The sequence below is a fragment of the Anomaloglossus baeobatrachus genome, chromosome 1, assembly GCF_048569485.1.
Source record: "Anomaloglossus baeobatrachus isolate aAnoBae1 chromosome 1, aAnoBae1.hap1, whole genome shotgun sequence".
Lineage (NCBI taxonomy): Eukaryota > Metazoa > Chordata > Amphibia > Anura > Aromobatidae > Anomaloglossus > Anomaloglossus baeobatrachus.
Genome location: NC_134353.1, coordinates 635,889,675 through 635,961,763, shown reverse-complemented (window position 1 = coordinate 635,961,763; position 72,089 = coordinate 635,889,675). Strand labels below are relative to the sequence as shown.

General features: G+C 44.9%; 1 gene segment (V, D, J or C); it reads left to right on the top strand.

The window, feature by feature from the left end:
• Positions 1 to 23,815: 23,815 nt before the first annotated feature.
• On the top strand, positions 23,816 to 57,308 carry LOC142316933 (immunoglobulin heavy constant mu-like). The segment is given in 7 exon segments: positions 23,816 to 23,885; positions 41,437 to 41,736; positions 42,422 to 42,736; positions 43,175 to 43,501; positions 45,481 to 45,810; positions 55,950 to 56,086; positions 57,252 to 57,308. Coding segments are annotated over 7 exon segments (1,536 nt in total).
• The last annotated feature ends 14,781 nt before the right edge of the window (positions 57,309 to 72,089 follow it).

Genomic DNA, 72,089 nt, shown 5'->3' with positions numbered 1-72,089 from the left:
CACAGACACCCACCCCATCAGTGGCAGCACTTGGGCCCTAGTTGCAAACAGGATGTTTTGATTTGCATCAATCACATTCAAAAATACCCCATAATTAACCGTCCCCAGGATGACACCGGGGTAGGTAGCAAAGTCTTTGCTGACCCATGACTTGTTCATCTTGGCTTCTTTTAAAAACAATGTAAGCAAGGGTTACTCCAAGCGGAGTCTCCCTTTTTTTCCAAAAATTGGGCCACACAGACACCCACCCCATCAGTGGCAGCACTTGGGCCCTAGTTGCAAACAGGATGTTTTGATTTGCATCAAGCACATTCAAAAATACGCCATTCTTATCCGTCCCCAGGATGACACCGGGGTAGGTAGCAAAGTCTTTCCTGATCCCAGCTCTGTTCATCTTGGCTTCTTTTAAAAACACATCAAGCAAGGGTTACTCCAAGCGGAGTCTCCCTTTTTTTCCAAAAATTGGGCCACACAGACACCCACCCCATCAGTGGCAGCACTTGGGCCCTAGTTGCAAACAGGATGTTTTGATTTGCATCAAGCACATTCAAAAATACACCATTCTTATCCGTCCCCAGGATGACACCGGGGTAGGTAGCAAAGTCTTTCCTGATCCCAGCTCTGTTCATCTTGGCTTCTTTTAAAAACACATCAAGCAAGGGTTACTCCAAGCGGAGTCTCCCTTTTTTTCCAAAAATTGGGCCACACAGACACCCACCCCATCAGTGGCAGCACTTGGGCCCTAGTTGCAAACAGGATGTTTTGATTTGCATCAATCACATTCAAAAATACCCCATAATTAACCGTCCCCAGGATGACACCGGGGTAGGTAGCAAAGTCTTTGCTGACCCATGACTTGTTCATCTTGGCTTCTTTTAAAAACAATGTAAGCAAGGGTTACTCCAAGCGGAGTCTCCCTTTTTTTCCAAAAATTGGGCCACACAGACACCCACCCCATCAGTGGCAGCACTTGGGCCCTAGTTGCAAACAGGATGTTTTGATTTGCATCAAGCACATTCAAAAATACGCCATTCTTATCCGTCCCCAGGATGACACCGGGGTAGGTAGCAAAGTCTTTGCTGATCCCAGCTCTGTTCATCTTGGCTTCTTTTAAAAACACATCAAGCAAGGGTTACTCCAAGCGGAGTCTCCCTTTTTTTCCAAAAATTGGGCCACACAGACACCCACCCCATCAGTGGCAGCACTTGGGCCCTAGTTGCAAACAGGATGTTTTGATTTGCATCAAGCACATTCAAAAATACGCCATTCTTATCCGTCCCCAGGATGACACCGGGGTAGGTAGCAAAGTCTTTCCTGATCCCAGCTCTGTTCATCTTGGCTTCTTTTAAAAACACATCAAGCAAGGGTTACTCCAAGCGGAGTCTCCCTTTTTTTCCAAAAATTGGGCCACACAGACACCCACCCCATCAGTGGCAGCACTTGGGCCCTAGTTGCAAACAGGATGTTTTGATTTGCATCAATCACATTCAAAAATACCCCATAATTAACCGTCCCCAGGATGACACCGGGGTAGGTAGCAAAGTCTTTCCTGATCCCAGCTCTGTTCATCTTGGCTTCTTTTAAAAACACATCAAGCAAGGGTTACTCCAAGCGGAGTCTCCCTTTTTTTCCAAAAATTGGGCCACACAGACACCCACCCCATCAGTGGCAGCACTTGGGCCCTAGTTGCAAACAGGATGTTTTGATTTGCATCAAGAACATTCAAAAATACGCCATTCTTATCCGTCCCCAGGATGACACCGGGGTAGGTAGCAAAGTCTTTGCTGATCCCAGCTCTGTTCATCTTGGCTTCTTTTAAAAACACATCAAGCAAGGGTTACTCCAAGCGGAGTCTCCCTTTTTTTCCAAAAATTGGGCCACACAGACACCCACCCCATCAGTGGCAGCACTTGGGCCCTAGTTGCAAACAGGATGTTTTGATTTGCATCAAGCACATTCAAAAATACGCCATTCTTATCCGTCCCCAGGATGACACCGGGGTAGGTAGCAAAGTCTTTCCTGATCCCAGCTCTGTTCATCTTGGCTTCTTTTAAAAACACATCAAGCAAGGGTTACTCCAAGCGGAGTCTCCCTTTTTTTCCAAAAATTGGGCCACACAGACACCCACCCCATCAGTGGCAGCACTTGGGCCCTAGTTGCAAACAGGATGTTTTGATTTGCATCAATCACATTCAAAAATACCCCATAATTAACCGTCCCCAGGATGACACCGGGGTAGGTAGCAAAGTCTTTGCTGACCCATGACTTGTTCATCTTGGCTTCTTTTAAAAACAATGTAAGCAAGGGTTACTCCAAGCGGAGTCTCCCTTTTTTCCAAAAATTGGGCCACACAGACACCCACCCCATCAGTGGCAGCACTTGGGCCCTAGTTGCAAACAGGATGTTTTGATTTGCATCAATCACATTCAAAAATACCCCATAATTAACCGTCCCCAGGATGACACCGGGGTAGGTAGCAAAGTCTTTGCTGACCCATGACTTGTTCATCTTGGCTTCTTTTAAAAACAATGTAAGCAAGGGTTACTCCAAGCGGAGTCTCCCTTTTTTCCAAAAATTGGGCCACACAGACACCCACCCCATCAGTGGCAGCACTTGGGCCCTAGTTGCAAACAGGATGTTTTGATTTGCATCAAGCACATTCCAAATCCACAAGCATTTACTCTCCCCAGGATGACACAGGGGTAGTAAATTCCTTCTGGATCCATGACTTGTTCATTTTGATGAACGTCAGTCTGTCCACATTGTCACTGGACAGACGCGTGCGCTTATCTGTCAGCACACACCCAGCAGCACTGAAGACACGTTCAGAGACAACGCTGGCAGCTGGACACGACAAAATCTCCAAGGCGTAACTGGAGAGCTCTGGCCATTTTTCTATGTTTGAAGCCCAAAAGGAGCAAGGCTCCAGTTGCACAGTCATGGCATCGATGTTCATTTGGAGATACTCCTGTATCATCCTCTCCAGCCGTTGAGTATGTGTCAGACTTGTTGTCTCTGGTGGCCTTGCAAAAGAGGGTCTAAAAAAATTAGTAAAAGATTCCATAAAATTGCTGTTACCGGCACCAGATACGGTCCTACTGGTACGGGTAGACTGGTGAAGATGACGAGACCGTCCCATGTTTGTCAAGTTACAACTGGGAGATTCCCTCCCTGCACCTGCACAGTTGTTTGGTGGAAAAGCCGAGCTAAGATCGAGTAACAGCTTCTGCTGATACTCCTGCATACGTGCGTCCCTTTCTATGGCTGGAATTATGTCACAAAATTTGGACTTGTACCGGGGATCTAATAGTGTGGCAATCCAGTAGTCATCATCACTTCTAATTTTGACAATACGACTGTCATGTTGGAGGTAGTGCAACAAAAAGGCACTCATGTGTCTTGCGCAGCCATGCGGACCAAGTCCACGCTGTGTTTGTGGCATAGAGGTGCTACCCGTTCTTTCTTCCTCTGACATCTCCCCCCAACCTCTTTCAACTGAAATTTGACCAAGGTCTCCCTCATCCGCTGAGTCTTCCATGTCCATGGACAGTTCGTCCTCCATTTCTTCATGTTCTCCTGCACCTTGCTCAACATTTCGCCTGCTACTATGCGCCCTTGTCGATCCCTGTTCCCCATGGTCCCATGCCTGCTGCGTTGGTGATGATGAACGTCTGGACCTTGGTGATGTTGTTGTCCCTTGCACATATGAATCCTCCTGTAGTTCCTCCCCTTCATGTTGTCCCACCCCCTGACTCCGAATAGTGTTTAGCGTGTGCTCCAGCATGTAAATGACTGGAATCGTCATGCTGATAATGGCATTGTCAGAGCTAAACATATTCGTCGCCATGTCGAAACTGTGCAGAAGGGTGCATAGGTCCTTGATCTGAGACCACTCCATCAGGGTGATCTGCCCCACCTCTGCATCTCGTTGGCCCAGGCTATACGTCATGACGTATTGCACCAGGGCTCTGCGGTGCTGCCACAGTCGCTGTAACATGTGGAGAGTTGAATTCCAGCGTGTCGCCACATCGCATTTCAGGCGATGAACCGGCAGGCCGAAAGACTTCTGTAGCGATGCAAGTCGCTCAGCTGCGGCGCTTGAACGCCGGAAGTGAGCAGACAGTTTTCGTGCCCTGTTCAGAAGGCCATCTAGGCCGGGATAGTGTGTTAAAAATTGCTGCACGACAAGGTTCAACACGTGAGCCATACAAGGTACGTGTGTCACCTTGCCCAGGCGAAGGGCCGCACCCAGGTTTGCAGCATTGTCGCACACGGCCTTACCAGGCTGCAGGTTGAGTGGAGACAACCATTTATTAAACTCGGACCGCAGAGCTGACCACAACTCCTCAGCTGTGTGACTCTTATTACCAAGACATGTCAAGCTAAAGACCGCCTGATGCCGTTGCGCTCGGCTGCCAGCATAGTAATGAGGCGTGCGTGATTCCTTCTGCGCAGTGAGAACGCTGGTGGCCTGACCAGGCAGGCTTGGGGCGGAGGTGGAGGACCCAGATGAGGTGGAGGATGCAGAAGCTGTGGCGGAACTTGGACAGACAGAGGATTGACACACAAGTCGTGGGGACGGCAAGACTTGTGCAGCAGACCCTTCACCATCTATCACCATAGTTACCCAGTGCCCAGTCAGCGACATGTAACGTCCCTGTCCATGCTTACTGGTCCAAGTATCGGTGGTGAAATGCACCCGTTCACACACAGAGTTTCTCAAGGAAGCGGTGATGTTGTGTGCGACATGCTGGTGTAGCGCGGGCACACCTTTCTTAGAGAAGTAGTGGCGACTAGGCATCTGGTACTGGGGCACAGCGACAGACATAAGGTCTCTAAAATCCTGTGTGTCCACTAGGCGGAAAGGCAGCATTTCGGTAGCCAACAGCTTACAGAGGGATAGAGTCAACCTCTTAGCTTTGTCATGGGTCGGAGGAAGTGGCCTTTTATTTGACCACATCTGAGGGACAGAGATCTGGCTGCTGTGTGTAGACGGTGTTGAGTAGGGTGTCCCTGGAAAAATGCAGGTTTGTGAGGAAAGTGCAGGCGGAGACATGATGTTGCCTTCATCCAACGTTGGTGCTATCGATGTCTGAGAGAGCTGTACACACTCACTTGTTTCCCCTTCCAAACCAACTGACGACCTTACAAGCAAACTGCCTGTTGCGGTTACAGTGGTGGAAGTTTTGCGTGGAAAAACAGGTGTGACAGCTGTCCCCACAGTCCTAGAAGATGAAGAGCGCGCGGATGCACTGGAAGGGGCGGGCGGTGGATGGTTCGCTCCGCTAGCCGGCATTGCAGCACGGTGAGCTTCCCACCGGGACTTATGATATTTATTCATGTGACGATTCATGGAAGAAGTTGTCAAACTGCTGAGGTTTTGACCTCTACTAACAGAATCATGACAAATGTTACATATCACATGAGTTGGGCGATCTTTTTCGATGTGAAAAAAGGCCCAGGCTAGGCAAGGCTTAGAGGCCATGCGACCTGTTGATCCACCCCGAATAATGCTCATAGGCAGAGTGGTGGCTGAGGATGCAGTTGTAGACGTGCTACCAGTGCTCTGACTCTGTCCAGGAAGGCGCAAGGTAACTTCGTCGTCGGTTGCATCCTCCTCCACCGCCTCTGTTGACCTCCTCGAGTGCCTGACTGGGGGTTGACAGTAGGTGGGATCTAGAACGTCATCATCAATTGTTGTGTTCGCACTCCCCTCCCCCTCAGACCGAGCCTCTTCTTGCCCTGACCGAATATTTAAGTTGTCATCCCAATCGGGTATCTGCGTCTCATCTTCATCAGTATGTTCCTCATTGTCTATAACCACAGGTGTTACAGTTTGTGACAAAGGGTCAACATTATGCTCAGAAACTTGGTCCTCACGGCCTGAATCTGAGTCACAAAGGTTCTGGGCATCACTGCAGACCATTTCCTGTTCTGTACTCACTGTAGCTTGGGAGCAGACCTCTGATTCCCAGGCTATAGTGTGACTGAACAGCTCTGCAGACTCAGCCATCTCAGTTCCACCATACTGTGCAGGGCTGATGGAGACTTCAGAGCTGGGAGAAATCAAGTGTGATTGGGATGACAACTCAGAGGAATGGTGTTTTTTGGATGCGGTACTTGAAGTGGCTGAGAGGGCACTTGTTGGACCACTTGAGATCCATTCAAGCATTTTCCTTTTTTGCCCATCATCTACCTTTGTTCCTCTTGTTCGTGTCCGTAAAAAAGGGAGCACATCGGATTGTCCACAATAAGTAGTAGACATCTTACTTTTGCTAGTAGATGGTCTATCTTCAGCAGATGATAATGGAGCTTTGGCACCTTCCCCACTGACAAAACCTTTTTTGCCTTTTCCACCACGCCTCTTCCCCTTTCCACCAGCATCTGTCATTTTGCCACTCATGTTGATTGCGACAAGATTGTGGACTGAAAATGTGGTAGTAAAAATTGAGAGGTGGTGAAGATTGCAGTGGTGGTCTAGCTTTATTAACAGCAGAATAATAAAGAATAAATATCCCTGACAATGTAACTTAGTTATAATTCGTTGGAGTGTGCAACGCAGGCAGACGTGCTGCAAATGTCTTGGCACTAGTGGGACTATAGCAAAGTCCAATAGCCACGTATAGGATGCCACTAGGTACACTGAGTGTGTGCTAGTATAATGGCTTAGTTATAATTAGTTGGAGTGTGCAACGCAGGCAGACGTGCTGCAAATGTCTTGGCACTAGTGGGACTATAGCAAAGTCCAATAGCCACGTATAGGATGCCACTAGGTACACTGAGTGTGTGCTAGTATAATGGCTTAGTTATAATTAGTTGGAGTGTGCAACGCAGGCAGACGTGCTGCAAATGTCTTGGCACTAGTGGGACTATAGCAAAGTCCAATATCCACGTATAGGATGCCACTAGGTTCACTGAGTGTGTGCTAGTATAATGGCTTAGTTATAATTAGTTGGAGTGTGCAACGCAGGCAGATGCGCTCTGCAAATGTCTTGGCACTAGTAGGACTATAGCAAAGTCCAATAGCCACGTATAGGATGCCACTAGGTACACTGAGTGTGTGCTAGTATAATGGCTTAGTTATAATTAGTTGGAGTGTGCAACGCAGGCAGACGTGCTGCAAATGTCTTGGCACTAGTGGGACTATAGCAAAGTCCAATAGCCACGTATAGGATGCCACTAGGTACACTGAGTGTGTGCTAGTATAATGGCTTAGTTATAATTAGTTGGAGTGTGCAACGCAGGCAGACGTGCTGCAAATGTCTTGGCACTAGTGGGACTATAGCAAAGTCCAATATCCACGTATAGGATGCCACTAGGTTCACTGAGTGTGTGCTAGTATAATGGCTTAGTTATAATTAGTTGGAGTGTGCAACGCAGGCAGATGCGCTCTGCAAATGTCTTGGCACTAGTAGGACTATAGCAAAGTCCAATAGCCACGTATAGGATGCCACTAGGTACACTGAGTGTGTGCTAGTATAATGGCTTAGTTATAATTAGTTGGAGTGTGCAACGCAGGCAGACGTGCTGCAAATGTCTTGGCACTAGTGGGACTATAGCAAAGTCCAATAGCCACGTATAGGATGCCACTAGGTACACTGAGTGTGTGCTAGTATAATGGCTTAGTTATAATTAGTTGGAGTGTGCAACGCAGGCAGATGCGCTCTGCAAATGTCTTGGCACTAGTAGGACTATAGCAAAGTCCAATAGCCACGTATAGGATGCCACTAGGTACACTGAGTGTGTGCTAGTATAATGGCTTAGTTATAATTAGTTGGAGTGTGCAACGCAGGCAGACGTGCTGCAAATGTCTTGGCACTAGTGGGACTATAGCAAAGTCCAATAGCCACGTATAGGATGCCACTAGGTACACTGAGTGTGTGCTAGTATAATGGCTTAGTTATAATTAGTTGGAGTGTGCAACGCAGGCAGACGTGCTGCAAATGTCTTGGCACTAGTGGGACTATAGCAAAGTCCAATATCCACGTATAGGATGCCACTAGGTTCACTGAGTGTGTGCTAGTATAATGGCTTAGTTATAATTAGTTGGAGTGTGCAACGCAGGCAGATGCGCTCTGCAAATGTCTTGGCACTAGTAGGACTATAGCAAAGTCCAATAGCCACGTATAGGATGCCACTAGGTACACTGAGTGTGTGCTAGTATAATGGCTTAGTTATAATTAGTTGGAGTGTGCAACGCAGGCAGACGTGCTGCAAATGTCTTGGCACTAGTGGGACTATAGCAAAGTCCAATAGCCACGTATAGGATGCCACTAGGTACACTGAGTGTGTGCTAGTATAATGGCTTAGTTATAATTAGTTGGAGTGTGCAACGCAGGCAGATGCGCTCTGCAAATGTCTTGGCACTAGTAGGACTATAGCAAAGTCCAATAGCCACGTATAGGATGCCACTAGGTACACTGAGTGTGTGCTAGTATAATGGCTTAGTTATAATTAGTTGGAGTGTGCAACGCAGGCAGACGTGCTGCAAATGTCTTGGCACTAGTGGGACTATAGCAAAGTCCAATAGCCACGTATAGGATGCCACTAGGTACACTGAGTGTGTGCTAGTATAATGGCTTAGTTATAATTAGTTGGAGTGTGCAACGCAGGCAGACGTGCTGCAAATGTCTTGGCACTAGTGGGACTATAGCAAAGTCCAATAGCCACGTATAGGATGCCACTAGGTACACTGAGTGTGTGCTAGTATAATGGCTTAGTTATAATTAGTTGGAGTGTGCAACGCAGGCAGACGTGCTGCAAATGTCTTGGCACTAGTGGGACTATAGCAAAGTCCAATATCCACGTATAGGATGCCACTAGGTTCACTGAGTGTGTGCTAGTATAATGGCTTAGTTATAATTAGTTGGAGTGTGCAACGCAGGCAGATGCGCTCTGCAAATGTCTTGGCACTAGTAGGACTATAGCAAAGTCCAATAGCCACGTATAGGATGCCACTAGGTACACTGAGTGTGTGCTAGTATAATGGCTTAGTTATAATTAGTTGGAGTGTGCAACGCAGGCAGACGTGCTGCAAATGTCTTGGCACTAGTGGGACTATAGCAAAGTCCAATAGCCACGTATAGGATGCCACTAGGTACACTGAGTGTGTGCTAGTATAATGGCTTAGTTATAATTAGTTGGAGTGTGCAACGCAGGCAGACATGCTGCAAATGTCTTGGCACTAGTGGGACTATAGCAAAGTCCAATAGCCACGTATAGGATGCCACTAGGTACACTGAGTGTGTGCTAGTATAATGGCTTAGTTATAATTAGTTGGAGTGTGCAACGCAGGCAGACGTGCTGCAAATGTCTTGGCACTAGTGGGACTATAGCAAAGTCCAATAGCCACGTATAGGATGCCACTAGGTACACTGAGTGTGTGCTAGTATAATGGCTTAGTTATAATTAGTTGGAGTGTGCAACGCAGGCAGACGTGCTGCAAATGTCTTGGCACTAGTGGGACTATAGCAAAGTCCAATAGCCACGTATAGGATGCCACTAGGTACACTGAGTGTGTGCTAGTATAATGGCTTAGTTATAATTAGTTGGAGTGTGCAACGCAGGCAGACGTGCTGCAAATGTCTTGGCACTAGTGGGACTATAGCAAAGTCCAATAGCAACGTATAGGATGCCACTAGGTACACTGAGTGTGTGCTAGTATAATGGCTTAGTTATAATTAGTTGGAGTGTGCAACGCAGGCAGACGTGCTGCAAATGTCTTGGCACTAGTGGGACTATAGCAAAGTCCAATAGCCACGTATAGGATGCCACTAGGTACACTGAGTGTGTGCTAGTATAATGGCTTAGTTATAATTAGTTGGAGTGTGCAACGCAGGCAGACGTGCTGCAAATGTCTTGGCACTAGTGGGACTATAGCAAAGTCCAATAGCCACGTATAGGATGCCACTAGGTACACTGAGTGTGTGCTAGTATAATGGCTTAGTTATAATTAGTTGGAGTGTGCAACGCAGGCAGACGTGCTGCAAATGTCTTGGCACTAGTGGGACTATAGCAAAGTCCAATAGCCACGTATAGGATGCCACTAGGTACACTGAGTGTGTGCTAGTATAATGGCTTAGTTATAATTAGTTGGAGTGTGCAACGCAGGCAGACGTGCTGCAAATGTCTTGGCACTAGTGGGACTATAGCAAAGTCCAATAGCCACGTATAGGATGCCACTAGGTACACTGAGTGTGTGCTAGTATAATGGCTTAGTTATAATTAGTTGGAGTGTGCAACGCAGGCAGACGTGCTGCAAATGTCTTGGCACTAGTGGGACTATAGCAAAGTCCAATAGCCACGTATAGGATGCCACTAGGTACACTGAGTGTGTGCTAGTATAATGGCTTAGTTATAATTAGTTGGAGTGTGCAACGCAGGCAGACGTGCTGCAAATGTCTTGGCACTAGTGGGACTATAGCAAAGTCCAATAGCCACGTATAGGATGCCACTAGGTACACTGAGTGTGTGCTAGTATAATGGCTTAGTTATAATTAGTTGGAGTGTGCAACGCAGGCAGACGTGCTGCAAATGTCTTGGCACTAGTGGGACTATAGCAAAGTCCAATAGCCACGTATAGGATGCCACTAGGTACACTGAGTGTGTGCTAGTATAATGGCTTAGTTATAATTAGTTGGAGTGTGCAACGCAGGCAGACGTGCTGCAAATGTCTTGGCACTAGTGGGACTATAGCAAAGTCCAATAGCCACGTATAGGATGCCACTAGGTACACTGAGTGTGTGCTAGTATAATGGCTTAGTTATAATTAGTTGGAGTGTGCAACGCAGGCAGATGCGCTCTGCAAATGTCTTGGCACTAGTAGGACTATAGCAAAGTCCAATAGCCACGTATAGGATGCCACTAGGTACACTGAGTGTGTGCTAGTATAATGGCTTAGTTATAATTAGTTGGAGTGTGCAACGCAGGCAGACGTGCTGCAAATGTCTTGGCACTAGTGGGACTATAGCAAAGTCCAATAGCCACGTATAGGATGCCACTAGGTACACTGAGTGTGTGCTAGTATAATGGCTTAGTTATAATTAGTTGGAGTGTGCAACGCAGGCAGACGTGCTGCAAATGTCTTGGCACTAGTGGGACTATAGCAAAGTCCAATAGCCACGTATAGGATGCCACTAGGTACACTGAGTGTGTGCTAGTATAATGGCTTAGTTATAATTAGTTGGAGTGTGCAACGCAGGCAGACGTGCTGCAAATGTCTTGGCACTAGTGGGACTATAGCAAAGTCCAATATCCACGTATAGGATGCCACTAGGTACACTGAGTGTGTGCTAGTATAATGGCTTAGTTATAATTAGTTGGAGTGTGCAACGCAGGCAGATGCGCTCTGCAAATGTCTTGGCACTAGTAGGACTATAGCAAAGTCCAATAGCCACGTATAGGATGCCACTAGGTACACTGAGTGTGTGCTAGTATAATGGCTTAGTTATAATTAGTTGGAGTGTGCAACGCAGGCAGACGTGCTGCAAATGTCTTGGCACTAGTGGGACTATAGCAAAGTCCAATAGCCACGTATAGGATGCCACTAGGTACACTGAGTGTGTGCTAGTATAATGGCTTAGTTATAATTAGTTGGAGTGTGCAACGCAGGCAGACATGCTGCAAATGTCTTGGCACTAGTGGGACTATAGCAAAGTCCAATAGCCACGTATAGGATGCCACTAGGTACACTGAGTGTGTGCTAGTATAATGGCTTAGTTATAATTAGTTGGAGTGTGCAACGCAGGCAGACGTGCTGCAAATGTCTTGGCACTAGTGGGACTATAGCAAAGTCCAATAGCCACGTATAGGATGCCACTAGGTACACTGAGTGTGTGCTAGTATAATGGCTTAGTTATAATTAGTTGGAGTGTGCAACGCAGGCAGACGTGCTGCAAATGTCTTGGCACTAGTGGGACTATAGCAAAGTCCAATAGCCACGTATAGGATGCCACTAGGTACACTGAGTGTGTGCTAGTATAATGGCTTAGTTATAATTAGTTGGAGTGTGCAACGCAGGCAGACGTGCTGCAAATGTCTTGGCACTAGTGGGACTATAGCAAAGTCCAATAGCAACGTATAGGATGCCACTAGGTACACTGAGTGTGTGCTAGTATAATGGCTTAGTTATAATTAGTTGGAGTGTGCAACGCAGGCAGACGTGCTGCAAATGTCTTGGCACTAGTGGGACTATAGCAAAGTCCAATAGCCACGTATAGGATGCCACTAGGTACACTGAGTGTGTGCTAGTATAATGGCTTAGTTATAATTAGTTGGAGTGTGCAACGCAGGCAGACGTGCTGCAAATGTCTTGGCACTAGTGGGACTATAGCAAAGTCCAATAGCCACGTATAGGATGCCACTAGGTACACTGAGTGTGTGCTAGTATAATGGCTTAGTTATAATTAGTTGGAGTGTGCAACGCAGGCAGACGTGCTGCAAATGTCTTGGCACTAGTGGGACTATAGCAAAGTCCAATAGCCACGTATAGGATGCCACTAGGTACACTGAGTGTGTGCTAGTATAATGGCTTAGTTATAATTAGTTGGAGTGTGCAACGCAGGCAGACGTGCTGCAAATGTCTTGGCACTAGTGGGACTATAGCAAAGTCCAATAGCCACGTATAGGATGCCACTAGGTACACTGAGTGTGTGCTAGTATAATGGCTTAGTTATAATTAGTTGGAGTGTGCAACGCAGGCAGACGTGCTGCAAATGTCTTGGCACTAGTGGGACTATAGCAAAGTCCAATAGCCACGTATAGGATGCCACTAGGTACACTGAGTGTGTGCTAGTATAATGGCTTAGTTATAATTAGTTGGAGTGTGCAACGCAGGCAGACGTGCTGCAAATGTCTTGGCACTAGTGGGACTATAGCAAAGTCCAATAGCCACGTATAGGATGCCACTAGGTACACTGAGTGTGTGCTAGTATAATGGCTTAGTTATAATTAGTTGGAGTGTGCAACGCAGGCAGACGTGCTGCAAATGTCTTGGCACTAGTGGGACTATAGCAAAGTCCAATAGCCACGTATAGGATGCCACTAGGTACACTGAGTGTGTGCTAGTATAATGGCTTAGTTATAATTAGTTGGAGTGTGCAACGCAGGCAGACGTGCTGCAAATGTCTTGGCACTAGTGGGACTATAGCAAAGTCCAATAGCCACGTATAGGATGCCACTAGGTTCACTGAGTGTGTGCTAGTATAATGGCTTAGTTATAATTAGTTGGAGTGTGCAACGCAGGCAGATGCGCTCTGCAAATGTCTTGGCACTAGTAGGACTATAGCAAAGTCCAATAGCCACGTATAGGATGCCACTAAAAAACACTTAGTGTGTGCAAGTATAATGGCTTAGTTATAATTAATTGGAGTGTGCAACGCAGGCAGATGCGCTCTGCAAATGTCTTGGCACTAGTGGGACTATAGCAAAGTCCAATAGCCACGTATAGGATGCCACTAGGTACACTGAGTGTTTGCTAGTAAAATTGCTTAGTTTAAAAAAGTTGTAGTGTGCAATGCAGGCAGATGTGCTCTGCAAATGTCTTTGCACTAGTGGGACTATAGCAAAGTCCAATAGCCACGTATAGGATGCCACTAGGTACACTGAGTGTGTGCTAGTATAATGGCTTAGTTATAATTCGTTGGAGTGTGCAACGCAGGCAGATGCGCTCTGCAAATGTCTTGGCACTAGTGGGACTATAGCAAAGTCCAATAGCCACGTATAGGATGCCACTAGGTACACTGAGTGTTTGCTAGTAAAATTGCTTAGTTTAAAAAAGTTGTAGTGTGCAACGCAGGCAGACGTGCTCTGCAAATGTCTTTGCACTAGTGGGACTATAGCAAAGTCCAATAGCCACGTATAGGATGCCACTAGGTACACTGAGTGTTTGCTAGTATAATGGCTTACTTAGAATGAGTTGGAGTGTGCAGAGGACAAGAGGGTACAGTGGCAGGATTGTGGTGCTCTGGGTAGAGGAATGGAAGCCTGCCTTTCTATTCCCTCCTAATGGTGAAATGCAGGGAGGAAATCCCTGACCTGGGCTACACAGACGCTGTTGCTGTTTGCAGGACCTGTCACTTATGGCTCTCTGACCCTGCCGCTTTGAGCCCTTAAAAGGACTGCTAGAATGTGCTCTCCCTAAGCTGTCTAACGCTGTGTATGCAGCGCATACAGCTGTATCGGCTATAGGACTCAGGAGGACGGAGCTGCGACACTGATGTCTGACACCAAAGACGCAGAAGGCAGATAATGGCGTTCGTGAAGAAAATGTCCGGTTTTATAATGCAGGGACATGTGACATGCAGATCCTATCACACATGCCGTTGCTTCTCTGGCTCAAAGTCCACTTAGGTGTGTGTGTGTCTGTGATTGGCTGACATGCTGGCCCGCCCCACAAGACGCGCGCGCTTAGGGAAGGAAGACAAGAAAAAAAAAAAAAAAATGGCGATCGCCATTATAGAAACAGCAGTAATCTGAAGGCGCTGTTCACGCACACTATACACTGAAATGTGATAATAGTTTGATTCACAGAGTGACTTACACTATTACAGCAGAAACCAAGCTAAGATTTAGCTGTTTTTTGGCTGCTAGAACCGTTCTCGAACGTTTCTAGAACTATCGAGCTTTTGCAAAAAGCTCGAGTTCTAGTTCGATCTAGAACATGCCCCAAAATCACTCGAGCCGCGAACTGGAGAACCACGAACCACGAACCGCGCTCAACTCTACTCATTAGTAGAGATGAGCGAACTGGTCCCGGTTCGGCTCGAGGCCGGTTCGCCGAACGGGGGTCCCGTTCGAGTTCGGTTCGTCGAACGTTCGACGAACCGAACTCGAACGTATAGGCTAGAATGGGAGGCAATCACAAACACATAAAAATGCATTATAAATGTACACAAACAGTTAATAAACATTGCCATAACACTTACCGGTCCTCGCGATCCCTTCTGCACTCTGTCTCCTGCCGCTATTCCATCCGATGATCGCTGAATCCTCCCGGTGACCTGCACTGCCAGCAGAGAAGCAGGACCTATCGTGACGTCAAAATAGCCATGTGACCAGTCACGTGGCTATTATCTCATTGGCTACAGACTGGTCACATGACTATGACACGTCATGTAGGACCTGCGAGTGCATCTCTCCGGTACACGGTGCACATATGTGTATCGCCGTGTACCGGCGACATGCTCTAGCACACGGTCGACTCCCCGTTCCGTTAGGGACCGGCTGACACAGCCGGTCATTAACGGAGATCACCGTTGCCATAGCAACGCAGTTAGCGGTGACGTCACCGCTAACCGCGGCTCCGGGAGCACCGTTGCTATGGTAACGCGTCTGTCAGCGTTACCGCTAGCAGCCAGCAGTGATCACTCACGGAGTGAAGGCTGCACGCTGCTTCCCGATTGTAGTGAGCATTGTAGTTAGGATGGAGGTTCCCCAGCCCCAAGTGATGCCCCTCACTACAATCGTCACTACTACAACACTAGAAAGAAAGAAGACAGAAGAGCAGGATCGTGGAGGGCTGACAGGGGTAATAAAGATGGAGTCTCTAATGTGTCTGTGTATTTATTTCTATTAAAGTATTTTTTCTCTGTGTGGTGTCTTTTTTTAACCCTTTATTGGAGATTCTTAATGGCCGGGTCAAACGTGCCTGACATTAAGAATCTCTGGCTTAATACTGGCTGGTAAAACAAAGCCAGTATTAACTCATGATTACCCAACAAGCCACCCGGCTCCAGGGCTGTTGGAAGAGTTGGATACAGCGCCAGATGATGGCGCTTCTATGAGAGCGCCATTTTCTGGGACGGCTGCGGACTGAAATCCGCAGCAGAGGCGCCCACAAACCTCGGGCTAACCTGTGCTTCGGATTCCAATCCCCAGCTGCCTAGTTGTACCCGGCTGGACACAAAAATAGGGCGAAGCCCACGTCATTTGTTTTTTAATTATTTCATGAAATAAGTGAAATAATTAAAAAAAACGGGCTTCCCTATATTTTTGGTTCCCAGCCGGGTACAAATAGGCAACTGGGGGTTGGAGGCAGCCCGTGGCTGCCTGCTGTACCTGGCTAGCATACAAAAATATGGCGAAGCCCACGTCATTTTTTTGGTGGGCAAAAAACTTCTGCATACAGTCCTGGATGGAGTATGCTGAGCCTTGTAGTTCTGCAGCTGCTGTCTGCTCTTCTCCATACAGACAGACAGCAGCTGCAGAACTACAAGGCTCAGCATACTCCATCCAGGACTGTATGCAGAAGTTTTTTGCCCCCTGAAAAAATTATGTGGCTTCGCCATATTTTTGTATGCTAGCCAGGTACAGCAGGCAGGTACGGCTGCCCCCAACCCCCAGTTGCCTATTTGTACCCGGCTGGGAACCAAAAATAAAGGGAAGCCCTTTTTTTATTATTTCATGAATTTCATGAAATAATTAGAAAACAAATGACGTAGGCTTTGCCCCATTTTTGTGTCCAGCCAGGTACAACTAGGCAGCTGGGATTGGAATCCGCACCACCGGTTGGCCTGAGCTTTCTGGGCCCCACTGCTGCGAATTGCAGTCTGCAGCCACCTCAGAAAATGGCATTTTCATAGAAGCGCCATCTTCTGGCGCTGTATCCAACTCTTCCAGCACCTGCCTGCTATACCTGGCTAGCATACAAAAATATGGCGAAGCTCACGTCCTTTTTTTGTAGCTTTTTGGCAAAAAAAAAAAAAAATGCTTCCCTGGATTTTCCATTGCCAGTGAAGGTAACACCAAGCAGTGGGGGTTAGCAGCCAGTAGCTGCTTGGATTACCCTTAGCTAGCAATACAAAAAATGCAGTGGGAGCTAACATATATTTTTTTTAATTATTTATTTAAATAACTAAAAATAAAATGGGCTTCCCTGTATTTTGATTGCTGGACATCACAGTGCTGTAAAAATAAATCTTTAAAAAAATGACGTAGCGCTCCGCGGTATTTTTGATTCTCAGCGCAGATAAAGCAGACAGCTATGGGTTGCCACCCCCATCTGCCTGCCGTTACCTTGGTTGGCAATCAAAATACAGGGAAGCCCATTAATTTTTTCTATTTAAAAAATAGTTAAAAAAAAAAAATTACGTTGGGTCCCCCCATTTTTGATAGCCAGCTAGGGTAAAGCAGACGGCTGTAGCCTGAAAACCACAGCTGGCAGCTTTACCGTGGTTGGGGATCCAATGTGGAGGTCCCCTCAGGCTCTTTTTTATAATTATTTTATAAATATTAATAATTACACAATAAAAGTAGGGGACCCCCCAAATTGGATCACCAGCCAAGGTAAAGCGGACAGCTGTGGTCTGGTATTCTCAGGGTGGGAAGGTCCATAGTTATTGGGCCTTCACAGCCTAAAAATAGCAGGCCGCAGGCACCCCAGACGTGGCGCATCCACTAGATGCGCCAATCCTGGCGCTTCACCCCAGCTCATCCCGTGCCCTGGTGCAGTGGCAAACGGGGTAATAAATCGGGTTGATACTAGCTGTAAAGTCACCTGAGATCAAGCCCAGCAGTTTGTGATGTCATGGCGTCTATTAGATACCCAACATCATAAACTGTCAGTACTAACAAAAACAAAAAATCGACAAAAGAAATTTATTTGAAAAAACAGTCCCCAAAACATTTCCTCTTTCACCAATTTATTGTAAGAAAAAAAATAAAGGGGTCCCACGACGACTCTGGACCGTCTAGAATATGGGGGGGAGACACTCAGGGAACGTATCCCCCATTTTCTAGGAGTGCGGACCCTTCATGTGAGGAGTGTGGGTGCAATGAATCTGCACTCACTCTCCCCGGGTCCACAGCAGCATGTCCATGTCGTAATGGTTGCTACCAAAGCTGCAATGCCCTGCTCATGAGGTAAGGGCATGCCTAATCAGGAGAACTACTGTAGAGGAAGCTCTGCTCACTGGTATATAGGTGCTCAGAGGTAATAATAGATAAAATTAGTGAGTAACCTCGGCACTCTATATCTCCCAGACTAAGTCAGTAAGTCACAACGGATAGTAATGCAAAATCACTCTTTATTGGTCCGTATTAAGAAAATTTTTTTTTCATAAGCATATATGTTTTTGTCCAAAACAAGTTACAAATGACGTTTCGGCCTGAGCCTTCGTCAGATTGGACTTATCTGCATGTAATCATGAAAAATGACAATAATCAGTATCACATAAGAGTGAGAGAACAATAACATAAACTCGAACAATGTAGAGGTACAATTGGGATGCAGCAAAAAAATTGCAACACAGCAAGAAATGAAACACATGATACAAATGTCATAATACAGTACAAGGACAATATAGTAATGACAAATATGGGGTCAGAGTAGACTTAGACAGCTCTGGTACGAAAGAGATGTCAATCATAAAGTAACATGTGCAGTAGGTGTAGAGCTACACTATGCATGGCAGAGCTAATGGGTAGACCGACCATAGAAAAAGTAGAGAAAAAGTGGAGAAAAAGTGGAGAATAAGTGGAACATAAGAGGAGAAAAAGTGGAGAAAAAGTGGAGAAAAAAGTGGAGAAAAAGTGGAGAAAAAGTGGAGAAAAAGTGGAGAAAAAGTGGAGATTAAGAGGAGAAAAAGTGGAGAAAAAAGTGGAGAAAAAGTGGAGAAAAAGTGGAGCATAAGTGGAGAAAAAGTGGAGAAAAAGTGGAGAAAAAGTGGAGCATAAGAGGAGAAAAAGTGGAGAAAAAAGTGGAGAAAAAGTGGAGAAAAAGTGGAGCATAAGAGGAGAAAAAGTGGAGAAAAAGTGGAGAAAAAGTGGAGCATAAGAGGAGAAAAAGTGGAGAAAAAGTGGAGAAAAAGTGGAGCATAAGAGGAGAAAAAGTGGAGAAAAAGTGGAGAAAAAGTGGAGAAAAAGTGGAGTATAAGAGGAGAAAAAGTGGAGAAAAAGTGGAGAAAAAAGTGGAGAAAAAGTGGAGAAAAAGTGGAGAAAAAGTGGAGAAAAAGTGGAGAAAAAGTGGAGATTAAGAGGAGAAAAAGTGGAGAAAAAGTGGAGAAAAAGTGGAGCATAAGAGGAGAAAAAGTGGAGAAAAAGTGGAGAAAAAAGTGGAGAAAAAGTGGAGAAAAAGTGGAGAAAAAGTGGAGAAAAAGTGGAGAAAAAGTGGAGATTAAGAGGAGAAAAAGTGGAGAAAAAAGTGGAGAAAAAGTGGAGAAAAAGTGGAGCATAAGTGGAGAAAAAGTGGAGAAAAAGTGGAGCATAAGAGGAGAAAAAGTGGAGAAAAAAGTGGAGAAAAAGTGGAGAAAAAGTGGAGCATAAGAGGAGAAAAAGTGGAGAAAAAGTGGAGAAAAAGTGGAGCATAAGAGGAGAAAAAGTGGAGAAAAAGTGGAGCATAAGAGGAGAAAAAGTGGAGAAAAAGTGGAGAAAAAGTGGAGAAAAAGTGGAGCATAAGAGGAGAAAAAGTGGAGAAAAAGTGGAGAAAAAGTGGAGAAAAAGGAGAAAAAGTGGAGAATAAGTGGAGAAAAAAATGGAGAAAAAGTGGAGAAAAAGGGGTAATATTTGGGGTTAATACCAGATGTGTAATGTCACCTGGCATCAAGCCCTGGGGTTGGTGAGGTCAGGCGTCTATCAGATACCCGACATCACCAACCCAGTCAGTAATAAAAAAAAAATAGACGACAAACACATTTTTATTTGAAAAAACACTCCCCAAAACATTCCCTCTTTAACCAATTTATTAGATTGAAAAACAAATCCAGGTCTGGTGTAATCCAAGGGGTTGCCATGACGATGCACACTGTCCCAGTCAATGAAGAGCAGGATGTTCCCCATTGGCTGGGAGAGCAGTGCAGTGACCTGAGCTAACATCAATGGGTCAGCCCAGGTCACTGCAGGGGATGACAAGTGCTGCTGTCAGTGAGGTACATTACCTGCGCTGATCTCCAGTACACTGACAGCCCCTGTCACTGAGGTCAATGACCGGCGCCTTCACATCAAGTATCGCGAGAGGTCCGTGACGTCACCGCCAGTGTCAGTCTCGGGTCGGAAGCGATAGGTGATGTGACAAGCGGCGGCCATGGAGGACAGTGACAGCGCTGAGGTCGGGATGGCGGGACTTCATCACCGCAGGTAAGCCGAGCGAGCGAGCGAGCGAGCGGGCGGGCGGGCGGGGGGGGGGGTGGATGTGTGTGTGTGTGTGTGTTTGTGTATGTGTATGTATGTGTACATGCCGCGGGCAGGAGGGGGTGGAGCGAGCTGAGCGGGAAAGTGTGGGCTTCCTGCACGTAACTAAGATAAACATCGGGTTACTAACCAAAGCGCTTTGCTTGGATACCCGATGTTTATCTTTGTTACCAGCTTCTGGCAGGCTGCCAGCGATGGCTCCTGCACACTGTAGCTGTAAAAAGCCCTGCTTTTTGCTGCTAGAACCGTTCTCGAACGTATCTAGAACTATCGAGCTTTTAGCAAAAAGCTCGAGTTCTAGTTCGATCTCGAACAGCCCAAAAATCACTCGAGCCTAGAACTGGAGAACCACGAACCACGAACCGCGCTCAACTCTACTCATTAGTACAGAACCACCGTGACTTTGTGTGCCCTGTCCATGCATTAATGTCTCTGTTTTATACATGAGGCCTTTTAGCAAGTAATAGAAACATTTGTCTTCCACTTGTAAGCAAGGTTCTTGCCAGGCTCCTTTAACGTGATTAATTTTGACCTGAACCAAATTTCAAATTCTGTCATCTTTTTAACTTATGGATACAACTTATAATAGACTGTTATAATATTCTTTTAAAAATGCTTTCAAGACTTAAAGGGTTTATTTGAAATGTTAAAGGGAACCTGTCACCAGATTTGTCCCATATAAACAGCGGCCACCAACTATAAGTCCCTACATACAGCATTCTTAAATACTGTATATAACTGCTCAAGCCACTCTGTATAACATAAAAAGACCCTTCATTTTACACGCCTGTGAGGTCTGATGGCCGTCTCTGGGCGTCCAGAGCCTCCTCTCTTCTTGCGATCGCTGTTCTTCTCTTTCCTTGCTTCGTGTGCATGATGCGTCCTACATCATTCACACAATGTCCTCAATTGCACTCCTGCACACGTGCACGTCTCTTTGCCCTGCTCAGGACAGAGTAAAGTATTGTTTTACGCACGTGCAGGGAAAGGTCAAAAAAACGCCCACACATGCGCACTACAATACTTTTATTTGCCCTCAGCAGGGCAGAGACAAAAGTGTGTGCATAGGACGCGTCATCCACATTAAGGAGGTAAAGAGGACGGTCATAGAAGGAAGAGAGAAGGCGCCGGACCGAGACCAGTGACACCCATCGGACCGGACTGCCCTATAATTAAAGGTCTTTTTTATGTTATACACAGCAGTTTAGGCACTTATATACAGTATTCTAGAATGTTGTATATTAGAGTTTACTGGTGGTGGCAGCAGTTTATAAGGGCCAAATCTGATGCAGGTTCCCTTTAAAATTGTTGACCTATCTGTGGGATGGCACATCAATATGACATTGGTGGGGATCCAACACACAGCATCCTGCACAGATCAACTGAAATACGCTAGGGCAACTGTCAAATACTGCACTTTATCTCCCATTCACTAATTGAAAGGACCAAGGTGTGACTGCTAAAAATGTGTGTCGCCCTGGGCAAGCCAGGGGACACAGGTCACAACAACACACACACCCCACATTCCCTGCAGGTACACCAGCTAACCTACAAATCCTTGTTGCCTTCCTCCAGAGGCTGGTGGTTCACACCAGGGGGTGGGCCAGGCGGTTGGCTCCGCCCACCAAGGAGATCACAGTTCTGGAGGCAGGAAGTACCAGGCAGATTAGCCCAGGCAGGGCAAGAGTGAAGTTCAGCTCAGGGAGAGCTTGAGTGAGGAGTGGACAACTAGGGAAGTAAGAGAAGTGACAGAAAGCCTGAAGTTGGTCTGTGGCTGTGTGCCCAGACGGAATCAGCAAGGTCAGCAGACGGCGGTGAAGGTCTGGAGTGGGACTGTCTGGAGGTTACTGGAAGGACCCAGTTGGCTGTGTGCCCGGTGGTCTGGAGCGGATACAAAGGGCAGTCAGCACCAGAGCAGGGGCTTTTCGGATCCCAGCAAGGCTTGGAGTCGCTGTAAATTGCTAAATACGTTAGTGAAGGAGACGTAGATCTCCCAGCAAGCAAGTCCTGATTGACGGCAAAGGTCCAACCACAACGGGGAAACACCGCCACCGCCAAGGCACCAGTTTCCCAGGGCCGGCGCCTGCGGGCAAAGTGTGGAGCTCCCCCGGCCCAGATTGTAGTTGGGGAGCGGGTAACCGGTGGGAATCCATCGCTACCAATAGACTTAACATAGGTGCAGGGAAGAGTGACCATCACCGTCAACTGCAGGGAACCGCAGCACCGTGAACCGTCCGTGGGACCGTCCTACCAGCCGTTGGTTTACCGTACAAACTGTGTCCATGTCTCAGGCTGAGTGAGTACCACAGTGCCGCAAGGCACAGCGCTGCCCCCGCGTCCCTGCGCCCACCAGGCCCTGCACCTCACCAACCATCACCGGGCCCCGGGATCACCAACCCCTACCCACGGAGGGGCAACACAACACCTGGCTGCTCCACATCACCATCCCCGGGATCCCCGTATTAAGCAGCGGTGGTGCTACCAATCACCACAACCGTGGGTGGCGTCACGGACATTATCCCAACATCCCAAACCCCCCTTTCACTCACGGGCGAGGAGTGCCGCTCGAGGAAAACCCCCGGGATCCGGCCTACGGCTCGAGCCACCACTGAGCAGACGGACCCGAGTAGAAGGGGTGAGCGCGGTGTGCTGACACCCTCCTCCCCGCCCGCGACAAATGCACCCCCTATAAATAGGCCACTGGATATATGTTCTTGTTATCTGAATTGACTGTACATCTCACCAGATGAAATTTGGCCTATTCATGTTGGCAGGGTCAACCAAATAATGATTGTGTAGTTTAATTCTACTCTCCCCCGAAGACAGTTGATGGGGAAAAAAATGAATCAGTGATGTTGGAGTTAAACATGCCCAATCTTTTTTTTCCTTTACAAGACAGACCTCTGACACAGGCGCCTTCCAGTGGCTTATTCTCTTCTCCCGATTAAAACAAGTATGAATATTGGGCTTCACTATGCATGTGAATGTTTATAATGGAGTAGGGAGGAATAGCTGTCACCTGAACAAGTTTTCAGTCTTGGATCGATTGATGGGCAAAGAGAAGAATGTAGACCAGAGAACAAATCTAAATCTATAGTGTATAGTGCATGTTTATACCTTCCACTAGCATAACCAGAGCAATGGGAATACATTTCAGAATTATAAAACCTATCATGACTATTGATTTTTTACATAAAAAATAAAATAGACCACGAGGGGTTGTCCACCCAAGCCTATGACCTTTTGGAAAAAATATTTCCTTGGCAATACAACACATAGATTCAATAGTTTGTGTTTTTTTACTGAATGTAAAAAGGATAGCAAAGTAACATTTTTTAGCATTAGATGTTTTGATATTGATGATCAGATAAGACAGAAAAAAAGGAAGTGGGCACATTTTATTTTGATTGAACCAAGTAATACTTCAAGTCTTGCACATACCCAGACTAGACATGTGGAGCACCACAAACCACAGGCCTAAAAAACAATACCCTGAACAATAGCTTACAGATGCTATACAAAATCCCCTCTCCTCCCACCAGCATTCCCAAAAATAGACTAAATCTATGCCAACACCAATCTGTAGGCATCATTCCACCTCAGACCTCCAAAACAAGAAGAGGCAACCCACTTTAGTATTAGAGTGTATGATCTGCAATGCTTTCTTTGACTAAACACAACTCGACCAAAAATGGCAAGGGATGATCCCAACATGACTGAAACCATGCTCTTGAAAATGATCTACCATCTACAAACCAGAGGTAAGAATAACAATAAAATGACATTAAATATATTGGTCCACAACAACGTAAAAGAAAATAAATTTCCCGAGTGGATTTCCCCATTTTGGAATCCTTCCTGGTGAAGGAGCTTTGCTATGGCTTCAATCCTATGAAAGTGTCATTGTATTGTCAGGTAAGTACATATGTACAGTATATATACATTGTATAGCTATAATGATTAAGTGATTAAATTAATCTTGTGTTTAATAATTCTATAGATTATCAATAAAGGCTGCAATAATAACCATATACAGTATTCAGATCTATAAACTATTGACTGAAGATTATGATAAAGCTACAGCTGTTGCCTCGCATAGAGCTAATAAGCTATACTATTCATTTTACAGCCACTGCATCACACCAATCTGTCGATATATAGTATAATTTAAACAGATAATGACCTAATAAGATAATAGTTCTGTTTAACCTTGGAAGTTTTGCTAAGTAGAGCTCCTAAAACCTCTACCACCCTGGCAGTAAAGTAGTCAGAATCGTGTACCCATCAAGAGCATAACCGTACTGATAAAACTAGGCTAGCACTGACGGATACACATTTACGCTACAGCTTACGCATAAACATGGATATTTGGGTAAAGTCTATTACAACAGTTAGCTAATTAAGAATTAGGTTTTATGCATACAGCAAAATCATATAGATTGAGCTTGTATGGCAGGGCACCAAAGCAATACAGAAACCTAATACGGTGCTATATGGCCTCCATATGCTTTATGGCCTCTATATATTACCTACAGACCATCAGCTATCATGCATAGTCATATTCTCCCCTCAAAGCAATGCTTCTAAAGGAGAACACTTCCCTTCATAAAGAATCTGATGCAATATGTCACAACAAAGTCTCTATATGCCACTGTATGAAATTAAAGTCAAAGAAATGTACACTAGAGAGTTCTTGCACTGTTAGCTAGCCAGTATGCAATAGATAGCTGGTGAGCTTGTTAAATAGATCTACTGAATACAAATGGAGAGTACATGCAAGATCCCTGCTCATGTTTTTAGCTTTAGTGGTGAAGATTAGGATGATCTATCACCAGTATTGATTGAACTTTTTCTAATACCCATTTAGTAGCTAGCAGTATGCAATATCTAGTTGTGAGCTTCATTGAACTGCTGAATATAAATGGCTAGTACAGGCAAGACATTTGCCCATGATTTCAAGCTTTAGTAGTGATCTTATACTGATAGCCACAAGTCCTATTTTAGCAATTATATAGTAACTTGCAATTACATAGCTGGAACTATAGGCCAAATCAAATTCCATGATTGTACCTTTAGTGGTGAGGATTAGGACTAGCTCTTCCTAGTATGCTAGTTTATCTAGTAGCTAAACTAAACAAAATTTCTCCCCATGGTTTGGCTTTAGTGGTAGGGATTAGAGCCATCTCTCAGTAATTTTCACAGTACCATTTCTAGTAACTACATAGTAGCCAGAGATATGCAATGATGCAATGGCTGGCTGGTGAGCAAAAGCTAGCTGGTGAGCAAGAGTTAGCTGTGAGCAAGAACTAGCTGTTGAACAAGAGCTATCTGGTGAACAAAAGCTAGCTGGTGAACAAGAGCTAGCTGGGGAGCAAGAGCTAGCTGGTGAGCAAGAACTAGCTGGTGAACAAGAGGTAGCGGGTTATCAAGAGCTAGGCTAGCTGGTTATCAAAAGCTAACTGGTTAGCAAGAGCTAGCTGGTTAGCAAGAGCTAGCTTATGAGCAAAAGCGAGCTGGAGAGCAAAAGCTAGCTGGTAAGCAAAAGCTAGCTGGTGAGCAAGAGCTGGCTGGTTAGCAAGAGCTAGCTGGTTATCAAGAGTTAGCTGGTCAGCAAAAGCTAGCTGGAGAGCAAAAGCTAGCTGGGGAGCAAAAGCTACCTGGTGAGCAAAAAGCTGGCTGGTTAGCAAGAACTAGCTGGTGAGCAAAAGCTAGTTGCTGAGCAAGAGCTAGCTGGTGAAAAAAGCTAGCTGGTTATCAAGAGCTAGCTGGTGAGCAACAGCTAGCTGGCTATCAAGAGTTAGCTGGTGAGCAAGAGCTAGCCGGTGAGAAAAAGCTAGCTGGTGAGCAAGAGCTAGCTGGTGAGCAAATGTTAGCTGGAGAGCAAGAGCTGGCTGGTTAGCAAGAGCTAGCTGGTGAGCAAGCGCTAGGTGGTTAGCAAGAGCTAGCTGGTGAGCAAGACCTAGCTGGTTATCAAAAGCTAGTTGGTGAGCAAAAGCTAGCTAGTGAGCACCAGCTGGCCGGTTAGTAAGAGCTAGCTGGCCGGTTAGGGCTAACTGGTTAGCAAGAGCTAGGTGATGAGCAAGAGCTAGCTGATGAACAAAAGCTAGCTGGTGAGCAAGAACTGACTGGTTAGCAAAAGCTAGCTGGTGAGCACCAGCTGGCCGGTTAGTAAGAGCTAGCTGGCCGGTTAGGGCTAACTGGTTAGCAAGAGCTAGGTGATGAGCAAGAGCTAGCTGATGAACAAAAGCTAGCTGGTGAGCAAGAACTGACTGGTTAGCAAGAGCTAGCTGATGAGCAAGAATTAGCTGGTTAGCAAGGGCTAGCTGGTGAGCAAGAGCTGATTGGTCAGCAAGAGCTAGCTGGTGAGCTTAGCTTACTGAATATATATTGCTAGCATAGCCAAGGTTTACCAGTTTTAGTGATGAGGAACATGTTCTTCTCTCCTTAGTATTTTCTGGAACCATTGTAGCAATCATATAGCAGCTAAACAGTATGTAATAGCTAACCAGTGAGCGAGAGTAAATGATCTACTACTTTGGGTAGCACGGGCCAAATCTCTGCCCATGATTTTAGCTTTAATGGTGAGCATTAGGACTATCATTAGTATTAACTAGACCAATTCTAGCAGTTATACAGCATGTTGACAGCATGCAATAGTTAATTTGTAGACTTGCTTAATTTATTTATGCCATATATATTGCTAGCACAGTCTAGATTTCTTTGTAAGGATTAGGACCAACTTTCACTTGTATCATCCATTGGACTTGTTCAAGTGGCTATATAGTAGCGAGATCTTATGCAATAGCTAACTGGTTACCTTGGCTGATTTACAGAATATAAATTGTTCTCACAGGCCATATCTCTTCAACTTATTTTTAGTTTCAGTGTTGAGCATTAAGACCATCCAGGTATGCTTTGGAGCTATGCAAGTACGGTACATTTCTAATAGCTAGCCGGCATATAATAGCTAGCTGATGATCTACTAAATAAAAATTGCTAGTATAGGCCAAATCTGTAGCCATGGTTTTAGCTTTGTAGTGGGGATTAGTATGCATTGGATTTATGATAGCAATAATATAGTTGCTAGTGATATGCAATTGCTAGCAGGTGAGCCTTGTTAATTGAACTAATGAACATAAATGGTTAGAATATCTGCCCATAATGTCAGCTTTAGTGGCAAAAATTATATCTATCCCTCGCTAGAATTAGAGATGAGCTGTTTGGTTCACAAAACCGCAGTCCATGGTCCAGTTCAGTAAATTGATTTACGGAATATAAATTGATAGCACTGGTTAGTACTGGTCTCCTCATGGATTAAGCTTTAGTGGTGAGAATTGAAACTAGTATCTCACAAGTATCCATTGGACCTATTCTAGTATTTATATACTTGCTAGCTCATGGACTAAAGCTAGCCGATTAGCTTGGTTGCCTTACAAGATTTAAATGTGTCGCGGGCGGAGGAGGGGACGCTGCGCTCTCCCTCTGCTTGGGTCCGGCTGCCGCTGCTGCTGCGGCCTCTGCTGCTTGGTGGCTCGAGCGATGTGCCGGATCCCGGGGACTTGAGCGGCGCTCCTCGCCCGTGAGTGAAAAGGGGGATTGGTTTTGGGGATTTATTGTCCGTGACGCCACCCACAGTTGTGGTGATTGTGTGGACACCACCGCTGCTCTGTAGTTAACGGTGACTGTCTCTTTCCCTGCACCTAGTACTTCTGTTGGTTGCGATGGGTTCCCACCGGTAACCCGCTCCCCGACTTGGACATGGGCCGGAGGAGCCCCTCTTTGCCCGCAGGCGCTGGCCCTGAGAAACTGGTGCCTTGGCGGTGGCGGTGTCTCTCTCATACGGTTGGACTGTTGCCTTCAATCGGGACTTAGTTGTTTAGAGACCCGGAGGTCCCCTTCACTGACGGATTTGGCAAATTCACGGCGACTCCTAGCCTTGTCGGGATCCGAAAGGCCCCTGCCAATGGTGCTGGCTTCTCCTTGTGTACCGGTCCGGTACCGCCGGGCCACCACCCGTCCACGGTCCTCACGGCAACTCCGATAGGCCACTCCTGCAGACGGTCACTGCCGTCTGCTAACCTTGCTGTCTCAGTCCGGGGCACACACCCGGACTAACTTCAGGCTCTTCTTTTACTACTTTCCTAGCTTCACTCTAACTCCTTTCTCTTCCTCCTCCAAAACTTATCTCCTCTCACTTGCTCCTCTACCACTCAACTCCTCTCACTTCCTCCTCCAACACTAATCTGCCCGTTTTCCCTCCTCCAGGACTGTGAACTCCTTGGTGGGTGGAGACCAACCGCCTGGCTCCACCCCCTGGTGTGGACATCAGCCCCTGGGGGAAGGCAACAAGGATTTCTGGTTTAGCTTAGGTGTACCTAACCGGGGTGTAGGGTGTGGTGATGTCATTACCTGTGACCCCTGGCTGGTCCAGGGCGTCACATTCCCCCTTAGCAAAATGCAGACCGTCCGCGGGCTGCCCGTCCAACACCGGTTTTATTTTTATTTTTAAACTGTGAAAAGATAAGAAAACAATACAAGTAGAAGAACATCATCCCACAACTGGAGGCACTTTTCTTAAACGTTGCAAACGGTTTCAAACGGTTATGGCTTCCGCTCTCACCCACCCAAGTAACCTGGCCCTGATGCTGCCCCTAAGAAAACAGGCAGCACCCCTTGACCCCAGTCCTGCACCAAGTTACCCGAGCGGGATCTGTCCTTTCCAGGGGACCCACGTCCATGGGGAGCCCCTGGAACCCCCAGAGGGTAGCTACCGGTTCCTGTGGTGGCTGGGCCCCAGCCTGCTCCACTGCGGGCCCTCCCTCCAACCTGCCTCTCCGGAGGCGGCAACGGTGGAAGCTGCAACAAAAACATTATTTACATTCCACAAGTTTGTAGTTGCCCTGCAAGTTCATGGGCTTGTCCGTAAGGAGTCCCTAACTCAACTTTAAATGGTCCCCACGGGGACAACGGTGCCGGCAACGACCGGTTCAATCAAGCAGACAATCAGGTGAACTTCGGTTGATCACTCATTTTCCTTTTTAAACTTTAAACACACATGGATGATCCCAACGGGGACTGTGACAACGGTGCTCCGCTGCCCTACTCAGAGTCCTTGGCATCACTTTGGGGAAGGGGCGTGGTGCTCACACGGGCCTCCTGGCTGCCCCTCATCTTCGCATCCAGCGCAAACCACCCCCTCTCCCCGCAGTGCCGGGTGTATTGTACAAGGTCCCCTGGCATCAGGTTGCGGCCTGGGTGTTCTTCTGGCAGGTGAGCATTCACATCCCGCCGGGCTATGAACACTTCGGCCTCCAGACCCGGTTCATAAATGAATCCATAGCCCCGGCGGACATCAAACCGCCTCACCTGCCCCTCATACAGCGGGCCCCGGACACGAAAAGTTGCCTGACGGAGATTCTCTTTTTCCCGGATTGCACGGGCCACCAACTCTGCCTTCTTCCTTTCCCTCTCCTCGATTTCCAGGCCCAACGGTACCGGCTCCCTGTCCCAGTACGGCGCTGCTGCGAGCTCCGGCGCACGGGTCGGGCCCCGCGAGACCTGTTGGACACTGCCCACTGTTAGTGATCTGGGCGGCAGGTCCCGCGGTGACTTGGCCTTGGACGCCGCCTTGCAGCGGCAACCCGACGCAACCTCAGCCGAGGTGTGGGGGATGGGCACAGGGGCTTTCCTCTGCTGGGCCTTCGGCACGGAGCGGGCTATCGGCTCCGGCTTGGGGAGCTTCTCGGGGGACGCCTCCGGTTCTGGCTTCGGAGCTTTCCAAGGGAGCACCTCCGGTCAACTACTGGCTCCGGCTACAGGTCGGCCCGCCGGGGCGGGCATGCTGGGTATCGCTACCGGTTGCGGTGGCAGCGGGCCTAGTGGCGGGGTCACGGCTTCCGGGACGGGTGGCGAGGGAGGCAGCAGGGTGAGAGGGTTTAGACCGGGTCCCGCAGCCGCGATGACCGGCCCTTCAAGGGCATCGGGGCATGGGTCACTCACCCTCCCTTCCGCAGCTTCCTCCTCGCGTCTCCGCATGGCCGCTATGACCTCCACCATGTCGGTCTCCCACTCCTTCATAAGGAGCTGCATTTTGACCTGCAGCCTCTGGTAGAGCTGCGCGGTCCGGATCTCCACCCACGCCGCGGTTCCAGGCGCGGGGGCTACGGTGCTTCGGGACGGCATCCACATGTTGCTGGCGGCCTCTCCCAGGAACAAGATGGCTGCAGAGTCCTGGCGTCCCTGCTTTTATAGCCGCGGCTAGATGCGACCAGTCACCATTTCGTCCCCTTTAGCCTTTTTTCGGCTCCTCCTCTATCGGGGCGGGATTTTGGCCTTCACGCCTCCACTACTCGAGGGGACGCTCGAGCGGGAACTTTTCGCGCCAAAGATGGCGGCTTCTGAAATTTTTCGGCCGGACACCTCCGGCGGTAACAAGGCGCACCTCCACCAGACGGCAGAGCGGTAAGATCCTGTTCGTGACGCCAAGTTGTCGCGGGCGGAGGAGGGGACGCTGCGCTCTCCCTCTGCTCGGGTCCGGCTGCCGCTGCTGCTGCGACCTCTGCTGCTCTGTGGCTCGAGCGATGTGCCGGATCCCGGGGACTTGAGCGGCGCTCCTCGCCCGTGAGTGAAAAGGGGGATTGGTTTTGGGGATTTATTGTCCGTGACGCCACCCACGGTTGTGGTGATTGTGTGGACACCACCGCTGCTCTGTATGGGGATCCCGGGAGCGGTGACAGGGAGCAGCTTTGTTGTTATTTCTCCCCTCCGTGGGTAGGGGATTGATTGTCCCGGGGCCCAGTGATGGGGTAGGGATGGATGGCAGGCCGGGTGCGGGGCCTGGTGAGGTGCAGGGTCGCGGGGGCAGCGCTGCGCCGTACGGCACGGTGGTACTCACTCAGCCTGAGACGCTGACACAGTTCTCGGTAAAACACACGGCTGGAAAGACGGTTCCCACGGACGGCTGCTGTTGCTTTTCCCCGGTAGTTAACGGTGACTGTCTCTTTCCCTGCACCTAGTACTTCTGTTGGTTGCGATGGGTTCCCACCGGTAACCCGCTCCCCGACTTGGACATGGGCCGGAGGAGCCCCTCTTTGCCCGTAGGCACTTGCCCTGAGAAACTGGTGCCTTGGCGGTGGCGGTGTCTCTCTCATACGGTTGGACTGTTGCCTTCAATCGGGACTTAGTTGTTTAGAGACCCGGGGGTCCCCTTCACTGACGGATTTGGCAAATTCACGGCGACTCCTAGCCTTGTCGGGATCCGAAAGGCCCCTGCCAATGGTGCTGGCTTCTCCTTGTGTACCGGTCCAGTACCGCCGGGCCACCACCCGTCCACGGTCCTCACGGCAACTCCGATAGGCCACTCCTGCAGACGGTCACCGCCGTCTGCTAACCTTGCTGTCTCAGTCCGGGGCATACACCCGGACTAACTTCAGGCTCTTCTTTTACTACTTTCCTAGCTTCACTCTAACTCCTTTCTCTTCCTCCTCCAAAACTTATCTCCTCTCACTTGCTCTTCTACCACTCAACTCCTCTCACTTCCTCCTCCAACACTAATCTGCCCGTTTTCCCTCCTCCAGGACTGTGAACTCCTTGGTGGGTGGAGACCAACCGCCTGGCTCCACCCCCTGGTGTGGACATCAGCCCCTGGGGGAAGGAAACAAGGATTTCTGGTTTAGCTTAGGTGTACCTAACCGGGGTGTAGGGTGTGGTGATGTCATTACCTGTGACCCCTGGCTGGTCCAGGGCGTCACAAATGGATGGCATAGGGGATCTTTGACCATGGGTTTAGGTTTGGAGGTGAATATTGGGACTTTTTCTACCTAGTATTTATTAAATTCATGGCATTAATTACTGTATTTAATAGCTAGCCAATATGCAATAGCTACGTGGTGAACTCGATTTTATGATTTACAGAATATAAATGGCCAGCAAAGGTTATATGTTTGCCTATGGGTTTAGCTATATTGACGAGTAATAGGACTTCTCACTTACATCCACTCTAATCTAGTAAGCATGTATAAGCTAGTTGGTATGCAATCCAAAGTTGGCTAGCCTCCTTAATTTACAGAATATAAATGGTTAGCACAGGGTGGATTGCTGTCCATCATTTTAGCGTAAGTGGGGAGGATTAGGATGATCTCTTCCCAGGACACATTGGATCTATGCTAGCATATATCTAGTACATGCCCAGCATGAAATAGCTAGCCGGTGAGTTTACCTTTTGATCTAAATAGTCTAAATAGCTAACACACGGCAATTCTCTCCCTATGGTTTTTCCTTCGTGATGCCGATCTATTTCTAGTATCCGGAGGACCTAGTAGTAATTACGGTAGTTGTTAGAATTCAATAGCTGGTTGGGGGACTTAACTATCTAAACAACTGAGAAAAAATTGATTGCATAGACAAAACCTTTGCCCATAGGTTTGGTTTTATTGCTGAGAATTTTTATTATTTCTCAAAAAAATCCATTCTATTTATTATATAGCAGTTATTGGTGTGCAATATCCAACTGTTGAGTGGGGCTAACACAGGTGGTAAATAGAAGTGGTGATGTGAGTACATGCCAGATATGTGCCCATGATTTTAGCATTATTGATAGGGAGTAGCACCCCTCTCTTTTTAGTAGGCATTGGGTCTATGCTAATGCCTATGTAGTAGACAGCTAGTTGGGTAATTTATCTATTGAGTATAAATGGCAGCATATTGTAAATCTCTGCCGATGGCTTTAAGTTTAGTGGTGGTGATTAGATTTATCTCCTCTTAGTGGTTTTCTGCTTGTAATTGGAGCTTAGGTATCCATGGTTACGACCACGAGCAACTAACTATCACTATATTAGTGGACGTAACCATGGATATCTAAGCTACAATACCCTGCACATCAGGTAAGAGACATAGCTAATCAGGAGAACTATACTACATTTCTAATTGGAGGTATCTACTAATATTATTATTATCATTACGCTGACTACTGGGATAGGATCTTGGAGATGGGAATACCCCTTCAGGTATTTGATTACGTATCATTTTTCCTTAGTAGTGATGATTATTGTCATCTCCTCCTAGCATATAATGGACCTATGGTATTAATTATATAGTAGCTACATGATATGTATTAGCTAGCTGGTACGCTTATATATTTGATTTAATGAATGTTAAGCAACATTTCTGTCCATTATAGCTTTAGTGGTGTGGATTAGGACCCTGTATTCCTAATATCCACTGGACATAGGTTAATAGTTATACAATATGCAATATCCAACTAGTAATTGGTGTACACAGCAAATTTAGTATTATGACACTGAATTGCTTTTGATATCCTCAAAATACTGTACAGAACACACTGGGATCAGGAGCTCACAAACACAAACTATAACATTTGTCATATTATTTTACCTGAAGAAGGCTATCTTTTTTAAGATTTTTAGCCGAAACGTGTTGTAATATTTTTTAATAGCCAAATAAAACTTCTTCTGTTATAATATATCTGGAGATCAGCACCATCTTTTTGGATTTGAAGGATTTTCAAGCACTTTTAACTATAACAACAACAATCCCAAGAATGGCTGCCTCAGAGTCCTGTACAGAGGTGCCATCCTCACACTGTACATTGTGAAAGTGAAAGGACCTCTTGTGACACTGCGCCTTATGATGCTCCTATTAGGGCAAAGAACTCTCTAAGAAGTAAATAGACACTTTTGGATCAAATTCGTCAAAGCTTTTACGCCAGAAAACTGGTTTAAATGGCTTTGAAAAGTTGCACAATTTTTGTGCCATGGGAAGTTGCAGAAAACCATTTTACTCCGCTCTGACAAAGTGAGTGGAGTTCGGGAGGCACGGGGGCATCATGACCCTCTACTGTCAAATTCATGATGAGCGGCAGCATTCTTTACTCCAAAAATCTTACTCCAGTTACTGATTGGAGCAGGATTTTGTGGTGAGGCTCACAGAAAGGAACACACCACTTGTCCAACTGTCCTAATTCTCTAAGAGGTGTCCGCCTCTTAAAGAAGAGGATGCCTTGCACGCACCCCTCTCTGCCCTCTCATCAAGATGGTGTGAAAGACGGCAGTCTTGATTAATTGGGGCCTAAAATCTGGAAAATCTATTGATATCACATCCATTGCTTGTAGTACCAATATGCTATTGATGTTTGAAACATAGAAGCCATTAAATTCTAGTTGTTTTAGAACCATGGTAAAGCTATTATCTGTCATTGGCATCCTGGTCTAAAGGCCAAGATCAGAGATATCTCCAATCCTACTTATTTAAAGAAAATGACAATGGTCGCATCAAAGAGGTTTTATAGATGGCATGAGCTCCTTCTGCCCCCTCCCCCTCTTCATTATAGTATGGGTACTGATGTGTTGTGTAATTCTGAACCCTAAAAAAACCCCTAAAAGTGGCCTTTGAAGTGAACTTCAAAGTGGGTTCATTGGTTATTGTGATGGGGTTCTTCTCCCATATCACACAATCAACAGAGCGAGAGATGGCGGTACAATCCAAAGAGCATTTATTCCAAGCAAATCAAATGGTCCATAACATAATCCACAAAACATAGGGTAAAATTGTTCAGTAATGGCATAAATGTCCCAGGGATCAGTCACAATCCTCCAGCAGTCCTTTTTCAGGCAAATGGGGGTTATTCACAGTCTCTCTGGCATGCTGGCCGTAACCTCAGCTTTCCCTCCCAGAGGATCAATCTTCTTCCTTCTCTCTTCAAGTTCTCAAACAGACTGACTCATCCCCCCAGGTAAGCAAAGAATTTAGGTGGATTGTAGGCCCCCTCCCCCACACTTAGGGACAGGAACACTACATGGGGTGATTATTTACAGACAATACAATGTACACACAAGCAATACAAATAATGACAGTGAACCAAGTGTAAAATATAAACCTACACAACATGATACACAGTACACCATATCCCACCATCACAGTTATAAAATAATTATGGTCATAACTAACAAAATGTAACCTTTAAGTTTTGTTTAAAGATAGGTTATCAATATCAGATCGGTGGGATCCAACAACTCCCCTCTCCCAAACACCAATCAGATGTAATCACCCCCAGCAGCTGTATATAAGCAATGCATGGAGCTGAGCATCACAGCTCACTAACACCGCATAGTGGCTGCTGCCTGGTACTGCAGCTCAGCTCCATCTCCTAGCTCTTATCAGTGAATGCTACTAATCCAACCAGCAATATTACATGACTTACATTAAAAAATGTGCACAATCATCATATGGATGCAAACTTTCATCTGATACTTTTGACAATTTTCAAAACTTCAGATCTTTTACATTAATTTAAAATAAATCATTTTTTTTATATAAATAAAATCTGGCTATTTTGTTCAAAATAGGGTTACAATCTTGTGCTGATTAATTGATGAATTTCATACTGAATTTTACAGTACAATTTTGCTTTTTTCTGATAAATAGGTCTGAATTCCCCACCTAGACAGATATATAACAAAATATTCTGGCTCCCCCCAGCTGTCACTAGAGGGAGTTTAGGAGATTATGGTAGATATACTGTCATGCATTAAACGTTATGATAATACAAAGGCAGGAGTAAAGGGCCAGTCACACACAACGACTTACCAGCGATCCCGACAACGATATGACCTGATAAGGATCGCTGGTAAGTCGCTGGGAGGTCGCTGGTGAGATGTCATACAATCAGACCTTACCAACGACACAGTAACGATACAGGTCGCAGTAGCGACCTGTATAACGATCTCGGTGGTCATTGGGACCCTGTCACACAGTGTCAAACACAGCCATGCATCCTGCCCAGTAGGACATCGCCTTTGAAGAAAATGATCCGGATCATTCTGCAACGACTAGCAATCTCACAGCAGGGGCCTGATCGCTGGTGGATGTCACACATAACGAGATCGCTGGCAAGATCCTTGCTGGGTCACAGAAACTGTGACTCAGCAACGATCTCGTTAGTGATCTCGTTGTGTGTGACGGGGCCTTAACATGTTATCTCTTAAAGGAACTGATCACTTTCTAATAAAATTTACAAATGTCATCGTATCGTCAACTTAACCCAGTGAAAAAAATGATGTAGGTATCACAACAGCACCAATGTCCTCATTTATAAGGGTCGTCCATTATGGTGCTACAATGCAGTCCAGAACATGGCTGCTGATGAAGCTTCATGTGACCAGACCTTTTCATCACAAGCCTGCATTGAAAATCAATGCGGATGAGTGAGCAGTACCATGCTCATGTACTCAGTACTCGTAAAGAGCAGTTAATGCTCGGATGGGCGAGACTCGTTTACCGAGTATAATGAAAGTCAATGGTGAACTCGATTTTTTTGAGTGGAAATCTTCCGGATTACTGCTTGAGTTGAGTTGACTTCCATTATACTTGGTACTCAAGTCGCTCCAATCCAAGCATTAACTTCTCGCTACGAGCACCAAGCACCTGAGCATGGTAGTTCTCGCTCATCACTAAATATCAACTTACAAAACACCATGTATGCTCCCATGGCTCACAGTAGGAGTTGCAGACAGACTACTCTTATCTCTGGCTATAGTAACCATCCAGATCTTCAAAGTATATTATCTTTGAAAAACTGAAGGCTTTCAGAGAATAATACATTTAACTCTAATTATGCAGCCAAACTCTGATTCATGCGGTTTCATCAATCACATGGCAACTCATTTAAGATATATGGCTACAAAAGGGATGTTATAGTCTGTTTTAGAAAAACAACTGCAATTGATAGAAATATATAGTAAGAAATGAATCAGTACAAAACTTTTTACCTAAAACAAAAACAGTAGGTCCATCTATAATGAGTACATTTGCTCTGCCCTGCTGAGGGCACAGGAAAGTACTGTAATGCACAGGTATGGGTAAAGGTCAAAGAACGCCAGTGTCCTGTGCATTACAGTACTTTGGTCTGCCCTGAGCAGGGCAGAGCAAAGTGCGAGAGTGCAGGAGCGAAATGAAGGACTCTGTGTGGATGACGCAGGACACGTCATCCACACAAAGCAAGGAGGACGGCAATTGCACAAGATAGAGGAGGCGCCGGACCCGAGAGCAGTGACACCTATCGGACTGAACCGTATCAGACCGCTCTGCAGGTGAGAAGGTGACAGGTTTTGTAACGTCCGGGTGGTGGAACCTCTGGACCGTACACCGGTTTCCCTTGAGGAGGCAGCCAGGCAGGTCACCCCGCCAGAGGGTCTGGGTGCACGGCAGCCGAAGCACTATTGGTAGCCGGACAGTTCGTATGGGAGCAGGAAAGGTGGATGGAGTTCTGGACGGTGGTCCGGGTGACGAGGCTCAGAGTCCGAGGCCAGGTGGTAAGGTCAGGCGGGATCCGGGACTTGCTGAGCGATGGAACGGGTCACCAAACGGAGCCAGGGACTGGAGACTGGCGGAGCTGCAGAGATGGTGGAACATCCGCCGAAGTCACCGTCAGGGTATAGGAATGAGCGTGGTCCGGAGCGGCTGGCGTGGCAGGACAGGATCTACGAGACAGGACAGGGTTAATGCAGGCAAGGTACAAGGCAAAGCAATAGGGGACCTGAACACTAGCTTACTAAACACGTAGAACAGGCCCCGCCCACCAGGAAGGTGAATCTTAATATACCCTGTACCTGTCTAAGCAATTTCCTGTTTCAAGGTGCTGGCCCTTTAAGAGAGGGTCAATGACCGCGCGCGCGCCCTAATGCGCATGCGCGAGGCCCGGGTGCCAGAAGCCAGAGGAGGGAGCGGTGAGGAGGAAGCAGGAGAGCCGGGCTGAGGCCGAGCAGCCGACGGGCGCCAGGAGCGGGGACCGGGCTGCCTGGGGACCGCAGGTGATGGAGCAGGAAGGCTGTGGAGCGGGGGACCGGGAAGCCTGGCACGGGAGCGGCGGAGCGCGGCCTGGGAGCGGGGAAGCGTGGCAGGGGAGCCGGTAAGCAAGGCAGAGGGGCCGGGGAGCATGGCAGGGGAGCCGGGGAGCCTAGCAGGGGAGCCGGGGAGCGTGACAGGTTTCCTTTAAACACATCCAATTGTTAAACTTAGTATTATTCCCAGATCTATTGATTAAAATGAACTTTATTTGTAGGAAAACCCCTTTAATGAGATAATATATATCATGTATCTTTTTAGATATTTTGTGGATAGGTGTCTGTTGTGAGAGAACTCCTTTAAGGGGCATTTTTCCCCTTTAACCCCTTTACGACCGCGGGCCGTAATAGTACGTAATAACCTATATAGTTGTAATCATCGACGGCTGCTGCGCTCAGCCGCTGGCGATCCGCACACATGTCAGCTGATTTAAACAGCTGACATGTGTGCCTTGCAGGCACGAGTGGATCTGCTATCCACACACGCCTGTTAACCCCATAAATTATGATGTCAAAATGTGACATTGCGATTTAAATCCCCGCCATGGTAAATCTTCACTTACCTGGCTCCATCGGCGGCGCTGTGATGTGATCACTGTGAGCCGATGGTTGTCATGGTAGCACAGGGTCATGTAATGACTCCTGTAGCTATCATAAGTCACTTCCTGTTTCACCTGGCCGATTGCTGCCAGTAAAAAGAAGGAAGAGCGATCAGACTGCTGATCCTTATAGTCCCCTAGGAAGACTAGTAAAATAAAAAAAAGTAAAAAAAAGTTTTAAAATTTTTTTAAAAAACCTAAAAGTTCAAATCACCCGCCATTTGCCCCATTGAAAATTAAAGGGTTAAAAAAAATATACACACATTTGGTATCACCGCATTCAGAAATGCTCGATGTATCAAAATATAATTAATCTGATCGCTAAATGGTGTAGCGGGAAAAATATTCAAAACACCAAAATTACGGGTGTTTTTGGTTGCCGCACATTTTGCACAAAATGCAATAACAGGCAATCAAGACATGGCATCTGCGCAAAAATGGTACCGTTAAAAATGTCAGCATAAGACACTAAAAAAAAGCCATCACTGAGCCATAGATCCTGAAAAATGAGAACCCTACAGATAGCAGAAAATGGCACAAAATATGCGCCACTTTTTTGGACAAACTTCTGAATTTTTTTAACCCCTTAGATAAAAGTAAACCTATGCATATTTGGTATCTACGAGCTCATACTGACCTACGGAATCATACTGACACATCAGTTTTACCATATAGTGAATACGGTGAATAAACTATTCCAAAAAAATCATGCAATCGCACTTTTTTTTGCAGTTTTTCCACACTTCGAATTTTTTTGCAGTTTTCCAGTACACTATATAGTAAAACTTATGGTTTAATTTAAAAGTAGAACTCGTCCCAAAAAAAACAAGCCCTCATAAGGCAAGATTGACAGAAAAATAAAAAAGTTACGACTCTCGGAAGAAGGGGAGCAAAGAAAAATGAAAAACGGAAAATCGGCCGGGGGTGAAGGGGTTAATATGTTTAATAATTAAAATCAACTAGTAAAAAATCTTTTTACATTTTCTCTTTTATTTTCTGTATATCTGGTTTGTCATCTTACCCGAGATATTGTTAACAGCATTTAGAGATATATTTTACAGGAGCCACATGGACCATAGACAACAATAAATAGTAAATATTTATTGACTTCTATTAGAAAGTTTTCTGCGTATTCTCTGTGATCTGGACAGAGGTTATTTTGTAGTGAGGCGGAGGAGGTAAGCTGTGAGCATCACCTATCATGTTATCAGCCGTATGTTGCCAATGTATGTAAAGTGCTATGGAATTAATAGCGCTATATAAATGAATAAATTATTATTATTATTATTATTATTATTATTATTATATTGACTGGTAATGCAACCAGAAGATAGCAGCTGAAAATTGATCACTGCAGAAAAAGAAATATGAGACTATGATTCGGCTTAGAGGTCAAATTTCAGGATCTTTGAACACAATTAGTGATAAAGAAAAAAAATATAACCAACAAAACATATTTTAAACAATAGATTGTTTTCTGATAATATGTTTAAGGCCCCCTTCATATGTCCGTGTATCCGGCACATAATTGGTCCATTTCCTCACGTGCCGGAGACACGGGCACACATAGACACATTAAAATCAATGGGTCTGCGCTCACATGCGTGTTTTGCCATGGATGGTTTGTCCGTGTGGAGCATACGTGTGCCCGTGTTCTCTACACGTAGACATGTCTGTTTTTCTCCAGCATCACGGGTGTCACACGGACCGCACGGATGTGATCCGTGTGACACGCACTGGAGAAAACACACGTGCCTGTGAAATATAAAGAATTTCTATACTCACCTTCTCCAGCCCTGCTGTCTCTGCCGCTGCTGTCACTTGCTTCCGACCCCCCTCATTATGCTCATGAATATTTACTCCACTGCGGGCCATAAGCTGCAGCAGCGGGGAGTCGGCAGGGCCGGAGACCGTAGATCAGCATCACGGACAGCAACGCCAGGGACAGGTGAGCAGAAAGTTCCTGTTCTCCGTGTGTTATCACGAATAGCACATGGAGAACACACATGTGCCATAAACAATACGCACCTTTGACACATCCATGAAAAACGTGCGTGAGTTTCACGGACGTGTGAAGGGGGCCTAATGGGATATTCTCATCTCCAAGATCCTATCCCAATATGTAGTAGAAAAATCTTAGTAAATTCCTCTAATTAGAAATATAGTATACTCTCTCTTGATTAGCTACATCACTTACCTCATGTGCAGAGCATTACAGTAGCTAGTGACCACAAGCAACTAACTAACTGATACTATATGAGTGGTCGTAAGCATGGATACCTAAGCAAGCAATGCCCTGCACATGAGGAAAGCGACATAGCTAATCTGGAGAACTATACTATATTTCTACTTGGAGGTATTTGCTAATATTATTATTATTATACCTACTACATATTGGGATAGGATCTTGGAAATGGTAGTACCCCTTTACGTAACTACCCTCAAAACCCATCTATTTCTGCCTTCTCTGCTTTTTGGGATCCAACTAGCCAAGTTTAGGAAGGGTCCTAAAGATATACTACAAATTACAATTGACAGAATTCCTATTGACATTAAGTGTCTCCACTGTATGAGAAGATAAAGTCACTAGTTAGTTTAGTTGTAGCCCTGGGGCCTGGTGCTGAAATCAGAACAGGCAGGGTTTGTGTTCTCCCGGTGTATTGTTTAAAATAAGATTGTGAGTGACAGTAACGTCATGGTCTGACATGAGAGGTGACAATCTGTGTTTAGCATCGTAGGATTTGTTGGAGCAATATAAGTAATAGTAAAATAAAATAAAGTCATAAAAAAGCTCTGTTCTGTATGAAGCTTATCTATACACTTTGACACCAGTTTACATGTTATTTCTCTTGCAGGTGAGATAATAATCCCAGATGTCTTCCCAGTAATTGCCGCTGGGCATACTGGTAGCACTACCACCTCTGTTGCGTGTGTGGTAAGCCGTTATTGGCCTCAACCTGTGTCTGTCACATGGGACACTACTAGTGGAGAGAGACTATCTGGAGTAAAGGACATCCCTTTCCTTCTAAGTGGAGACCCTCCAGCATATAGCCTTCTAAGTCAAGTCACCATCAATAATTACAACTGGGACCGCAAGACTTACCGATGCAATGTTAGCTTTCAGTCCACCAACATTGTGAAAATTATTCCTAAAAGTGAGTCTAAGGTCATGTGTTTACATTGTTTTAGATAATTGTACTGTATAAGACTAATGGAGTATAATGTTTGCCTAAGTCCATAGGTACAAATGTAGTGGATGGGGCCTTTATTCTACCTCAATGTCTTGATTTAGCATGGAGGCCAACAAAGAATACATTTTGCCAACCTTCATAGGATGGCATGTCTGTAGAGGTGATCTTTTATGGCATCATTGCTTCTAGGGAAGAGTAACTTAGTGTATAGCGATGTGGAATGGCTTCAACAGGGAGTCGCAAAGCCTTGATGCATGGGCAACCTGGATTGTGGCAAGAAGCCTAGGGGCTCGTACACTTAGCAGAAAGTTTATATTGGGAGATTTTTCAATACTTTAGCATTGCCATAGTTGGTTCCTTTGGCCTCTATCTGACATATGTGTCTGCATACTGTTTTATTAAGCTGTACACAAAAGCAATGTAAAATGCACTTTCTTATACAGCAACTGCAAAAAGATCTATACCTTGTGGTTTATCTTTTAGTTCAATAGCTTTCTATGGTGGACGGACGACTAGGCCTCCATCCACACTGTGGTCACTGTTGGGAATATATCACCTGAAAGTATGTGCCACGCAGTGGTGCCAAGTGCAGTGTGCACCAGGCCTAATTCATAAGACTGTGTCTAATTGTATCTCTTCTACCCCTCAGCTTGTCTCCCAGAAGCACCCAGTGTCTACCTTTTGCAAGGAACCTGCCCTGAAAGCAATGGTGAAATACAGCTCACTTGCCAGGTGTATAACCTAACCTCCCAGGATGCCATAGTGAAATGGTATGTCAATGATCAGGAAAGGAGGTTCACAGAAGACAAACTGGAACTAGGAAAATCCCAGAACCACTATTTTGCTTTGCATAGTACAGTGACCATAAGTCAGTCTGAGTGGAACAATGGCGTCCGTGTGAAATGTAATGCGACAGACATCAATACAGGGACAACAGCGGAGGACACAATACAGAAATGCTCAGGTAAAGAACAACAATACCTAAAGAGATGTTCATTTTGAAAACTGTTTTTAGTTTTAGCATACCTTTTCTAAAACTGTAATAAGTTCCAACCATCATAATGATAGATTCATCTATGGACTTCCATGCTTTACACCCGACCCCGCACTAAATGGGCAAAAGTATGGCAGTAAAAGTATGGCAGCAGGGTGAAACTTTGGATAAATGATTTGCAGGGGTATGCAAAGATCACACAATACTCCATCTGTATTGAAAATGTAGTCATCAGTACTATGGCAGTCTTTGTCAAGCGTACGAAAACAGTACAGATTATACTGTATATATATATATATATATACAGTATATATATATATATATATATATATATATTTATATATATATATTATTACAGCACAATTCTCATGCGCCATTTTAATAATAATTGCTTTTTTTATCTCATAGACAGCTTTAACTGTTTGGGAATTGGTGTGTTTATGGTGCCACCCCCTATTGAAGATCTCTATGTCTATAACACTGCTCGTATACAATGCGTGGCCTACAACCTGAAAGAGGCAAATGAAAATTATTCATTTGAATGGAGCTTTCCTGGAGGATCTAATCTCAATGTTCAGAATGAGGACTCACAGCTACGTGACAATGGAACTTACGCTGTGTCTAGTGTCCTCACTGTTTCCCCAGATGTCTGGCTGCAGGAGACAGAATTCACCTGTGTATTCCATCACAGTGGACTCCAGAAGCACATCATTACTAGACTCAAGAAGAAGAAAGGTGAGAGACTCCTATGAGATATATACAGTACACTGTGTATTATATATACAGTGTGTCCACCCATATCCTGTCCACCGCCATTAACTTAAGAATGGCAGCAGCCATAGGAATAGAAGTGGTGTCAAGGTTTAGTAAAGTAGCAATGTGCTATGCAATGAAACCACCTATAGCGCCACCTGGTGGAAAACAACGGAGTTAGCATTTTTATCTTGAAAACGGAACAAGATAGAGAAAAAAGTGAATTAAACAATTGTAGGGCCTCATCAATTCAATACGAATCAACACCTTACATACTAAAATGCTATGATATGAAACCCATGACCCCCCAAAACATTGAATGCTGGTCACGCATATGGCGGTCATTTAACTTTGATGCTCAAAGTGGCCCCCGTCAGCTGCAATGCACATCTGGACTCTGGACAGCATACTGTATTTTGCTGCACGTTGTGCAATATGGTAGGTGACACGTTTGCACAAGCATCTGTGATACGTCGTCGTAGGTCCTGCAATGTTGGTGGAGGGGTCGCATACACCTGCTGTTTGATGTGACCTCACAGAAAGAAGTCCAAGGGGTCAGGTCAGGTGAGCGTGGAGGCCACTCCATGCAGCCACCATAGCCAATGACTTGTAGGAAGGTCTCCATGAGGTATCGCTTCATGTTCGTAGCCTTGTGAGTTTTACACATTCTAATCATAGCATTTCTGTATGCAAGGTGTCAATTCGTATTGAATTAATGATGCCCTACAACTTTGTAATTTACTTTTTTCTCTATCTCATTCCATTTTCAAGATAAAAATGCTAACTCCGTTGTTTTCCACCAGGAGGCGCTATAGGTGGTTTCATTGTGTAGCGCATGGCTACTTTACTATACCTAGACACCACTTATATGCCTATAGCTGTCGCCGTTCTCATGTTGATGGTGGTGGGCAGGACACGGGTGGACACACTGTATGCAGTATATTTTTTATAGGTATATATATATATCTATATATATATATATATGTATATATATAGATATATATATATAGAGTGAGAGAGAGAGAGAGAGAGAGAGAGAGAGCGAAGCAGCACCAAAAATATAACTGCCAGGTGGGTATAGAGCTTTTTGGACATTTAACAATACAATATAAATAGAAAAGCAAGAAACATGCCTAATAAAGTGAAAGACATGTAGGACTTTTTATTAGCCACTTTCTTTATTAGTTACAGTGTATCACAAAATTGAGTACACCTTTCTCATTTTTGTGAATATTTTATTATATCTTTTCATGGAACAACACTGAAGGATGATCTCACTCACCTCTCTGCCTCTATCGCGTCAGACGGGGGATTTCGGCTCAGTGCACAAAATCCTGGAGTTTGGGTCATGCACACTATAAAGCCGGGTGTAGGCGTCCTGGCTTCAAACTGAAGTTGTCCATATGACCCAAACTCTGGGATCATGTGCACTGAGCCGAAATCCAGCGTCGGACACGATGGCAGCAGAGAGGTGAGTGAGATCATCCTGTAACGCTGCGTTTTTAGTAGCATGATAGCATGCCCACAGGGACGTACTAACATGCTAATGTGGGCAACTGACCGGGGAACTAACACCCAGGGGGCTAGTGCTCTCGCTCATTAGTATACGATAAAAGATCTTTAGAAATACTTTTTCTAAAGATCTCTTTATCTAGGCTAGTGTATACAGGGACAGTTAGGCAGGAATTAGCAATATACACCCAGAACTGCTCATGGTTCTGGGTGCATATTGGACCTGACAGGTTGCCTTTAACTAACCTAGTAATTTCCTGTACAGACTTTTTTATATTGAAAAAAACCAATCATTTACTTTATTCTTTTGGTCTCAATGGGGAACTCAATATGGTTCCCAAAAAGTGTTTTTTTAGTAAATGTAGTGATTTTTATGTAACACTGTTAGATTGTTGTATTGCTGCAATAAACATTGATATGGCTAAATTTTATATATATTTTATACACAGAAGCAAAGGTTTCTCAACCTGTGGTTTCCATTTTCCCACCATCTACTGAAGAGCTGGCTCAGAAGGAGACATACACTTTGTTATGCTTGAGTTCCAAATTTAGTCCTCCAAATATCTTCATGGGTTGGACAGAAAATGATTTGGAAGTCTCAAAAGAACGCTATGTCAACAGCGAAGCAATGCTTGAAACCGGCGGGAAAAGTTATTTCATGATAAGCAAGCTTACCATTCCAGCTAGTTCTTGGGATTCAGGATTTAGCTTTGGCTGTGTGGTAGGCCATGAAACAATCCCCAATAATTTCATCAGAACATCCATTGACAAAAGCTCTGGTAATCCAACCGTGGTCAATGTGTCTGTCAAAGTGTCTGATGTTTCCCTCAGTTGTTATTAAAAGGTCACCTATAGCATCCTCTAATTTCCTTCTACCATATGTTCTTCAATACTTTCTCCATCTTATGGTGTATGTTACATAAATTGCTCAATATGTTGTGATAAGGCAATTACAAATATAGGAAGAACTACAGCTGTCCTACATCAATGAATGACTGTCATCTTTCCTGATTCTTTGTCTTGACTTTGTTGATTGTATCTTCTCCCACCCCTGTCTATCTGTGCTTTTACAATGGTAGAAATGTGGAAATGTTTTGTAAAATAATTCATGTTGCAATAAATTCTATAAAGACAAATTCCAGAGATGGGGACTCAGTGACTAGAACAAGGGTCTTACGTTGTAGAACATGGCATTTGGTTCATTTTGCTTAAAGAGCTTGGAGGGATAATTGTAGACATGATTAATCTAGCTTGATTAATATTATGTGCCAAGGCCACCACATTTTCATTTATGCCCCATTATTTTGGCATCAGAATAATGTGCTCCCTATCAATTATTGTCATCCATTTTCACAACACGGGACTTACAGGCACCATAGTTTGAGAAATTTAAGCACTAACATTTCTCCTTAAGGATACTGCCAAGTTGGCATATGGAAACTTATACGTCATGCAATGCTCCCTGAGAAATAGATTATGGATAAAGCAGGGATACTAATGCCAGCCTTGTAAGCAGCAATCCTATAAATCAATATTAACCCTTTAAAGGCATATGACTTATAAAGCTTAATGGAGTTTCAGGAGAAAATTGAAGTAGGAAGGATCTTTGAATGGTCATTATTGACTACTAGGATTGTTTCTTCCAATATGTTAGAATACAGACCCTGCTATCTTCCTATGTGAAGAGATTATTTGCACAATCAGCAATTTACTACTCAATATATTATCGCCTGGATGCTATGCCACCCAGTAAATGGCAGAATAATCTTCAATGGAGAAAAAAGTGAACTTCCGATATCCACAAGTAATTTTAGGTAGCATGCTCTTTTCTCTTTAACAAACACATTATTCACTACTGCAAAGAACATGTTAGGTACCACCACAATCCTATGTATATATACTATTATCTTTACTGGGGAGACTAAAGGCCACTTTACACGCGGGGACATCGCTAGCAATGTCGCTGCTGATCGCACCCGCCCCCGTTGTTTATGCGTCACGGGCAAATCGCTGCCCGTGGCACACAATATCGTTAGTCCCCGTCACACATACTTACCTTCCTAGCGACGTCGCTGTGGCCGGCGAACTGCCTCTTTTCTAAGGGGGCGGTTCGTGCGGCTCCACAGCGACGTCACACGGTACGCGGCCAATAGAAGCAGAGAGGCGGAGAGCAGCCGAAGGAAAGACACGCCCACCTCATTGTGGGAGGACGCAGGTACGGTGTTGTTCGTCGCTCCTGGGGTGTCACACGTAGCAATGTGTGCTGCCTCAGGAACGACGAACAACCTGCGTCCTGCACCAGCAACGATATTTGGGATTTGAACGACGTGTCAACGATCAACGATTAGGTGAGTATTTTTGATCGTTAGTGGTCGTTCGTACGTTTCACATGCAACGACGACGCTAACTAGGCCAGATGTGCGTCACAAATTCCGTGACCCCAACGACATCTCGTTAGTGATGTCATTGCGTGTAAAGCCCCCTTAAAGCCTCGATTTCATTGGCAATTGCAATATGCCTTCTACATATAAAGTGACAGTATACTTCAATCTCTAATATAAATGCCATGATGTGATATTAAATCAACATTTGAGCATGAGCCAAAAATATAATCCTAGCAAACTGTATAAATATATTAAATGTAAATTATCTAAGCCAGAAATTCGCACAATTAGGTAGAATTCTGCTGCTATTTGCAGCATTTCTTACGTTTTAAAAGTGATTGATTGCTCTCAGTGAGAGAAACAAAATTAAAATGTTATAGTTATGATACCTTTTAAAGGCTACCTAAAATAAGATGATGTTACAAAGCAAGCTTTCGAGACTTCTCAGGTCTCTTCATCAGGCATGGTATGACAAAATATCTGAAGAAACACAAATATATACACAAACAGAGCAGAGGGATGGCATAATAAAAGACATTTAAATAAACAAACACTGAGCTTAGAGAGTGAATCCTTAATTAGCTTTAATTAGTGGTGTGAGAGTTTTATTGTCCCAATATCCATGTAGGATCAGAGGCCTGGTGCCCTCATTCTTTGGAGCAGACTCCTCAGATTTTGTAGTGAGTCATAAATCCCACTGACAGATTGAGTCCTGTGTGAACAATTTAACTCTGTTCACACAGGACTCTATCTGTCAGTAGCATTTATGACCCACTACAAAATCTGAGGAATTCCTATAGTTTCACTTATGGCAGCAGATTATCTCCGCACCAAGCAAATATGGCTGTTAGATTCTTCATTCCCCTGACATTATCGGGAAGACTCAGGGGGCACCCATACAAACAAATTTGTATGGGCGCCCCCTGACTCTTGAATGTAAGTACAAAATCATGAAGAAATATATGACAATTGAAAATGTACCAGTGGCCCAAGTATAACTCAATAAATTATGTAAAACTATAACCAGAGCACAGACAGCATGAGAATAACATTCCTATGTACAAGTAATAGGTATAATTCAGTAGTGCCCTAAGAACATTTATGGTTGTCTAGTTATTTTATCTAAACCAGGCCAACCACATATAATGAATTCTAAATACCCCAAGGGCTTCAAATTGGATCTAACAAGAGGTCTGTTATACACAGTTTTATCATTACTATGTATTCCAAAATAAAAAACAAGCCCCCCCCCCCTTCCGAGATAAGTCCACACTCTCTTTAGGTGAGGATCCCCCAACATAGGACACAGACTTGTGGATGATCCGCTAACATTACTAACTAACACATACAGTGGTACGGAAAGTATTCAGACCCATTAAAATTTTTCACTCTTTGTTTCATTGCAGCCATATGGTAAATTCAAAAGAAGTTCATTTTTTTTCTCGGTAATGTACACTCTGCACCCCATCTTGACAGAAAATAAACAGAAATGTAGACGTTTTGCAAATTTTTTAAACAAGAAAAACTGAAATATCACATGATCATAAGTATTCAGACCCTTTGCTCAGTATTGAGTAGAAGCACCTTTTGAGCTAGTACAGCCATGAGTCTTATTGGGAATGATGCAACAAGTTTTTCACACTTGAATTTTACCTCAAATAATGCCAGATTTCTCTTTACTACATACAAGTAAGTGGGCTAGAAAACTGAAGATCCTTTCATAGTTTCTATGTATACTCATAGCTTCATAGTTTTTAAGGTTGAAGGTAGACATTAGTCCATTAAGTTTAACCCATAGCTTAACATGTTGATCCATAGGAAGGCAAAAACCCCATGGGGCAAACACTAAAATCTCCATATTAGGGGTAAAATTCCTTCCCGACTCCTGATATGGCAATCAGACTAGTTCCCTGGATCAGTGCCCTATCACAGAGTCTAGAGCACATAACCGGTAATATTATATTTTACAAGAAAGGCATCCAGGCCTCTCTTAAACTTTAGTAATGAATCAACTATTACAACATTATGTGGCAGAGAGTCCCATAGTCTCACTGTAAAGAAACTGCGTCTGTGATTACGATTAAACCTCCTTTCCTCTACACATAGCGAATGTCCCCTTGTCCTCGTTGCAAGCCTATGTGTAAAAGGATCATTAGAAGGGTCTCTGCATGGTCCCCTTATATATTTGTACATTGTAATAAGATCTCCCCTAAACCTTCGGTTTTCCAAACTGAATATCCCCAAGTTTAATAACCTGTTTTGGTATTGCATTCTCTTCATTCCGTTAATTTTGGTTGTTCTTCTCTGCACCCGCTCTAGTTCAGCTATGTCCTTCTTACACACCGGAGACCAAAATTGTACACAAGTATTCTAAGTGTGGTCGCACTAGTGACTTATATAGGGCTAAAGTTATGTTCTTCTCATGAACATTTGTAGCTCTAATAATGCATGCCACTACCGTATTTTTCGGACTATAAGACACACTTTTTTTCCCCCAAAAGTTGGGGGAAAGTGGGGGGTACGTCTTATAGTCTGAATGTAGGGCTGCGGGGAATGAGGGTCTGCGGTGGAGCGGGTCATCGGGGGGTATGAGCAGGCTGCAGCAACACCTGCCGTGACCACGTGCGCCCGCTCATTTAATATGCACGCCCATCCTCCCGCCCATCTCTCAGTGCTGAAGCCGGCGCTGACAGGTGGGCGGGGTGATGGGGGGGATACACGCTTACTAAACAGTCTTCCCGCAGGATCACCCCTGGCAACTACAGCCTGGAGTTATCATGTGCGGCTGTATTCACTGCTCCCCGCGCATCATCATCAGCGTGGGGGGCAGTGAATCAGTACACTCACCGGTCACTTCCCTGCAACATCGCAATGTCCTCCTGTCTATGCCGGCGGCGCGGCTCTGTGTGGACACGTGTGCACAGCAATGACATCATTGCTGTGAGCACCGCTAGTCTCCACACAGCTGCGCCGCCAGCACAGACAGGAGGACATCGCGATGCTGCAGGGATCGTGGCCGGCTCCACACAGCGCTGCCGGCACAGACAGGAGGAGGAGTGATGCTGCGTGGAGCGAGGAAAGGTGAGTATAAACGTTTATTTTTTTTTGTGTGCCACAAGATGCAGGACATATAGCAGGATGGGGGTATATGAGCAGGATGGGGGTATAAGAGCAGGATGGGGGTATATGGGCAGGATGGGGGTATATGAGCAGGATGCGAGTATATGAGCAGGATGGGGGTATATGAGCAGGATGGGGGTATATGAGCAGGATGGGGGTATATGAGCAGGATGGAGGTATATGAGCAGGATGATGGCATATGAGCAGGATGATGGCATATGAGCAGGATGATGGCATATGAGCAGGATTATGCCATATAGCAGGATGATGGCGTATATAGCAGGATGATGGCGTATATAGCAGAATGGGGGTATATAGCAGGATGGGGGTATATAGCAGGATGGCAGCACATACCAGGATGGGGGTATATAGCAGGATGTGGCCATATGCCAGGATGGGGTATATAGCATGATGCGGCCATATACCAGGATGAGGTATATAGCAGGATGGGAGCACATACCAGGATGGCAGTATATAGCAAGATGGGGCTATAACAGGATGGGGGACATATATATATATATATATATATATATAAGGCAGGAGGATCATTACGAGGATAGGGTACCTTGGGGACATTATCCCCATAATACTGTCAGCAGCAGATCCTCACCCCATAACACTGTGTCATGACCACATTTTTTGCTTAAAATTTTATTTTCCTATTTTCCTTCTCTAAAATCAGGGTGCGTTTTATGGTCCGGTGCGTCTTATAGTCCGAAAAATACGGTATTTTATTAGCCTTGGCAGCAGCTGCCTGACACTGGTCACTAAAGTTCAGTTTGCCATCCACTCATACACTCAAGTGTTTTTCAGTGACAGTTTTACCCAGTAATTTACAATTTAGTACATAATTTACAAGTCCATGACCTTACATTTATCTACATTAAACTTCAATTGCCATTTTTCTGCCCAAACTTCCAGCTTACATAAATCCCTCCGCAATATTAAATTATCCTCCTCTGTGTTGATAAACCTGCAGAGTTTAGTATCATCTGCAAATATTGTAATTCTACTCTGTATGCCCCCAACAAGATCATTAATAAATATGTACATCCTGGTATCTGGAGAAGCTGGAGAAGCAAGTCAATTACTGGAAAACTGTGCTTTATATCCCATAGTTGTAGTTTACAGATTACAGAGTGATCTAGAATGTTCAATGTTTTTTAAGCAGATATATGTTAATGGGAATATTAATCAGATAGTTTCACAATAATTCCTCAAAGGGGTTGTCTTGGCATCTATATTGCTTACCTACCTTTTGGATAGATCATAAATATTGGATCAGTGGGGGTTTCGACACCTGTCAACCTCACCAATCTGCTATGGCGGCTGTATGTTAAAGGGAATCTGTCATCAGGATATTACACCCCAAACTATTTATATTCAAATGTAGCTCCTTCAATGAGACGTCCAGCAATACCTATACATTGCCGGTACATTCCTCTGTTATGGAAAGACAGTGTTTGAATTGTTGGGCAAATGAGGGTGAAGATCTGAAGCCTCTGTCACTGTAGCTCTATTCCCACAAAGCACCGCCTCCTCCTGCCTGACTTCACACTGCATACAGGCTGTCAGTGAAGCAGGAGGAGGCGTCGCTGGGTAGGGAATAGAGCTGGAGTGACAGAGGCTTCAAATCTACAAATAACTCTCCAGCCTCATCTGCATATAAATTCAAACATTAATTACTCAGTAATAGGTGAAAGGACTGGCCATGTAAAGGTACTGCTGGACTTGTCTTTAAAAGAGCTTCATGTTTATATAAATTGTATGAGATGTGAAATCCTGCTGACAGATCCCCTTACACATTAAATGGAGATGAACTGCACAGCTATACTGCGCAGGGTGCCTAGTACTCCAGATTGGCTCCAATACTGATCTGATTCCATCAGCATTCATTTTAAAAGATATATCCATAAACACAGAGTCAAAGGGAGCATATATGATAGTGCATGAAGACTGTACCAAGTAGGACTAAGGGGTACTTTGCACGTTGCGACATCACTACCGAAATATCGTCGGGGTCACGGTTGTTGTGACGCACATCCGGCACCGGTAGCGACATCACAATGTGTAAATCCTAGGAGCGACGATGAACGAGCGTGAAAAAGTCAAAAATCGGTGATCTGTGTCACGTCGTTCATTTTCATAATGTCGCTCCTGCTACAGGTATGATGTTGTTTGTCGCTCCAGCGGCGTTACACATCGCTGTGTGTGAAGCCGCTGGAACGACAAACATCTCCTTACCTGCGTCCCGATGGCAATGCGGAAGGAATAAGGTGGGCGGGATGTTAAGTCCCGCTCATCTCCGCCCCTCCGCTTCTATTGGCCGGCCGATTAGTGACGTCGCGGTGACGTCGCGGTGATGCCGAACGCACCTCCCTCTTGAGGGAGGGATTGTTTGGCAGTCACCGCGACGTTGCAGACCAGGTATGTGCGTGTGATGCTGCCGTAGCGATAATGTTCGCTACGGCAGCAATCACAAGATATTGCATGTGCGACGGGGGCTGGTGCTATCGCACTGGACATCGTTAGCCGATGCTAGCGATGTCGCAACGTGCAAAGTACCCCTAAAACTCTTTAGATCCCTTATATACCACTAGAGCACTAGTGTCTGCCCTGTGCATGAGCCCTTACTATGATTAGGCAGCGGAGAATAAAAGATTAGAAGATTAGGGTTACAAAGAAAGGTGCCAACATATCTCATAGATTACAAAACTTTTATTGATGATATTTGAAGTTTAACATTCAGTAATTGCAGATTATGAAAGCCAGGGAAATGTTATTGTAATTATATGTTTTCCATTTTTAATATTAGGAAAAGCTGAATCCAATGTTAATTAGTAAATAAAAGATACCAAATACAAACAGAAACAATTATCAGAAAAACTTTTCAAGATATTGTTTAAAGGAAACCTGTCTCCAACTCCTGTGTGAGACCGGAATCATGAGCTTAGGAACATGAGTGTATGAAAAGTTCTGAGGGGTTAGTACATATTACGCACCAGCAATCTCAGAGGGAAAACACTAAGGGGCATCAATGTCTTACTTTGACGTATAAGACAGTCCAAAATGAGAAACCAAATTATATATCTGTATCTGGAAACACTAAATTCATGGCTTGTACTGGTAAAATTAGTTACACTAAAATGCCATGGAAAAATATTGGATCCTATATAAAATTAATCTGCATAAATCATAACCAAAGTTAACACCATAGTTAAGATCTGCCATATACCCCAAATATGTTCATCTGCTGGAGCCCTTAGGGGTACTTTGCACGACTACGAAGCTTGCGATGCCGAGCGCGATAGTCCCCGCCCCCGTCGCAGCTGCGATATCATGGTGATAGCTGGCATAGCGAAAATTATCAATACGGCAGCTTCACATGCACTCACCTGCCCTGCGACGTCGCTCTGGCCGGCGAACCGCCTCCTTATTAAGGGGGCGGGTCGTGCGGCGTCATAGCGACGTCACACAGCAGGCGGCCAATAGAAGTGTCCTTCTGCATAGCCGGCGTGAGCCGCGGTGAAGGAGGTAGGAGATGTTCCTCGCTCCTGCGGCTTCTCACACAGCGATGTGTGATGCCGCTGGAATGAGGAACAACATCGTAACATCGCTGCAGCGAAATTATGAAAATGTCGGACACTGCACCGATGATACGATTATGACGCTTTTGCGCTCGTTAATCATATCAAAAAGGATTTACACACTACGATATCGACAGCGACGCCGGATGTGCGCCACTTTCGATTTGACCCCACCGACATCACAGCTGCGATGTCGTAGTGTGCAAAGTACCCCTTAGTCTTCAGGAACGCACCACCCTGACAACCAGGAACCCTGGAGTAGCGGTGCACTCCTGAAGATGCATGAGTAGAAAATCCCTTTAAGTATATTATTCAGTAAAGTGACCATTGTCACAATTTATTATTCTCTTCATATTAATTATAAATGACACATATTCTTATTTATTCCATTACAGTTATTTCCCAAATTTATTTTTTCCACCAATCTGTCACTATGGAATACAATGACCTCTCATTCAGCCTATTAATACAATATAGTAAAATAAATAAATAAATAATAATAAATAATTAAATAAATAATTCCAGAGTAGTCATTTCCCCATTAACCATTCTCACTAAGCAACCTTTATTTTCTATCCCATGAGGATAAGGAAATCCAAGAACTTGTTATCGCTGTCATTGTAATAATACCATGACATTATTATACTATATTTAGTCATTTTCTTAGCATCACGATCTGGAGATGCTCCGTTTCTGAGTCAGAGCTTTGCATACAGCTCAGATACCATGAACAATACTGGTGGCAGGTGCAGATCATATGTTTGTAGATGTAGGTGCGGTCCTTTCGTAATCTTAAAACTCTTCTGTTTTTCTGGGGAAGTGAAATTCAGACAAAACCCCACATTTTATGCTTTGTGGAACATATTGTAGAACTCTATAACATATTGCTGTTCGGATGCTTTACAGAATGAAACAAAGAAATACCATACATAAATGCAATGTAAAAACTTAAATATTAAATTAAGCATTGCTCCAGCGTTTTTGTATCTTTTTTCAGGGATAGAGTGGTGCTTTAAATCTAAGTCCCCTGCCCTCTGATATTCATCCTCCAGCATTTTCATCTTTTTTTCAATTTTGCTTCAGTCCCGCGGCACCATAATGTGCCCGTAACTTCTGACTAACTAGAAGTCAGAAATTATGTCACAAGTTCTCAATACAAGTCTATGAGAGCCAGAACCCGGCCAGAACGAGGCTCTCATAGAGTTACATAGAGTTGTGACCTCCGGCACGCTCCATAAAACACTGGAGCTGCTGGCAGGCAACAAACTGGAGAAGACCGACCAGAGAGGCAGTGATAGAAGATGAAGACACTGGAAGGTGACCATAAGACATGGGGCAGGGTACTTAAATTTAAAGCATTACACCAGTGGGGAAATATAAAAAGATGCTGGAGTGGTGCTTTAACTGTATATTATACAAAGTCAGATCTCAGATATAGTAGGTTAGAGATCACTGTAAATTTAGTTTAAAGGGAACCGGTCACCAAATGTTTATAATACTCACCTAACGGTCGGTGCAGAGCAGACTGGTTGGATGGGTGTCTCCATTCTCCGGGTTCCGCTCGGCAGATCAAAGTGCGCCTGCGCAGGACCTCACTGTTGGCTAGTGTAGATGATGTAGAATGCGTCATCCAGACTAGCTTCAGAAGGAGGACAAAGATGGCCAAAAGAGGAGGCGCGGGACCCGGAAAACAGACACACCCATCCTACCGGTCTGCACTCCACCGAGCGTTAAGTAAATATTATGAACATCAGGTGACAGGTTCCTTTTAATGAGTATGTCTTGGGAATATTTGCCAATTAGTTGATATGTGTGTTCTTTATTTAGGTGGCTGTGAACATTTAGGAGTCGAAATCAATGTAGGTGAAGAAGAGAATTTAGAGAATTCATGGGAGATCTCAACAACATTCATGTCCTTGTTTGTCCTGAGCCTGCTCTATAGTGTCACCGTAACTTTATTTAAGGTAACAAATCACTGTCTATCAAACCTGTGATGTCCATCATTCTCTGTCAGAATGCACAGAAATATTTGGACAGTGGCCGGATCTTTGTGATTTCGGCTCTGTATGCCACTATTTTTTTATTTTAAATGAAACAACTGAGATGCAATTGAAGTGGAGACTTTCAGGTTTAATGAAAGGGGTTGAACAAAAATATCCTGTAAAACGTTTAGGAATTGCAGCAATTTTTCTACAAAGTCTCCTCATTTCAGGGGCTCAAAAGTAATTGCACAAATTTACTTTACAGTAAAAAAAAATGTTAATTTTTAATACTTTGTAGAGAGTTCTTTGCAGGAAATGGCTGTAGCTTAAACATGTGAAATGCATGCTCAGTGAGGTTGAGATCTAGTGATTGACACAAACATTGTAGAATATTCCACTTCTTTGCTTTAAAAAAAATCCTGGGTTGCTTTCACAGCATGTTTTGGGTCAATGTCCATCTGTACTGTGAAGCACCATCCAATCAATCTTGCTGTTTTTGGCAGAATCTGAGTAGAGCATATAGCCCTGTACACTTTAGAATTCATCTGGCTGCTTCTGTCTTCAGTCACATCATCAATAAACACTAGTGACCCAGAGCCATTCAAAGCCTTGCATGCTCGTGCCATAACACTGCCTCTACCATGTTTTACAGTGGATGTGGTGTGCTTTGGATCATGAGCCTTTACAAGCCATCGCCATACTTTCTTCTTTCCATCATTCTGGTACAGGTTGATCTTAGTTTCATCTGTCCAAAGAATGCTGTTCCAGAACTGGACTGGCTTCTTTAGATATTTTTGACAAAGTCTTATCTGATCTTTCTATTTTATGGCTGATTAATGGTTTGCCCCTTTTGGTGAACCCTCTGTATTTATTTATCTTTACGGTAGACTTAGATACTGTAACACCTACTTCCTGGAGAGTGTTCTTCACTTGGTTGGATGTTGTGAAGATATTTTTCATCACCATGGAACGGATTCTGCTATTATCCACCATTATTGTCTTCCGTAGACAACTAGGTCTTTTTGAGTTCGCCATCTCATCAGTGCATTCTTTTTTTTTTTTTTTCTTTGCTGAATGTACCAAACAGTTGGTTTGGCCACTTCTAACACTACTGATATCTCTTTGATGGATTTCTTCTTTTTTTCAGCCTTCTCTTCAGAGCTCTTTTGACCACATGTTGTGGGTTCACAGCAACAACTTCTAAATGCAAATACCACACTGGAATCAGCTCCAGACCTTTTACCTGCTTAATTAATTATGGATTAAAGAGAAAGTAGCCTATTCAACCCACTAAAGAGCTTTTTGAGATAATTGTCCAATTACCTTTGGTCCCTTCAAAAAGAGGCGGCTGTATATTAAAGAGCTGGAAATCATAAACCCTTACTCCAATTAAGATGTTAATGCCCTCTAATTAAAGCTGAGTGTCTGCACTTTGAGCTCAAATTGGTCATATAACTGTGTGTTGAATATGTTTTTGTAAACAGCTAAAATGCCAAAACTTATGTCACTATCCAAATATTTCTGGACCTAACTGTATATCCAGGGTATTATTTCTGTTTAAGACTCAGAATGATCAATTGTAATTTAAAGATAACAAAATTCTCAAAAAATTAAAACATAAAAATGTCACTATTGGAAACATTTTCATTCTCAATATAGGATGCAATGGTACAACTCACTTATGAGAACTTATGACACAAAAGCCCAATAATGTTAGGAACAAACATTCAATTTCAGTTGTTTTTTAATATTTTGTCTTTTCAGCAGTTTTTCATTTACATATAAAATTGAAAATTACAATAAATTATAAATGTAGACAATTCTTATTTTGTGATGTCTAAGATACAGGAGACCTCTCCTGTGTTCACACTTGGCAGATTTATAACAGACATTACAGAGATTGCCCCTTTCACATCCATGAAACTTGCAGAAATCCACTTACATGCTCCAGAAATATTCACATGCATAGAACCCATGTCTCTTACCTCATATGCAGGGCATTACAGCTTAGGTATCCATGGTTACGTCCAATCATATAGTGACAGTTAGTTGCTCGTAGTCGTAACCATGGACACCTAAGCTAAAATGCTCTGCACATGAGGTAAGAGACATGGCTATATCAGATAAACTATACTACATTTCAAATTGGAGGTATTTGCTGATATATTATTATTATTACACCTACTACATATTTGGATAGGATCTTGGGGATGGGAATACCCATTTAACTCTTTCTCATCCTTGTATTCTATCGATTATTAAAGTGTTCCGAATCCTCAACTATCTCAAGCATGTAGGTATTCAAGATTTCCATAAGTCTACTACATCTGGATGTCCACCTCTTGTAGGTGTATACGCCTAAAAATGGCCTAAAGATGGCGCACAAAAGAGCACATGGTGACTCTGTCTGCACCATTATAGTCAATGGCCCCTTTGGCGTATATGTCCGAATCCCTTGTCGGGACTACTCAACAGAGGACTAAAAGCAGTATGAAAATTGCCTTAGGTCAGCTTTAAATATCTAACAATCACAGTCTAAGTAGTGACTATGATATACGGACTGGCCACGAGTCTCCTGACTCAAACTCAACAGCTTCATAGACGCTTGTGAGACTCACACATTGTGGACCATAAATGCCGGATGTGTGAAGAAGTACATCTGGGAAAATGATTCATATATTGACCCTAATGAGGACACTTCTGTATAAATAAGGTTAAATATGCAGAATAAGTTACCTGTTGGGGATATACTGTATATACTGTATATATATATATACAGTGTATATCCACAGAGTCCAACAAAAACTAGTAGAACATTAAAGGGTATAATCCTTCTTTTTTAATATTGTAATTATAAAAAGAAAAGTCTACGGCACAGAGGGTAAGGTGAGCTCAAGGAGTGGCTAAAGACCTTCCTTAAGGTGGTTTTCCAATGACAAACTCTAGTAATTTTATCTCTAACATAAAATGTATTATGACCAGCACAGCAATGTATACTTGTCCCATATTGATGTAAATGTGCTGTTTTCTCTACAGGTAAAGTGATTCCAATTTTCTGCTACATACTTAGGACCGGCTCCACATCCAGGACGTGTCTTTGTGTATCAAAAAGTTCTGAGAGAATGCCTTTTTTCACATAAAAGATGTAATAAATGTAATGGAAGTGGTAAAAGTGTTGTCTAATAAACAAATATTTCTCTAATGTACTGAGTATATTTGAATATCTGCAAACTACTAATTTTGTCACTAAGGACTACATATTACTATTAGTAAAAAATAAAGGGTATTACCATATGTCCCAACTTTTCGAGATACCAAACGTGTTTCTCAACGCAGTGATTCTAGAGCAATGCCCCCTGGGAAATTTTCAAAACAAGAAAGCCTGCGGAGACACCATCACATGTTTCGCAACGCTGGCAGAAAACTAGCCAGGTCTTTCACCGGGAAGGAACAACCACGGGAAGGGCAGTCTCCAGTCAAGGAGACCACCTATGCCAAACATGGTATCCATCCACAGACAGCTGTTTCAGGGTATTTGCCCCTCATCAGTGTGTGTTTTGAATATTTCCCAGGGGGCATTGCTCTAGAATCACTGCGTTGAGAAACACGTGATGGTGTCTCCGCGGTGTTGGATGTTGATCTCCCTAAGGTCAACCATCCTTGCTTATGTAGTCTTCTACTAGGCATTGCTTCCACTAGCCAGTTTCCTACTCCACACTGATGAGGGGCAAATACCCTGAAACAGCTGTCTGTGGATGGATACCATGTTTGGCATAGGTGGTCTCCTTGACTGGAGACTGCCCTTCCCGTGGTTGTTCCCTCCCGGTGAAAGACCTGGCTAGTTTCCTGCCAGAATTGAGAAACATGTGATGGTGTCTCCACAGGCTTTCTTGTTTCCAACTTTTCGAGAAACAGGGTCAAAGTATGTTGTGGGATAAGCGTGCTGCAGTTAAAATTATAGCCACGTTTAATCCTAACCCCACACACACTTACTATTTCATTCCATTCAGGCAGGAGGAGATCTAAGTGGTGGTACGGTATGTAAGCACTGAGGGACTGTCGAGACCTATGGATTTACTTTTTGTTAATTTTTACATAAGCTTTACTATATGAAGTCTTGCACTTTTTTTGTGGGATGAGTTGTAGATTTTTTTTTATTTCCAAATTGGCAAACATGTCTATAAGGCTTCACACATAGCATAAATGTTGAGTTTTTTTCTGCTTTGTTTTTTTGTGTGCAGAAAATTTGCCGTACTTAAAGGGGTTATCCACCACTTTGACATTGATGGCCTTTTCCTTAGGATAGGTCATCAATGTCTGATCGGTCAAGGTCCGACATGCCACCCCCCCACCGATTAGCCAATGTTGGTTACAGTGGCGGCAGCAGGCGGCCGGAAGTTTCGGTGCTGCTCCTTTGATAGCGTCCTTGGCCTGGTACTGCACATCTGCGTCCCAATCTAATTGGTGGGGGTGCGGTGTGTCGGACCCCTTTAATTGTTCAAGCAAAGTAGATGTGAATTCATGAAAACTCATGCCCACTCCCACTATACATCTAAAGACAGAGTTAAACAGTGTGTTTTTTTGAGAGTTGTTTTGAGGAGCCCATGATGCCACTCTTCATAGGAGATTCAAATAGGAGAACAACTTGCAAGTGGCCAGCTTAAATACCTTTTCTCATGATTGGATACACCTGCCTATGAAATTCAAAGCTCAAGGAGGTTACAAAACCAATTTAGTGGTTTAGTAAGTCAGTAAAAAGTAGTTAGGAGTGTTCAAATCAAGAAATTGATAAGGGTGCCCATACTTTTGCATCGGTCAAATTTTGTTTAAATGCGGATTGCACATTTTCTGTTAGTACAATAAACCTCATTTCAATCCAGAAATATTACTCAGTCCATCAGTTATTAGATATATGAAACTGAAATAGCTATTGCAAAAACCCAAATTGTTATAAAGAAAAAAGGTTAACATTAATAGGAGTGCCCAAACTTTTTCATATGACTGTACTACATTTACAGATCACCGTAAATAATGTGTTACTGTACTGTATGGGTTGTTATGATTACAGGAATATCAAATATGCCTGTTATTTGCAGATTTTTTTATATTTATTTTTTAAAAGTGCATTAAAAATGTCATTATTGTAATTTATGTTTCCAATATTTTTTTAAGGAATTTTAAAGGAAAAAAAAAAAAAGCTCTGACTTTTATTTTACCTCTAGAATACAGATACTGTACATTAAAAAATGCAGTTAGTGCATATAGAGATGTAGCTTAATTTGCCAATACCGTGTGCCTGTAATGAGGAATACCAGTTGTATGTAACTAGAGAATATTTTCCTATACTTTGCATTGCAGCCTGTGGCTCATTGTTACAGCTGCTGGCTGCCATATGTGAAGATGGGTGTTTGAATCCTGGAGAAGACTACACTTGAAGACAAGTGACAAATTATACAGCTATCAAAGTACAAATGAGCTCCTCAGTAACACACACAGTACTTATGTGACGCCCTGGACTAGCCAGGTAGTCACAAACACAACATCACACACACCCCCTCCCCTGGATAGTCTACATCAGTCAAACAAAATCCTTGTTGCCACCCTCCAGGCTTGATGTCCACACCAGGTGGGGCGGAGCCAGGCGGTTGGCCCCACCCACCGAGGAATTCACAAGCCTGGAGGCGGGAAAAGTGACAGATTCAAGTTGGAGTTGAAAGTGAGAGGACAGAAACTGTTAGGAGTCCAGGCACTGTCAGCAAGGTCGTCAGACGGTGGTGGCCATCTGCAGGAGTGGGTGCAGGTCAGCGGAACTGTAGGACAGGGGACGGGCGGTGGCCCGCCGGTACCGAGCCGGGGAGCAGATCTGTACCAAGCACAAAGGCAGGGCCATCGGACCCCGACCAGGCTAGGAGCCGCTGACAACGGTCAAATCCGAGAGTGACCGGAACCCCAGGGATTCCCTAACACCCAAGACCCGACAGAAGGCAACCGTCCACACAGTGAGGATAAAAAGCCAACGCCATAGGCTAGAGATACAAGGGCCAGCGCCTGCGGGCAAAACGGGCTCCTTTGGTACATACACGCCGGGGAGCGGACTACCGTTGGGAAACCATCGGAGTCAATACATTCTACAAAGGTGCAGGGAAAGACAGCCACCATCAACCTGTCCGGGGAGAGCAAAGACACTGCAGCCGGCTGCGGGACCCGTCCATCTGGCCGTTTGGTTTACCAGAGACTCTGTGAATCTGTGCCTGAGTGAGGCAGCAGTGCCATCCGGCACTGCGCCGTGCTGTCTCTGCACCCCAGCTACCCTGCTTCTCCGTATCGCAACCGGGCACCGGGATCACCAACCCCTACCCACGGAGAGGGAACCAACATCCTAGCTGCTCCCTGCCATCGCTCCAGGGATCCCCGTCACCAGCAGCGGTGGTGCCCATCATCACCATGAGGTGGCGTCACGAACTATCTCCCCAAACAAACAGTCCCCTTTTCACTCGTGGGTGAGGAGCGCTGCTCGAGTCCCCGGGTCCGGCCCACCGCTCGAGCAGCAGCAGCCGCGTAGCCTCCGCCCGCGACACTTACTGCACAGCAAGCAGATGAGACAGAGTCAAAGTCAGGACAAAGCCTTGATTCCCATAGATAGCAGGGCATCTTCCCCTAATCGGGACTGTCTTGCTGGATACGGGATGGTTTGGAACTATGGTGTGAACAAGCTAATGAACAGACATATTTATAACCCTCATCTACCATATCAGATTAGCAACAAATCTATACTATGTTTACAATAACGTCTTTATATAATGACATTGTAGGATACATCCACACTGAATTTTTTGCATACAAATCCATCATTCTTGTACCAGCAAAGTTGATAGATTTTGAGAAATCTAATTCGGATGTTTTGGAAAAAATGCACAACAAAAATGAACCTGTGCTACAGATTTAAAATCTGCACATATTCATTTATGCTGAGTATTTTCACATCAGATCTCACCCTCTGTAATCCAAATCAACAGTGGATTAAATCAATGTGGACAAATTTATACAATTTAGTCAGAAAATCCCACAGGCCAATCCACTGTAATTCAGGTGCCTTCTTATAAAGCAAAAGCCCTCTGCTTCCATCTCTTGATGAGAACAACAGTATATCCACCATGGGTAACCAATAAAGACTGCAGAACTTCTACTTCTAAAAAACTGACAAAACAAAATCTAAACAGACGCCGTAATAATCAAAGGGGTTCTGCTGCTTCCGTTTGCTTAAGTTTTGCAACGGAACCATTTTACACATGAATTCTGCTTGTCTGTTCACCAAATAACAATAGATAAATGTGTGACGCCCTGGACTAGCCAGGTAGTCACAGATAGACCGCCGCACTACACCTGTCCCCCAATAAGGTGTCAGCAGCCAACCATTAAAACCTAGTCACCTCCCTCAGTGCTGGATGGACACACCAGGGGGCGGAGCCAGGTGGTTGGCCATGCCCACCAAGAAGTTCAGAGAGCCTGAGGCAGGAAACACAGTAAGTTCAGTCTAAGGAGTCGAGTTCAGTGAGTGAGTGAGGAGTTGTCAGTAGTGAGAGGAGTCTGACAGGTGCCGGGGTTGGAGCCCGGGCACCTTTGGCTAGAAAGCAAACGGTGGCCTTAGGCTGCAGGAGCCGGGAAGACGGCTCAGTGGAACCGTGGTGGACCGGGACAGAGTAGTAGCCCGCCGGTACCGACCCGGGGAACCGACTCGGAAACCGGAGCACACAGGGGGGTACTCAGACCCTGAAACGAGGTCCAGAATCCACTGGACTGAGTTAATTAACTGATTGCGGTCTGGACTATAGGTCCTTTCCCACCCAAGTCCCGACTGAAGACAACAGCCCAATGAGGGGGATAGAAAGCCACCGCACAGGCAGAGAGATCCCACGGGCCAGCGTCTGCGGGCAAAAGGGCTCTCCTGACATTCATAAAGCCAGGGAGCGGACTCCCGTCACTGAAGCGCAGGCAGCCCAAGTACACAACATGGTGCAGGAGAAAGGCCAAGACCACCGAACCGGGTGGGGGACCAGACGCAGCCGGCTGCGACCACCATCAACTTGGTTTACCAGAGACTTGTGTGTGTCAATAACAGTGAGTACAACAGTGCCATCCGGCCGCGCACCGCCCTGCACTGCCCAGCTATCCCCAATGGGCCCCGGGGCCACCATCCCTGCCCACGGAGGGGTTAACAACTTGCTGCATAACATCTCCCCTGGGTGCCCCGTAACTGCAGCGGTGGTGTCTACCTTCACCACATCCCGTGGGTGGCGTCACGAACTCAAGCACGGCTCCGGCCGTGCACCTACCTAACCCCCACCAAAAGCGCCAGCATCCCCTTTCAGAGCGAAGTGACCCCAGGTCCGGAGGCGCTCGAGCCACCCACCGAGCTTGGATCCGAGCGGCTCGGCTGCAGCCGAGCGCGGGGCGGTACAAATGGAATGTGCAAACAGAAATATATAGCTGAAACCCTTTACGACATAGGACATATAAACAAGTCCTAGGTCGCCTCCTTCCCTTTGATGCAGGCTCATGCACTGAGCTAACATCTTTGCCCGCAGATGTCTGCTGATCCAATCAGAAGACGTGTAGTTAACATGTGTGGGAGGATCGCAGATTCACCCACACCTGTGAAACCCTTAGATCGCGCTGTCAAAGTCTGACAGCGCAATCTAAGGTGCTCCAGTGGGGATTGCACCAATCCCTGCTGCAATCACAGGGCTCTAAAAGGTTGTTATGACAGCGTGAGTCAGCTGAGACCCCTGTCGCTGTCATAACTCCCTTCCTCTGAATGGCAGCAAAGCTGTTTTATAACTGACTCCCAACTTGGGGAAAGATGGTTTGAGCACACGACCATGCAGCTCCCACAGGGGACATGCTGTATTACAATGGCTCACCATGTAACATAAGCAGGCCATGCACTCTTGGAGCCCCACTCAATGCTCTAGCTTAGGACAACCTCTATAACATCTACGTGCTCTAATAAAGCACAAAATATTGGGGGTTAGTTAAATAAACTATTGAAAAAGGGCTTTATCTATACTTTGAAAAAATAAAAACAGCTGAAAATGTTAGAAAAACAAAACTAGAACCACTGGTATTTCATCGGTATTGGAAAGAAGAGGTCATCAATGCATCACTTTATACATTTGCCGTTTCTTTTTCCCAAAATAATGAATAACTCCTTTTAGGCTATGTGCGCACGTTGCGTAAATACATGCAGTTACGCTGCGCATTGTAGCACAGCGTAACTGCATGCGTCCTGCGTCCCCTGCACAGTCTATGGAGATTGTGCAGGGGCCGTGTGCACGTGGCGTCTTAGAGCGCAGCGCTTCGGCTGCTGCCCGAAGCGCTGCATTCTAGAAGTGACATGTCACTTCTTCCGTGCGCTTTGCCGGCAGCTCCTGCTCTGTCTATGGCAGGAGCTGCAGGCAGAGCGCATGGAATCGGCTTTTTTTTTTTCTCTACGGACATTTTCTGCAGCGATTTGAAGCGCACGTGTGCTCTTCAGATTGCTGCAGAAATTTCTGCAGGGCTAGTACGCAACGTGCGCACATAGCTAAGTCTGTGATAAAGAAATATTGGTAATTTTATCAAGTGTACCTTTTGGAATGGACAGCTGACCTTCAGCCGCACTTACACAAACAATATGAAGTCTCAACTTTAATCTAGGAATGGTACAAATAACAAATATTAGATCAATATGTTACCATCCATTTTATTTCAGCTACAGTAATCTAATAATAGTTCCCCGATAAAGAAAAATAAAAGCAGAACACAATGTAAAAGAGGAACTAGGAGATAGAGGTGTAGGACTATCAGTAACGAAATCTGCACACACCCTTGGTGGTGGAAAGTAAGAAAAGCCACCGCTCACAATACGGAAACTCCAACAATGCGGTATAATAATTAATAGAAATAAAATAGTGTCTTCTACATGAAAAAATACTGACAGTTATTGAGAGGACTTTTGTCACCCCAAAGTGAGAGAAAATGTATAGAATTAAAGCTGCAAATGGAAATTTCTCCAGAAAAAAATGATTTACCGTATATTTTTTTTGCTTTTGGATGTGGAGGTACAATACATTAACATTACACAGCACATATTCTTAATTGATATAAAGCTCATCAGATTAATTAAGTAACAAATAATACCTATGTCACTGAATTATAAAACTTTGCACATTCTAAAAGATTATGATGACGTTTTAGTTAGGTTCCCAAGCAAATTGGGTTACAATTGACTAAACCTGGCAATATCGGAAGTAACAGCAGACCATCTAATGTCTATGGGGTCTACCCGGACTCTACCACAACACCGTAACATCCACAACTTTGTTTACATGCATATATGTTATACATACGTATAGGTATTATACATACGTATTATATATACATATAGCTTTGTTATACATATGTATAGGTAACTTTAGACTATACTGTCATGGTGCTTCATACATAGTCCATGTATAGCTGTATCCTGGGAGAGCTGATGCCAGAAGTGTGAGGCAGTTGCTTTCTCCGCCGAGCATTCCTGTGTATGGGGGTTATAGACAGTGATCCAGCCTTCAAGCTTTTCATTTGTGGGGGTTATAGACAGTGATCCGGCCTACAAACATTCAGTTTGAGGGGGTTATAGACAGTAATCTGGGCTACGAGCTTTCAATTTGTGGGGGTTATAGACAGTGACTCGGCCTACAAGCATTTAGTTTGGTTGAGGTTATAGACAGTGATCCGGCCTACAAGCATTTAGTTTGGGGGGGTTATAGACAGTGATCTGGCCTACAAGCTTTCAGTTTGGGGGAGTTATAGACAGTGATCCGGGATACAAGCATTCAGTTTGTGGGGGTTATAGACAGTGATCCGGCCTACAAACTTTCAGTTTGTGGGGGTTATAGACAGTGATCTGTCCTACAAGCTCTCAGCTGACAACATATAGGTAACTTTAGACTATATTGTCATGGTGTTTCATACATAGTCCATGTATAGCTGGATCCTAGAAGAGCTGCTACCAGAAGTGTGTGGCAGTTGCTTTCTCCGCTGAGCATTCCTGTGTATAGGGGTTTTAGACAGTGATCTGGCCTACAAGCTCTCAGCTGACAGCGTATATAGGTAACTTTAGACTATACTGCCCTGGCGCTTTATACATAGTCCATGTATAGCTGGATCCTGGGAATCCTGTACACTATGGCCATGCTCAAATGAGAGCCAAAGGAGAATTTGTGAGCATTATCATGACATTGATAAGGATGGTACATACCTTAATTCTTTATTGGGCTTGGGTAAACCACAGATGTTCCATGTGTAGCTTAAATAAAATGCCCAAACATACATATATTACACATATTAATAGACTGATTTTAGCTGTAACAGAATGCACTGGAGAAAAAATATTAGAAATCTTTTAAACAAATGTATAGATGTCACAGTATTACTCTTTTGCTATTGCATATTGACTGGTTTCTTCTCAAGAAATTTCTCAGATCAAACTACCACTGGTCAGACTGTACTGATACGGTAAATTGTGAGACTTATCACTTAACTTTACTTATTGTGCTTTTTTCAACATTTCCATCTAATTTGGGGTTAGTTTGCTGTATAACTAGCATCGTTCAGTTTCTGGACCGAGCATCAGACATATAAGGTCATATATTAAACATGGTTCTTTCAATAAAAACAATTTGTCTATTTTACCATAGTAAGATATGCCAAAATATTCTGCACCCAAAATGGCCACTTTTTATGCCAGAGTTGTGATACATGAATAGTTGGAAGCCCGTTACCATTAAAAAAACAGAGGTTACAGTCTTGCACTTTCAAGTTTGGTCTTTCTTGAATTATGAAGTTAGGAGCTGACCTTGCCTAAAGGCCGCTTTACACGCTACGACATCACGACGCCCCCATCGTACATGCGATATCGTGTGATCGCTGCCGTAGCGAACATTATCAGCGACGTCGCTGTGATTGGTGAACTGCCTCCTTTCTAAGGGGGCGGTTCATTCAGCGTCACAGCGACGTCTCAGCAGCGTCACCGAACCGCCGCCCAATAGAAGTGAAGGGGTGGAGATGAGCGGGACATAACATCCCACCCACCTACGTCCTTCCTCATTGCGGCCGGCCGCAGGTAAGGAGATGTTTGGCGTTCCTGCAGTGTCACACATAGCGATGTGTGCTGCCGCAGGAGCGACGAACAACTTCGTACACCGAGCAGCAGCGATATTCGAGAATAGGGGGGCATGTCACCGATGAGCGATTTTGACCATTTTTGCGACGATTCAAAATCGCTCATAGGTGTCACACGCAAAGACATCGCTAAAGCGACCGAATGTGCGTCACAAATTCCGTGACCCCAACGATATCGCTTGAGCGATGTCGAAGCGTGTAAAGCGGCCTTAAGACAAAAGATACTGGCAGCTTTTGGAAAGTAAATCTAACTAAAACCTGTGATCTTGGAGAACTATTAGGGTACGTGAACATGGCATCCTTAAGACGTTGAAGCAACTGCTGAATTTTCTAAGGCAAAAAGACTTCAGGAAAAAGCTAATGGTCATTTTCCTGAAGAGTATTCACTGGCGCCTTTTCAGTCATTTCTTTGCTGCTGGCATCTTTGTTCTATACATTTAAGTATATGGGAGTATAAAGAAAAATGGTTTCTGGACAGTGAAGGAGTTAAAAGAAGTGACATAAGACGGAATACAGTGGGGAAAATAAGAATTTCATACACTGCCGATGTTGCAAGTTTTCCCCCGACAAGGAATGGAGAGGGCTGTAATTTTTATTGAACGTACACTTCATCTGTGACAGACAGAATCTCCCCAAAAATCTAGAAAATCACATTGTATAGCTACATAGTTACTAGTGATGAGCGAGTACTAAAAAGCTCGGGTGCTCGAGGCTCGGGCCGAGCATCCCAAGATACTCGTGTACTCGGCCCGAGCACCGAGCCCAATGTTATCCTATGGGAGACCCGAGTATTTTTATGAAATGACCCCCAGCAGCATGTAGAAACCCTAAAAATGTCACAAAAGTCTCAGAAGAGTGCTCAAATGACATGGCAACAGCATGGAGAAGACCCCTTGAAGCATTTATCACTCAAAAGTCACAGCTGTGAACAATTTTGTCCGAGTTTTACGCCATTTTTACGGACTCACCAGAAAACCTTCCAAAATGACACTAAAATGAATTTTCATGGCGGAAATGTTAAGGGCACATACCCAATAGTGAGATAGAGCTGGTGTATGTTACTTTTTGAGATTAATACAGGAAAGATTTTACGTAAAACATTGTGTGGCACTCCAATGTCCAAAACGCACGTTTTGTGTTTTTTACTAGCGATGTCGGTCATTTTTTTTTTCATTCTATCTCCCGTCGGTCGGTCTCGCTCTGTCGGTCTCTCTCTGTCTTGTCTGTTCCCCTCTCACAGTCTGTCGGTCATTCTCCCCCCTCTCTCATACTTACCGTTCCCCGATCACTGCCGCGGCGCTGCACAGCTGTTCACTAAACTCCGGCGGCTTTTCCTCTTTTGAAAAAGCCGGCCGCTCATTAAACAATCTCGTATTCCCTGCTTTCCTGCTTTTCGGCGCCTATGATTGGTTGCAGTCAGACACGCCCCCACGCTGAGTGACAGGTGTCTCACTGCACCCAATCACAGCAGCCGGTGGGCGTATCTATATTGTGCAGTAAAATAAATAAAATAATTAAAAAAAACGGCGTGCGGTCCCCACAATTTTAATACCAGCCAGATAAAGCCATACAGCTGAAGGCTGGTATTCTCAGGATGGGGAGCTCCACATTATGGGGAGCCCCCCACCCTAACAATATCAGTCAGCAGCCGCCCAGAATTGCCGCATACATTAGATGCGACAGTTCTGGGACTGTACCCGGCTCTTCCCGATTTACCCTAGTGCTTTGGCAAATCGGGGTAATAAGGAGTTAATGGCAGCCCATAGCTGCCACTAAATCCTAGATTAATCATGTCAGGCGTCTCCCCGAGATTCCTTCCATGATTAATCTGTAAATTACAGTTAAAAAACACACACACCCGAAAAATCCTTTATTAGAAATAAAAAACAATAACAAAGTCCCTCATCACCAATTTATTAACCCCGGCAAACCCTCCATGTCCGGCGTACTCCACAGTCCTCCAGCGTCGCGTCCAGCTCTGCTGCATGAAGGTGACCGGAGCTGCAGAATACACCGCCGCTCCGGTCAGCTTCACACAGCAACTGAGGTGAGTAGCGCGATCAGCTGCTGTCAGTCAGGTAACTCACGGCCACCGCTGGATCCAGCGGTGCCGTGATTAACCTCAGTGACAGCAGCTGATCGCTATACTCACCTCAGTTGCTGCATGGAGCTGACCGGAGCGGCGGTGAGTAGCGCGATCAGCTGAGCTGTCACTGAGGTTACCTGCGGCCACCGCTGCATCCAGGTAACCTCAGTGACAGCTCAGCTGATCGCTATACTCACCTCAGTTGCTGTGTGAAGCTGACCGGAGCGGCGGTGTATTCTGCAGCTCCTGTCACCTTCATGCAGCACAGCTGGACGCGACGCTGGAGGTCCGTGGATTACGCCGGACATGGAGGGTTTGCCGGGGTTAATAAATTGGTGATGAGGGACTTTGTTATTGTTTTTTATTTCTAATAAAGGATTTTTCGGGTGTGTGTGTTTTTTAACTGTAATTTACAGATTAATCATGGAAGGAATCTCGGGGAGACGCCTGACATGATTAATCTAGGATTTAGTGGCAGCTATGGGCTGCCATTAACTCCTTATTACCCCGATTTGCCAACGCACTAGGGTAAATCGGGAAGAGCCGGGTACAGTCCCAGAACTGTCGCATCTAATGTATGCGGCAATTCTGGGCGGCTGCTGACTGATATTGTTAGGGTGGGGGGCTCCCCATAATGTGGAGCTCCCCATCCTGAGAATACCAGCCTTCAGCTGTATGGCTTTATCTGGCTGGTATTAAAATTGTGGGGACCGCACGCCGTTTTTTTTAATTATTTTATTTATTTTACTGCACAATATAGACACGCCCACGGGCTGCTGTGATTGGGTGCAGTGAGACACCTTTCACTCAGCGTGGGGGCGTGTCTCACTGCAACCAATCATAGGCGCCTGTGGGCGTGGAAAGCAGGGAATATGAGATGGCTGTGTGCAGAGCACAGCGCGCCCGCCGGTATAAAGGCTCGGTCACGCTGTGCGGGCCGGCCAATCACTGCAATTCCACAACTAACAGGGCTGTGGCATTGCAGTGGTCTGCCAGCCAATCCCTGCATGAGGGCTGGCTCTCAAAAGAGCGCCAACATGCAGGGATGAAGACCACGAGTACAGCACGAGTATCGCGAAATTACTCGGTACCCGCCGAGTAGCCCGAGTACAGTGATACTCGTGCGAGTACCGAGTAGTAACAAGCATACTCGCTCATCATTAATAGTTACATAGGCTGAAAAAAAAAAACAGGTCCATCTAGTTCATTGTAGAATTTTTAAATAATGAATTTGCGTTAAATTCCATGAAATAAGTGTTTGATCACCAACCAACAAGCAATAATTCTGGCTCTCACAGACCTATTATTTTTTCTTTTAGAAGCCCTCCTACTCTGCACTTAGTACCTGTATTAACACACTTAATCATACTCCAACCTCTCCACCATGGTCAAGACCAAAGATCGGTCTAAAAACATCAGATAAATTGTAGACTTGCAGAAGGCTGGGATGAGCTACAGGACAATAGGCAAGAAACTTCTTGAGAAGGCAACAACTGTTGGTGCAATTATTAGAAAATAGAAGAAATACAAATGACTGTCAATCTTATTCATTCTGGGGCTCCATGCAAGATATTGCCTCGTGGGTAAGGATGATTCTTGGAAAGGTCAGGAATTAGCCCATAACTACATGAGAGGACCTGGTCAATGACCTGAAGAGAGCTGGGACCACAGTCTCAAAGATCACAGTTAGCA